General features: G+C 39.6%; 1 protein-coding gene and 1 pseudogene across 1 annotated transcript; both read right to left on the bottom strand.

Moving 5' to 3' along the window:
* Nucleotides 1-6,829: 6,829 nt before the first annotated feature.
* LOC127124345 (uncharacterized) lies at nt 6,830-6,929 on the bottom strand (annotated as a pseudogene).
* Nucleotides 6,930-37,211: 30,282 nt separating this feature from the next.
* LOC127122946 (uncharacterized) lies at nt 37,212-66,899 on the bottom strand. Its single transcript, XM_051053219.1, has 3 exons — nt 66,408-66,899; nt 38,467-40,660; nt 37,212-38,413 (listed from the first exon to the last, which is right to left on the bottom strand). The coding sequence occupies exons 1-3, from the start codon at nt 66,897-66,899 to the stop codon at nt 37,212-37,214; spliced, it is 3,888 nt and encodes a 1,295-aa protein (XP_050909176.1).
* Nucleotides 66,900-72,089: the final 5,190 nt, after the last annotated feature.

The raw sequence follows: 72,089 nt of genomic DNA, 5'->3' as shown, positions 1-72,089 counted from the left end.
CAATAAATATTTCATAAACAAATAACATTTCGTACAACAAGTTGTGAAAAGGGCTCCCTAGGAGTACCTAGGACGTTTTGGGTGCCTAACACCTTCCCATTGCGTAATTAACCCCTTACCCAGATCTCTGATCTTTTCATTAGTTTTCTATGTGTAAAACTTCTTAGGCTTTTGTTCGCTTTTTAGCCATTCCTTTGGATAAATAAAAGTGCGGTGGCGACTCGATTCTTTGTATGCTTTGCTTTTAATTTAATCAATAAATCATAAAGTGACGAATACACCACTACAGAAAAGTGGCGACTCTGCTGGGGATACATCTCCTTGGTGGTTTTGCCTACTTTTCACCCTTGTTGTATGATATTGTTTATCTGTTATATGACATATTTTTGTACAATTTGGGATTACTGTTTTGATTGTAATGATTGAATTGCTTGATATACAATTGCTTGTTTGCTTGGTGGTCTCTGTGAGATGAGTTCTATACCCAAACTCGAGTGCACTTTAGGATAAGAAAATGGCATAGTCTCGTCGACTTGTGTGGAGTATTCCTTAACAAGTTGACTTGCGAGTCCATTCACTTGGTGGAGGTCATGTTGGATTAATAATGTCACACAAGTCATTTGTGGTTAGGCATTATTCTTTCAATCATGCGCCTTAGAAGCCAAGGACCTTAGTTTACCGAGCCCATCTTAGCCTATTTTTAGGACGTAGTGTGGAGGTCGTTCAGATGTAAGATCTGATACGATTGTTACGCGATACTACACTCATAAGAGTCTCTCTTGAGAATATTTTTGGAATACGAGTATTCGTCCCTCCGATAATATTCGAAAGATGGGATGATGACTATGGGAACCTTTTGTAGAACATGTTCGGCAGGTTTAAACCCTAGTACACTCTCTTTGGGTGGTTCTTAACCAAGACTCCATGCTCGTGACTCTCAACAAACCCGTGATTCATGGTTGAGTCGTTCAGACATCCTTAATATCAATGCAACTTGGGTGTCGATAAGGTGTAAACCATAATCCACCAAAATGGATGATTGATATTAAGGATGATTGAGTCGGTTCATGCATCGTTAATATCAATGGAACTTGGGTGTTGATAAGGTGAAAACCATAATCCACCAAAATGGATGATTGATATTAAGGATACTATGAGCTTTCCCATGACCTTTGTTTGGTGTGATTTGCTTGATCCTTGAGTGTGATTGTTGCATTCATACATTCATGCATTCATCCGCATTCATGTCATCAGAAAAATGAGAAAATTTTCAAGGAACTTAAAGGGTTTATTTGCAAAATTTTCAGACATGGAAAGACCAAAAAGGCATACAAAGAAGTACAGCTTTCTCCAGCCCGATCTGAAAGAGCTAAGGAATCTGACATCTTATGTATTAGATCCCTTGGGTTTCAAAGCTCGTTATGGGAAGCTTCTGCCTCTGTTGACTACTCAGGTTGATGAAGGGTTGATGAATACTTTGGCGCAGTTCTATGATCCTCTGTATCATTGCTTCTCTTTTCTGGACTTTCAGCAGTTGCCTACGCTCGAGGAGTATGCTCATCTTGTGGGTATTCCTATTCTGGATCAGGTGCCGTTCAGTGGCTTGGAGAGTATTCCGACTTCTCGAGAGATCGCAGACTTGTTGCACATAGATGAATCCCTGATTGAAGCGCATATGACCACCAAAGATGGAATTCAGGGTCTTCCTTCTGATTTCCTCATCGCTCAAGCTACCGTTTATGGGAAGGCCATGAGTGAGGATGCCTTTGAGGCCATATTCGTGCTGCTCATCTATGGTTTGGTATTGTTCCCCAACATCGACAAATTTGTGTATGTGAACGCCATTAGGATCTTTTCTGTTCTTAATCCCGTTCCTACTCTGTTGGGTGATACTTATTTCTCTTTGCATCTGAGGAATGCAAAGGGTGGAGGAGTTAATGTGTGTTGTTTGCCTCTGTTGTATAAGTGGTTTATTTCTCACTTACCGCAGACGGTTGCTTTCAAGGAGAACAAGGGATGTCTACGGTGGTCTACGAGACTTATGTCTCTCACTAATGACGATATCTCTTGGTATGATCGCGTGTATGATACAGTTCAGATCATTGATTATTGTGGTGAATTCCCTAATGTGCCTCTTCTTGGTACATGTGGTGGGATCAGCTACAACCCTATCTTAGCACGTCGTCAGCTTGGGTTCCCCCTAAAGGATAAACCTCATAACATTCTGTTAGAAGGTGTGTTCTTTCAGGAGGGTAAAGATCCCCAAGGCCTGAAAGCCAGGATGGTCCGCGCTTGGCGCAAGATTCATAAGAAGGGTAGAAGTGAGTTGGGTCCGAAGAACTGCATTGCTTTGGACTCGTATACAGCTTGGGTCAGGCAGAGAGCTTCTGAGTATCTTATGCCATATGATTATCCGAGACCTACACCGTTGGTTGCGGCTGGGCCTTCAACCCTCCCTAACCAAGGCGTAGAGGAGTTGAGAGAAGAAGACCTTTCACGTGCCTGGATCCGTGAAAGAGAAGAGTTGCTTCAACAGCTTAAGGAAAAGGACGCTCTGATCGAATTCCTCGAGCATCAGGTGATAAACGATTCGAATGATACCTGGACTTCTCTACTTCCTCAGTCTTCCAAATTCTGGAAGAGGAAGTATGATCGACTTGCTAAAGAGAAAGCGGATATGGAAGCAGCATATGAGAGAGAGATCAAGAGGCTTTGTGTATCTCGTCTTCCAGCATCTCGAGCTTCTAGGGATCCATAGGATGTTCATTTTCCTTTTCCCTTGTAATAATTGACAATGCTGTACTTCTTTGTCTCAAATATATTTGATAAGATATTTTCCATATGCGATTTAATGTTTTAAAATTTCAAAATTGGCAAATAGAACCCTAAAAGTTCCTTGAAATAAAAACAAAGCATATGCACAAGCATTGCATGCATCATTTTGCATAAGCAGGTGTTGTTCTGGTCTGCTTGTCTGTGGCCTAACTCTGTGCTCTTCATTTATTTTGAAGACAAGCTGACTCATCGGTACTACACCCGAGCCAATTCTGCAAGAGTGATGGATCAACTTGAACAAGAGAATCGTGAGCTGAAAGAAGAGGTCGCCAGACTGAGCGCTCTGATGGAGCAATTTCTAGATGCTCAGAATCAACCGTCTCCACCTCCTGCAACTCCTCCCTAGAGGACTGTGATTTCAGAGATTGTCTCCTCGACTGTGCCAGCTGCCAGTGCCCATTTCGTGCCGAATGCCATGCCAGCCGGGTTTCCGTGGGGTATGCCTCCAGGCTTTATGCCAGATATTCCAGCTCCTACATTTGCTTCCATGCCGGCATCTAGCCCGGTCCTCACGATGCCTCCTCCTGTCGTGCATACCATTCCTAGGGTAGACGACACCATCTATCATTCTGAGCCGTATGAGGGCCCAGATGTTAATGAAAAGATGGACGCGATGAATGACCAATTCCTTAAACTCCGCAAGGAATTGAAGACCCTCTGAGGGAAAGATTTGTTCGGCAAGTCTGCTGCTGAACTATGCTTGGTTCCCGGTGTTAAGATACCCGTCAAATTCAAAGTCCCAGACTTTGAGAAGTATAAAGGAAACACCTGCCCGCTCAGTCACCTGGTTATGTATGCCAGGAAAATGTCTACGCAAACAGATAATGATCAGTTGCTGATTCATTATTTTCAGGATAGTTTGTCTGGTGCAGCTCTTCGTTGGTATATGAGCCTTGATAGTGCAAACATCCGTTCCTTCAACGATCTTGGCGAAGCCTTCGTCAAGCAGTACAAGTATAATATAGATATGGCTCCTGACCGTGATCAACTCAGAGCTATGTCCCAGAAGGGCAAAGACACATTTAAAGAGTACGCCCAGAGGTGGTGAGAGCTGGCAGCTCAGATTACTCCTCCGCTGGAAGAGAAGGAAATGACTAAGATCTTTTTGAAAACTCTTAGTTCATTTTATTATGAGCGGATGGTCTCTAGTGCTCCCTCTGATTTCACCGAGATGGTGAACATGGGGATGCGATTGGAGGAAGGAGTCCGGGAAGGACGGTTATCTAAGGATGAAGGCTCTTCTAAACGATATGGGGTGTTTAAGAAGAAAGATGGGGAGGCACATGCTGTGCAATCCCATGCTAAACCTAGAAGACCCTCTGCCAAGAGGAAGCCTGTGCGTCATACCAGCAACCAGCATCAGGTGGCTCACATAGCACCTGTCTTCAGAGACAACAATCAGCATAATCAACAACAACCTCAGTATCAACATCAACATTGCCCACAGCAACAGGCTTACCAGCCTTGTGGCAACAGTAATCAGGCTAATTTGAATTATGATAGGAAGAAGATCACTTTCGATCCCATTCCTATGTCATACGCTGAGCTATATCTCTCTTTAATAAGCGGAAACTGATTACTGATAACACGAAATTATATCACATTTTAAGACTTAATTCAATTAGATTATATTATCATTTACTTTAGTTTATCTCATTTTATCGGATATTATGCAGTATTTCCTTACTATTTATGTCAGGTATCCATTTTGAAGCAAAAGTGAAAAAGGGAAGAAAAGGAGGTGTAGAAAGGAGTAAAAAGGAAACAAATATCAAAGACCAAGCCCAGCCCAAAGAAAGCGCACGTTGTGCCTGTGACGGGCGTCACAAGGGTTGTGACGAGCGTCACACTAGAAGCACCACTGTGACGAGCGTCACACATGGTGTGACGAGCGTCACACCATTCCACTAGCTTTTTGGCGCAAGTCACGCCCTCAGAAAGACTTGAAGAGGAACGTTGAGAAGTCGGTCTCCTATATCCACGCCGCGCATGTAGCCACGTTGAAGAATGGGAGAAACGGAATGCAGTACGAACACTATTATAAATAGCCATCTCACAAACCTAAAAAATCGGCCGGTTTTTCCACGCTCACATTGCCGAAGCTCTGCCAAATTTTCTTTTCACGCCTTTTGCTTATTTTTTCTTTTCCAGCATTGTTTATTTTATTTATTTCTTTTGCAAGCTTTACGTTCTTTTTTCCCTTGCAAATTTACCTTTCCAGTTTCAGCTTCTAGATATTTTTCGCATAATAGTTTCTACACCGGAAACTATTGTGCAACTTTATACTGGATTTAACCTTACGTTATATTCCAGTTTTATTTCCTTGATTTAATTTACTGTTTAATTGAAGAATCCAAGAACAAATCCTACCGGCTTGTGGTGGAGTGTTCAAGACCATTGTATTACGCATTCAGGTTCTTTAATCATTATTTAATATTTTGTTTTATTATTTATCTATATTATCTGCCTGGAATGAGTCTGTTTGTGCATGATATAAATTCTTATTTATTTAGCATGTCTGGCTAATTTGCCTAGGTATCGGTATGTAAAGTAAGCAGAATAAGGGATCAAGACTGAGTCGGTCTATCTAAACTTAAAATCAAAATCAATCTTTTTACGGTCTCAACTTACAGGTTTAATAACAAGATTTTTTACAAAAGTAAAAGACATAAAGAAGTTAAAATCAATAGAGCGAGAGTTTGAGATTTTAACTGGACAGTGTAAGTTAGGCATTAATTCTAGATCAGGGCGAGAGCAAGTTTTAGAGTTAATTAAATTCTGACCTTTTCCAAAAAGTATTTTTAAAGATTGAATGTGAGGACGAGAGTTAAGCATTTGGATTTAATTATATAACCTAAGTCAACAGAGCGAGAGTTTGAGATAAGGGTGTTTAAAACGGTCAGTATTTTCTTAAAAAGAGTTTCTGCAACTTTATTGTTTTCAAAATATGGTTTTTGACTTAATTATAAGTGACAGCAACATTAATATAAAATCATGGTTTATTCAACAGAGCGAGAGTTTGAGATAGAACCTTTAACCAATATAGTTAACCGAAACGATACATTTTAAAACCAAGAAATCGACAAAGACTTGATTCCCTAGTTTTGACGAACTACATACCGATATCCGTCTTATTAATATTTAATCTAGATATTAGTTTAGCTCTTAGTTTTTCCCCAAACAATCAAACATTTTCACCTTAGATTTACGTAGTAACCTTAGATAACGGTATATCGATTCATAAGTCCCTGTGGGATCGATATCTTTTAAAACTACGCGATAGAACTGTGCACTTGCAGTTTGTATCCCATTCTCGACTCACCCAGTCGAGCGATCAAGTTTTTGGCGCCGTTGCCGGGGACTTTTATTCAATCGATATCGTAACTCTTCCGTTACGCTGTAGAGACTAAGGTTTCTTTTTCTTCTATTTTCTTTCTTTCGTTGATTTGTATGCCACGCACTCGCTCTCAAGGCGAACCGCTCTATTTACGAATCAACGATATCGAACTATATCTCCGAGTCTTACGACGAATTCGGGAATATCGTGCTGAAAACAATCTCCCTCCTATAGACCTTCCTGATCTCAAAGATTTTCCTTCTTTAACCGAGATGGCAGAACCAGCTCGTGCTCTTAGAGATTACGCCGCTCCATCGCAAGATGAACCGCATTCAAGTATTGCTCCGCCCGCAATCGAAGCAAACAACTTTGAACTTAAACCTTCGTTGTTGCAGGCTGTGCAACAGAACCAATTCTCTGGAAATCTTACCGAAGATCCAAACCTTCATTTATCCGTATTTGTCCAATACGCTGATACTGTTAAAGCTAATGGTGTCACTTCAGAGGCAATTCGACTTCGTCTTTTTCCTTTCTCATTAAGAGATAGCGCTAGAAGATGGCTTCAATCTCTTCCTTCCAACTCAGTCACCACATGGAACGAGTTGAAGAAAGTTTTTCTTGCCCGATATTTTCCACCAAGCAAAACAGCTATGTTAAGAGCCCAGATAAACGGATTTAAACAGAAAGACAACGAGTCTCTTTTCGAAGCATGGGAAAGATACAAAGACATGATGAGACTTTGCCCACACCATGGTTTGGAAGACTGGTTAGTAATTCACACATTTTATAATGGTCTCTTATACAATACAAGGTTAACAATAGACGCCGCTGCAGGTGGTGCACTAATGAACAAACCTTACGCTGATGCTTACCAGCTTATCGAGAGCATGGCCCAAAACCACTATCAGTGGGGAACCAAACGAACGAATGTGGAAAAACCTCAACCGAAAACTGGCATGTACGAGATAAGTAACCTTGATCACGTCAATGCAAAAGTGGATGCTTTGGTCCAGAAAATTGAAAGTTTAAACGTATCACCTCCAGCAGCCGTGGTTGCTATAACTCAGAATTGCGAGGTCTGTGGAATCCAAGGCCACACTCCTGCGGAATGTCAACTCTTGACTGGAATCCAAGCAGAGCAAGTAAACTATGCTCAAGGAAGCCCCTATTCGAATACCTATAACCCAAATTGAGAGAACCATCCAAACTTTTCATATAAGAGTAATAATGCTTTATACGCACCTGGACAGTCTCCAAATCAAGCCCCATCTATACCTCCGGGATATCAGAAACAGAATCCTAACAATAATACCCCTAGAAAATCCAACTTGGAAGTCATGATGGAAAACTTTATAGCTTCCCAACAACAAACTAATAAAGATTTCTTAAACCAGAACATACACACTGGCGAACAACTTAAACAACTAGCAAGCAAAGTAGATGCCTTGGCTACCCATAACAAAATGCTGGAAACGCAAATATCTCAAGTAGCTCAACAACAAGCACCTACTGCTGCACCAACTGGTACATTCCCTGGACAACCCCAACCCAATCCGAGAAGCCAAGCTCATGCAATTATATTAAGAAGTGGAACGGAAGTGGAAGGACCGTCTGACCCAAGGATAGAAAACCAAAACCCTAAGAAATCTACTGAGGAAAATGAACCTAAGGAAAAGGAAGAGAGTAATAAGGAAACCCTAGAAAAGAAGGAACCTTATGTACCTCCACCACCTTACAAACCACCTATACCTTACCCTCAAAGGCTTGTTAAAACCAAAGATGTAGGCCAATTTAGAAAATTTGTTGATCTCCTTAAACAATTGAACGTTACAATTCCGTTTACCGAAGCTATTACGCAGATGCCCTCATATGCTAAATTCTTAAAAGAAATTCTTTCTAATAAAAGGAAACTTGAGGATAGCGAAACCGTTACACTCCCTGCCGAATGTAGCGCTATAATCCAAAACATGCCCCCTAAACTCAAGGATCCGGGTAGTTTCTCTATACCCTGTCACATAGGAAAATTTGTCATCGACAAAGCCTTATGCGATTTAGGAGCCGGAATTAGCGTTATGCCTTTATCCATATGTAAGAAACTGGAAATGGGAGAATTAAGACCGACCAAAATGTCTGTGCAATTAGCAGATCGTTCCATCAAATATCCTGTAGGAATCCTTGAAAACGTTCCCGTACGCATAGGTCAGTTTTACATTCCCACTGACTTCACAATTATGGACATTAGAGAAGATGATACGACACCTATTATACTAGGAAGACCATTCTTAGCAACTGCCGGTGCAATCATAGACGTAAAACGAGGACGACTCACCTTCGAAGTAGGTGAAGAGAAAATTGAATTCATTCTTTCCCAATTCTTGAAAGCACCTGCAATAGAAGATACATGTTACTTCATGGATATCATCGATGAATGCATAAAAGAAGCAGAGTCAGGAGAAGACAAATCATCAGACTATCTTTTAGAGGACAAATCTAAACAATGCCTAGCAATAACACCGGATCCTACGCAGTGTCTTAACAAACCAACCCCTGATTTGAAAACACTTCCCAAAAATCTGAGATATGAATTCCTAGACTTAGAACTTGAACGACCTGTGATAGTTAATGCAGATCTAGGAAGACTCGAAACAGAAAAACTCCTACATATCTTAAGAAAATATCCAACTGCACTAGGATACCACATCACCGATCTTAAAGGAATAAGCCCTTCTATTTGTATGCACCGCATCATGTTAGAAGAAGACTGTAAAACCTCTAGGGAACACCAGAGAAGACTAAATCCGATCCTAAGTGAGGTAGTAAAGAAAGAAATAACCAAGTTATTGGAAGCAGGTATTATATATCCTATATCTGATAGCAAATGGGTTAGTCCTGTACACGTTGTACCAAAGAAAGGAGGCATAACCGTTATTGAAAACGAAAAAGGAGAAACTATAACTAAACGAATCGAATCGGGATGGAGAATGTGCATTGATTATAGGAAACTAAACAAAGCAACCCGAAAAGATCATTTCCCTTTACCATTCATTGACCAAATGTTAGAACGATTAGCTAAACATTCACATTTCTGTTATTTAGACGGTTATTCAGGCTTCTTTCAAATACCAATTCACCCTGATGACCAGGAAAAGACAACATTCACATGCCCTTTTAGTACCTTCGCTTATAGACGAATGCCGTTTGGTCTGTGTAATGCCCCTGCAACTTTTCAAAGATGCATGATGGCAATATTCGCCGACTTTCTCGAAAACATCATGGAAGTATTTATGGATGACTTTTCTGTATACGGACAAAGTTTCGAAGAATGCCTTGAAAACCTGGAAAGAGTTCTGGAGCGATGTGTACAAGTAAACTTAGTACTTAACTGGGAAAAGTGCCACTTTATGGTACAAGAAGGCATTGTTTTAGGACACATCATCTCGAACAGAGGAATTGAAGTAGACAAAGCCAAAATAGAGGTAATCGAAAATCTTCAACCCCCAAGAACCGTGAGAGAAGTACGAAGTTTTTTAGGACACGCCGGTTTTTACCGACGATTCATCAAAGACTTCTCTAAGATAACTAAACCCTTAACCGGACTGTTGATGAAAGATGCTGAATTCATATTCGACGATAACTGTTTAAAAGCATTTCAAACTCTTAAACAAGCATTGATCTCCGCACCCATTATGCAGACACCAGACTGGAATGAACCATTCGAAATAATGTGCGATGCCAGTGATTATGCTGTAGGTGCTGTTTTAGGACAAAGAAAGGATAAAAAGCTTCACGTTATATATTACGCTAGCAGAACCCTGGATGAAGCACATATGAATTATGCCACAACCGAGAAAGAACTCCTAGCAGTGGTATTTGCGCTAGATAAATTTCGTTCTTACCTGGTAGGAGCCAAAATAATAGTTTACACTGATCACGCTGCTATCAGGTACCTTTTAACAAAAAAAGATGCTAAACCTAGACTCCTAAGATGGATCTTGTTACTACAAGAATTCGACTTAGAAATCAAGGACAAGAAAGGAACTGAAAACGTAGTAGCAGACCACCTCTCTAGACTTGAGAACCTTGAACCGGAAAGAACATCCATTAATGATGATTTCTCGTATGATAAACTCATAGCTACTTTGGAAGAGAACAACTCCGACATGCAAGTAGAAACCACCTTAGCTATATCTGTCATACCATGGTACGCTGATCTAGTCAATTATTTAGCTGCCGGAATAGTTCCACCTACTTTATCTTACCAGCAGAAGAAACGATTCTTCCACGACATAAAACACTATTACTGGGATGATCCCTTACTTTTCAAAAGAGGCCCCGATGGTATTTTCCGTCGATGTATACCCGAAGAAGAGGTAGAAAATATAATCCAACACTGTCACTCTGCGCCTTATGGTGGTCACACAAGTACATCCAAGACCTGCTCTAAAATCCTACAAGCTGGCTTTTATTGGCCGACTATATGGAAGGACGTACATGCGGCTATTAAGGAGTGTGACAGATGTCAACGCACGGGAAACATATCTAGACGTGACGAGATGCCACAAAAGGGTATTTTGGAAGTAGAGATTTTTGACGTGTGGGGGATAGACTTCATGGGACCTTTCCCATCCTCTTTCGGTAACAAATACATACTCGTGGCAGTTGACTACGTATCAAAATGGATCGAAGCTATAGCTTCTCCAACAAATGACACCCGAGTAGTAACTAGACTCTTTAAAAATATAATATTTCCGAGATTTGGCATCCCAAGAATAGTAGTCAGTGATGGTGGATCACACTTTATATCCAAGGTACTCGAAAAACTACTACTTAAATATGGAGTGAGACATAGGATAGCATCACCTTACCACCCTCAAACCAGTGGACAAGTGGAAGTATCTAACAGAGAAATCAAGCAAATACTAGAAAAAACGGTCGCCACTTCAAGGAAAGATTGGTCATTGAAATTACCAGAAGCTTTATGGGCATACCGAACTGCTTATAAAACCCCCAAAGGGACGACCCCATTTAAGCTCATTTATGGAAAATCCTGTCACCTCCCGGTAGAATTAGAACATAAAGCCTATTGGGCTATTAGAAATTTAAATTTGAATTATAAAGCCGCCGGTGAAAAGAGAATCCTTGACATAAACGAATTAGAGGAACTCAGAAGAGACGCCTATGAAAATGCCAAAATCTATAAAGAAAGAACAAAACAATGGCATGACAAGCGTATATCAAGGAAAGTCTTCAAGCAAGGCGACGCAGTAGTTTTTTTTAACTCTAGACTAAAGTTATTCCCGGGAAAACTACGATCCAGATGGTCAGGACCTTTTCATATCACTAAAATCTTTCCCAGTGGAGCGGTAGAAATAAAAGGACAATCTACAGAACCGTTCACCGTAAACGGGCAACGTCTGAAACATTATCACTACGCGGAAACCAACGAGGATTCGCAAATTCTACACTTAGACGAAACGCCCCCAGGACTCATAGACTATATTTAACAGTTTCTTTGTCGAGCTTGCGACATTTAAACAAAGAGCTTAGTGGGAGACAACCCACAAAATTAATTTGTTATTTTATTATTCTATTATTATTATCATTTCCCTATTTTTCTCTTAATTATTCTTTTAATTTCTATTTAGTATTCATTATTGATTTATAAAAAAAAAAAAGAAAAAATATATATATATATATAATAATAATTCTTTTCTTCTTTCGGCATTTGGCCAAATCCTGACTTAAACTCATGTTTCTTTTCTCTAGCTAACACTAACCAGATGGGACATTCTGATCGTATGGGTATCAAGTTCAGAGGAATGGCTCAGAAACGAAAGTTTGAAGAACTAGCCGCTAGAGAGATGCTACCTAGTTTATATGCTGATGATTGGGCGATGACTGCCCTTGGATTGAGACAGAGTGTCCTGTTTTTGCTGAATCAGATAGGATGGGAGACCTCCCCTATCCTGAGACATTTCACCACCTACCGGAGACTCACACTAGAATTACTTAGTTCATTAATCTATCTACCCAGCCATGGAAAAGGAATTAGCAGAGGTTTTATCCAGTTCAGAATGTTCAATATGGAGTACCAATTTAATATTAGAGACTTCACCAACCTTTTGGGTTTCCTACCTCCTTTGATACATTCACTGTAAGCCAGGAAGAACTTTTTGAATATAGAGAGCTTGAACACTTTTGGGGTAAGCTGACTGGAAATGATGAGCCCGAAGAACATGAGTTTCTCTCTGGAAACATACATAACCCGGCTTTTCGCTATTTCCATAAGATCCTGACCCACACTTTATTTGGGAAGAAGCCAAATAGTACTTCAGTTTCACGTGATGAACTCTTCATCATATTTTGTGCTTCCCAGAACCGTCCAGTAAACGGTGCTACTTTTATGTTAGCTAATTTGGACCACCTTATCCAGGATGAGCGAGCACCCATTAGAATAGGCGGTTTGATCACTATGATAGGTAATGCTATTGGATTACGTCAGCCTATGCTTGACCTTAGCCCTTTTTGTGGCATTACTATTATGAGTATACCCTTCCTCTTCAACACTATGTTTATAGCAAACATAGGGTCTGATGAGTTTGAGCTTATTATTGATAACCAGGTTCTCTGCCTATTCACCATGCCCGATCCTAGAACTAGTGTTCATAACCAAAGGAACTGGCTCTATAACCTGAATGAAACCCCAACTCCGGCTGGATCCACTGAATCCATCCAGGATTATGAGATTTGTGATGACTATGAGCACTATGTTGACCATATCTCTCATGCTGAATCTGACCCTCAGACACCTTCCGGCTACTATGATATTGATCCTCCCCCTCAGCCTGTCCTGACCGAAGAATCAGCCATGCCTGATCTCCGACATCATATGCCAGGAACAGATATTAAATCCGTCATTGAAGCTTTGATGTCAGAACAAGACGCCCTCAGGGAAGATTTCCACAACTTGAGACTTGAAATCCTAGAATACATGAGCAGCACGGCAAGTCAGTTACGTATGTTACGGCATCATGTTAACTCTTTTGCTCCTCCGGCCAGAGATCCGAAGATAGATGGAATTTAGTTATTTCTTTCTAAGTTATTTAGTTTTAGGCTAGATTTTTCATTAATGTTGTTTGAATTCATGTTTATTTCTATTTCATTTCATTATTTTCCTTCCCTGTAATACATTATGATCATTCTTATTGAAGCTGTTTAGTTAATTTTATTATGCAATGGCTATTACGCTCTACTGTTGTTACCTATTATTATTATTATACAAAGTAAGTAAGCGTGCACAATACATTAAAATTGCAGACTAAAAATGATCATAAGCAAAATGAAACATTAAAATACGCTACCAAAGTAATTCTGTGAAGCACTACTGAAGCCTTGCCAAAAAGGACTGTGTGACGAGCGTCACACACTCCATGACGAACGGCACGCAAAACGCCTGTTACGAACGTCACACCCCTGTGACGAGCGTAACACCCCTCAGACAAGTGAACGTTAAGGAGCCGTTGGAGACGAACGTTACACCCTTTAATTTTTTACCTTCCCCATTCATTTTTCATTTAACCACACCTAATTACTTTTCAACCACTTTTTCTTTCCACCTTCCAACCCTTCTCCTATAAATACCTACCAAAGCTTCCTTCATTCACCACAAAACAATTCTCTCATATCAAATACATTTCTTTTTCTTTCCAAATCATCCCTTCAAAAATTCATCACAATGGCGGGAAATCAAAATTTCGGAAATATCATCTTCCGATCCGGAGATGACAACTACCAGCAAGAGCAATTCGAACGTTTCCAACAGCGAGGCATCGCTTCCACCAGGTACCCCGATTTAACTTGTTTACAACAATTAGGATTACTCCAAGGTATCGAATGGATGCTCCGCCAAGCCAACTTAACCTTCCTTTGCACCCATAACCAACCCACATACCCATCCCTAACCTTAGAATTCTTAAGTTCATACGACTACACCACTCCCGCCGGTGAAGACGAATTTTTGACCGGTACCGCAACCTTCCGCATGTTCAACACTGAGTACTCCTTAACCCAAAACCAATTGAGTACCATGTTACAATTTCCCATAGAAGGTCAGGTACACCCCAGAATCCCTCCAAACTCAAACTGGAACACAGTTGGCGTTTTTGGCCTTTTTAAGAAAAATACCGGTATAGATACCTACAACTGGGAAGAACTCCTTCTCTCCCATATACATAACCCCACTATCCGGTACTTCATCCGCATCTTGCAAAACACAATTTTTGGAAGACCAAACAACAGCAAGGTCAACTCAAAGGAGCTATTTTTCCTCCAATGCGTCTTCGAACCGGATACTCAGGTAAACGCCGCCTCTTTTCTCTTTCATCATATCCGCACCTTATGTGCTAGAGGCCGGCAACCCTTTATAATTGGTGGATTAATAACATCCATAGCACTTGGCCTGAACTTAGGGGATAAACTCCAAACTTTAGAATCCCTACCTCCCATGTCTATGGATATCAGCTATTGCCGCTCCAGCCGCCTGATTAAAAACAGAGTAGGCGGAGGGTATTATCTTATGGTGAACAACCAGGCTGTCCCAAGCGTTGTTCTACCAAATATCGCCCTAACTGATGTCACAAACCCCGACCGCCACCTCTATGATCTAAACGCTCCTGAAACCACCGAGCCTTTACAAACAAACCCACAAACAGATGAGTTTGAAGAAATGGAACAAGGTGATCATCCTCCTACACAACGTTCAGCCCCGCTCAACCCTTCCGGTAATGCAACTGGCCCATCCTCCCAACGTCGTCGACGAAGAAGGCCTGCAACCAACGACGACATTATGGATGCTATCGATGGAATGCAGGTACATAATGCAGAGATGATGCAGATGATGCGTCAAATGCAACAGCAACAGGACGCTCGGAATGCCATAACCGACCAGCGGTTTACTGAATTGTTCAACAGGTTCGACAACTTAGACATACGTCAAAGATCACCAGGTCCAAGAACCAGAGGCGGAAGGCAGCCTTAGTTGTTATTTTCTTTTTCCTTTCCATCTTGTATTTCATTTCCTTAAAACATTGAGGACAATGTTTAGTTTAAGTATGGGGGGGAAACAATATTCTTCCTATTTCCATTTTTCAAGTATGTTACCTTCCCTTTCATTGTTATTTCCCTTTCTTACTATCTAAAAAAAAAAAAAAAAAAAAAAAATTTTAAGTTAAGTCCGAGTGTGAAAATTTCTATTATCCATTCCCTCAATTTTCTTGAGCCATAACAAAATATTTTTTTAACACACCCAATAAGTATAAAGGTTGCTTACTCTATAAAACTTGAGTGAAATCAAAACAAAATCATTACCATAACAACGCTCTGAGAACCTCAATATGTTAGATCAGGATAAAGTACCTATTATACCGATTCCTTGAACTTTTAGTTCTATGGCAACCCCAAGTAGTTTATACAGAAGTCAGCACCATCTTAATAGCAAACTACGTGGAGAGCCGATGAATATAAGTGAATGATCCCCAAAAGTAACCTAAGATATATAAATATATCAAGAAATGCACTAAGTAAATTAGGTGATCCTTACCAGATCATTTAATCTAAAGGTTGCAGATCATGCAAAAGCACAATACGAAAGATCCATTGTGAGTTGGTTCAGTAGGAATCTGGTACTGAACTTGGTAGGGCGGACTACGGTTCGATCCCCCGCAATTTGCAATGGACTGAATAATGAAGTTATCCGACTTATGTACCAGAACTTCTAGCTAAAAGCGGATCATAATCACTAACCGGTTACTCCACTATGTGCGCGAAAAGATAAAGGGCTTAATGTGATTTCGCTAGAATGAAAACGGGTAAAATAAGACCAAAGGAACCAGGATAGCTATCATAGGGTACTTGAACTGATTTGCATAAGGTAGGGTTATCTAAGTTGTAACGGTAGTTGTTGATGTCAAGATTAAACTCAAGTCCTCCTAAACAAAAATCCATTTGCAACCTAGTACGAATTGATGTGTGCTTTGAAATTTCATCTGGCTAAAACTTTTAACAAGTTCTATACTGAATTTTGCTTGAGGACAAGCAAAGATTTAAGTATGGGGGAGTTTGATAACACGAAATTATATCACATTTTAAGACTTAATTCAATTAGATTATATTATCATTTACTTTAGTTTATCTCATTTTATCGGATATTATGCAGTATTTCCTTACTATTTATGTCAGGTATCCATTTTGAAGCAAAAGTGAAAAAGGGAAGAAAAGGAGGTGTAGAAAGGAGTAAAAAGGAAACAAATATCAAAGACCAAGCCCAGCCCAAAGAAAGCGCACGTTGTGCCTGTGACGGGCGTCACAAGGGTTGTGACGAGCGTCACACAAGAAGCACCACTGTGACGAGCGTCACACATGGTGTGACGAGCGTCACACCATTCCACTAGCTTTTTGGCGCAAGTCACGCCCTCAGAAAGACTTGAAGAGGAACGTTGAGAAGTCGGTCTCCTATATCCACGCCGCGCATGTAGCCACGTTGAAGAATGGGAGAAACGGAATGCAGTACGAACACTATTATAAATAGCCATCTCACAAACCTAAAAAATCGGCCGGTTTTTCCATGCTCACATTGCCGAAGCTCTGCCAAATTTTCTTTTCACGCCTTTTGCTTATTTTTTCTTTCCAGCATTGTTTATTTTATTTATTTCTTTTGCAAGCTTTACGTTCTTTTTTCCCTTGCAAATTTACCTTTCCAGTTTCAGCTTCTAGATATTTTTCGCATAATAGTTTCTACACCGGAAACTATTGTGCAACTTTATACTGGATTTAACCTTACGTTATATTCCAGTTTTATTTCCTTGATTTAATTTACTGTTTAATTGAAGAATCCAAGAACAAATCCTACCGGCTTGTGGTGGAGTGTTCAAGACCATTGTATTACGCATTCAGGTTCTTTAATCATTATTTAATATTTTGTTTTATTATTTATCTATATTATCTGCCTGGAATGAGTCTGTTTGTGCATGATATAAATTCTTATTTATTTAGCATGTCTGGCTAATTTGCCTAGGTATCGGTATGTAAAGTAAGCAGAATAAGGGATCAAGACTGAGTCGGTCTATCTAAACTTAAAATCAAAATCAATCTTTTTACGGTCTCAACTTACAGGTTTAATAACAAGATTTTTTACAAAAGTAAAAGACATAAAGAAGTTAAAATCAATAGAGCGAGAGTTTGAGATTTTAACTGGACAGTGTAAGTTAGGCATTAATTCTAGATCAGGGCGAGAGCAAGTTTTAGAGTTAATTAAATTCTGACCTTTTCCAAAAAGTATTTTTAAAGATTGAATGTGAGGACGAGAGTTAAGCATTTGGATTTAATTATATAATCTAAGTCAACAGAGCGAGAGTTTGAGATAAGGGTGTTTAAAACGGTCAGTATTTTCTTAAAAAGAGTTTCTGCAACTTTATTGTTTTCAAAATATGGTTTTTGACTTAATTATAAGTGACAACAACATTAATATAAAATCATGGTTTATTCAACAGAGCGAGAGTTTGAGATAGAACCTTTAACCAATATAGTTAACCGAAACGATTCATTTTAAAACCAAGAAACCGACAAAGACTTGATTCCCTAGTTTTGACGAACTACATACCGATATCCGTCTTATTAATATTTAATCTAGATATTAGTTTAGCTCTTAGTTTTTCCCCAAACAATCAAACATTTTCACCTTAGATTTACGTAGTAACCTTAGATAACGGTATATCGATTCATAAGTCCCTGTGGGATCGATATCTTTTAAAACTACGCGATAGAACTGTGCACTTGCAGTTTGTATCCCATTCTCGACTCACCCAGTCGAGCGATCAATTACCCCGAGAGATCCTCCGGCTGTACCTGCTAACCCGCAGTGGTGGTACAAGCCCGACCAACATTGTGTTTATCATTCCGGTGCTCCCGGTCACAATATAGAAAACTGCTATCCGTTGAAGACTAAGGTGCAAGACCTTATGAGATGCGGCATTCTGAGCTTTGAGGACTCAGGCCCCAATGTTACGAAGAACCCATTGCCCGAGCATGGGAAGTCGGTTAACATGGTCCAGGGTTGCCCTGGAAAATATAAGGTCAAATATGTAAGCCATATTCGACAGTCATTGGTTGAGTTGCATCGTCTGCTGTGTGATTACAGTCATATGGAGCACGACCATGACAAATGCCGTATCTGTTCTGTCAATCATCTGGGTTGTCGCCAAGTGCGCAGAGAGCTTCAAGAGTTGTTGGATGAGGGGACTATTGAGATTCTTCAAAATAGAAATGTTGATGAAGATGAACCAGAGGTGAATGTGATTTCTCCTGTGTTCAAGATTCCTGAGCCTGTTGTCATCCGTTATGATGGTAGCAAGCCGAAGGTCACTCCTTCCTTGGTGATCAAACATGCAGGCCCTGTGCCTTATGCTTCAGATAGAGCGATTCCCTTTCGTTACAGTGCTGTTGCTGTTGAAGATGGGAAAGAAGTGCCTTTGCCTTCAACTTCTATGGTAAATATTGCTGATGTGAGCGGGTTGACCCGGAGTGGTCGTGTATTTTCTGCACCCCCGAAGCCTCATGTTGTTTCTGATTCTGCTGAGCTTCCGGTGGGGACTGCAGTGAATGTTCCGAATCCGGCACCTGTTGCCAAACCCTCCTCTGTACAAAAGACTCCTGCTTCTTCTGTTGGGCCGAGTGGAATTGTGAATGAAGACTGTGATGAGATGCTGAGGCTCACCAAGAAGAGTGAGTACAACGTTGTAGACCAGCTTCTACAAACGCCGTCCAAGATCTCCGTGCTATCTTTGCTTCTGAATTCAGAACCCCATAGGGAGGCTCTGCAGAAAGTATTGGACGTGGCTTATGTCGATCACGACGTCACCATTGAACAGTTTGACAGTATAGTTGTAAACATTACTGCTTGCAACACTTTGAGTTTTTGTGACGCTGATCTCCCTAAGGAGGGAAGAGACAACAACATGGCTTTACATATTTCCATGAATTGCAAGAACGACGCCATGTCCAACGTGCTGGTGGACACTGGGTCATCTTTAAATGTATTGCCAAAGACCACTCTTTCGAGATTGTCATATCAGGGGCCTCCCATGAGGCAGAGTGGTGTTGTTGTGAAAGCTTTTGATGGGTCGCGTAAGACCGTGATTGGGGAAGTTGATCTCCCAATCAAGATTGGACCAAGTGATTTCCAGGTTACCTTTCAGGTTATGGATATCCACCCATCTTATAGCTGTCTCCTTGGCAGACCATGGATTCACGAGGCTGGCGCCGTGACATCCACCCTACACCAGAAGCTGAAATTCGTCAAGAATAAGAAATTGGTTGTGGTAGGGGGAGAAAAGACTCTCCTGGTTAGCCACTTGTCTTCTTTCTCATATATTGATGCTGAAGATGAAGTTGGAACGCCTTTCCAAGCTTTGTCTATTGCTGAGCCAATTGAGAAGAAGTCTCCTTCATTTGCTTCCTATCGTGATGCGAAACTGGCCATTAAATGTGGTGCAGTTGCTGGTTTAGGGAAGATGATTGAACTTGAAGATAATAAATCCCGGGCTGGCATTGGCTATTCTTCTGGGGTCTTCAATGAGAAAGGGTTGTTCAAGAGTGAAGGATTCATCCACGCTGATCAAGCTGAGGAAGCTGCTGCTATTCTGGAAGAGGATGCAGAGGATTTGAGCAACTTTGTTATCCCTGGCGGGATCTGCCATAATTGGGTCGCTGTGGATGTTCCTATGGTCATTCATAAGTCAGCGTAATTTGTTCACTTTGTTTAAAAACCCTTCTCCCATGCCAAAAGGAGAAGTGAGGACATTGTTGGCAACATTTATACAATGATATTTCATTCAATAAATTCATGTTAAACATTTGTTTTTCCATTTGTTTTCACTTTTTGCTTTTTGCATGAAATCGGTGATCACAAAAAACCCTAAAAACAAGAATAAAAGCAATCTTCTTTTCATCTGCATAATGGTTTGTTTGTTTAAATTCTAAAGTTTTTATTATCCGAAATCATTATGCAGGTTGATTCTAAAACCCATTGAACATAATGATCCAACGCCATCTCCCAATTTTGAATTCCCTGTATTTGAGGCAGAGGAAGATGATGTTGAAGGGATTCCAGACGAGATTACCCGTCTCCTTGAGCACGAGAAGAAGATCATTCAGCCACATCTCGAAGATCTGGAAACAGTCAACTTGGGGTCTGAAGATTGTGTTCGTATGGTGAAGATTGGGGCACTCCTTGAAGAGTCTGTCAAGAAGGGGTTGGTCAGTCTGCTACGAGAATATTCCGATATCTTCGCTTGGTCGTATGAAGACATGCCAGGTCTAGATACAGATATTGTGCAACATTTCCTGCCTTTGAAGCCTGAGTGCGTGTCGGTGAAGCAGAAGCTCATAAGAACTCATCCAGATATGGCAGTAAAGATCAAATAGGAAGTTCAGAAGCAAATTGATGCGGGGTTTCTGGTGACTTCTACATATCCTCAGTGGGTGGCCAATATTGTGCATGTGCCTAAGAAAGACGAAAAAGTCCGTATGTGTGTTGATTACAGAGATTTGAATAAAGCTAGTCCAAAAGATGATTTCCCTCTACCACACATTGATATGTTGGTAGACAATACAACTAAATTCAAAGTCTTCTCGTTTATGGACGGATTTTCTGGATATAATCAAATCAAGATGGCACCCGAGGATATGGAGAAGACAACATTCATCACACCTTGGGGAACATTCTGTTATCGAGTGATGCCCTTCGGTTTGAAGAACGCCGGAGCCACGTATCAACGTGCTATGACTACCTTGTTTCATGATATGATGCACAAGGAGATATAGGTCTATTTTGATGATATGATTGCTAAGTCCCGAACGGAAGTTGAACATGTTGAGCATTTGTTGAAGCTTTTTCAGCGATTGAGGAAGTTCAAGCTTCGTCTAAATCCGAACAAATGTACATTTGGAGTCCGCTCCGGCAAGTTGTTGGGTTTTGTTGTCAGCGAGAGAGGTATTGAGGTTGATCCTGCAAAGGTCAAAGCAATACAAGAGATGCATGCGCCCAAAACTGAGAAGCAAGTCCGAGGTTTTCTTGGCCGCTTGAACTATATTTCCAGATTTATATCCCACATGACCGCCACATGTGCGCCGATATTCAAGCTCCTCCGGAAAGATCAATCTCATGATTGGACCGAAGATTGCCAGAAAGCTTTTGACAATATCAAAGAATATCTGTCTGAACCTCCAATCTTGTCTCCGCCTGTAGAAGGAAGACCTCTGATCATGTATCTGACTGTTCTTGAAGATTCGATGGGTTGTGTTCTCGGTCAGCAAGATGAATCAGGGAAGAAAGAATCTGCTATCTACTACCTCAGTAAGAAGTTTACTGATTGTGAGTCTCGATACTCTATGCTTGAGAAAACGTGTTGTGCTTTGGCTTGGGCTGCTAAGCGTTTACGCCAGTACATGATAAATCATACGACTTGGTTGATATCCAGAATGGATCCAATCAAGTATATTTTCGAGAAGCCTTCTTTAACCGGGAGGATTGCCCGTTGGCAGATGTTGTTGTCTGAGTATGATATCGAGTATCGAGCTCAGAAAGCTATCAAAGGTAGTATCTTAGCTGATCACTTAGCGCACCAGCCGATTGAAGATCATCAGTCTGTTCAGTACGACTTCCCAGATGAGGAGATTCTGGATTTGAAAATGAAAGATTGTGATGAGCCTACACTTGATGAAGGTCCGGAACCTGGTTCCAGATGGACGATGGTGTTTGATGGCGCTGTAAATCAGTACGGAAATGGAATTGGGGCGGTAATCATTACTCCGCAAGGCACACATATTCCATTTACAGCAAGGCTAACTTTCAAATGCACGAATAATATGGCTGAGTATGAAGCCTGCATTATGGGACTGGAAGAATGTATTGATTTGAGAATCAAGCATCTTGATGTGTATGGTGATTCGGCCTTGGTTGTCAATCAAATCAAGGGTGAATGGGAGACGAATCAGTCTGGTCTCATTCCGTATAGAGATTATGCGAGGAGGATTTCGACGTTCTTTACAGAAGTTGACTTTCATCATATTCCTCGAGAAGATAATCGGATGGCAGATGCCCTTGCTACGCTTGCTTCAATGATTGTAGTCAAGTATTGGAATGAAGTTCCCAATATCACCGTGATGCGCTTGGATAGACCAGCTCACGTGTTTGCAGTGGAAGAAGTGAATGACGACAAGCCTTGGTATTTTGATATCAAGAATTTCCTCCAGAACCAGGTCTACCCGCCTGGGGCATCTGTGAAAGATAGGAAAACTTTGAGAAGGTTGTCAGGCAGTTTCTACCTCAGTGGTGAAGTGCTTTATAAGAGAAATTTTGACATGGTTTTGCTCAGATGCGTGGATAGACACGAAGCAAACCTGTTGATGACTGAGGTCCATGAGGGTTCATTTGGTACTCATTCCAATGGACATGCCATGGCTAGAAAGATGCTGAGAGCAGGCTACTATTGGCTAACAATGGAGTCTGACTGTTGCAAATATGTGAAGAAATGCCACAAGTGTCAGATTTATACGGATAAGATTCATATTCCTCCGACACTTCTGAATGTGATTTCATCACCATGTCCTTTCTCTACGTGGGGAATTGACATGATCGGCATGATTGAACCGAAAGCGTCCAACGGACACAGGTTTATTCTTGTAGCAATTGATTACTTCACCAAATGGGTTGAAGCCGCCTCGTATGCGAATGTGACCAGGCAGGTGGTCGTGAAGTTTATCAAAAATCAGCTTATTTGCCGTTATGGTGTGCCAGATAAGATCATCACTGATGATGGATCTAATCTGAATAATAAGATGATGGAAGAGTTGTGCGCTGAGTTCAAGATTGCACACCATAACTCCTCTCCTTACAGACCAAAGATGAATGGGGCTGTTGAAGCTGCTAAAAAGAATATCAAGAGGATTATCCAAAAGATGGTTGTTACGTACAAAGATTGGCATGAGATGCTGCCATTTGCTTTGCATGGATATCATACATCTGTCCGCACTTCAACAGGGGCAACCCCTTTCTCTCTTGTTTACGACATGGAGGCCGTTCTCCCAGTAGAGGTGGAGATCCCATCAATGAGAGTCTTGATAGAAGCCAAGTTGACTGATGCTGAATGGGTTCAGAGTTGTTACGACCAGTTGAATTTGATTGAAGAGAAGAGATTAACTGCCATGTGCCATGGTCAGTTATATCAGCAGATAATGAAGAAAGCATTCGATAAGAAGGTCAAGCCTCGTGTGTTCCGAGAAGGTGACCTCGTGCTCAAGAAAGTCTTGTCTTTCGCACCCGATTCCAGGGGCAAGTGGACTCCAAACTATGAAGGTCTATATGTTGTTAAGAGAGCCTTTTCAGGCGGTGCTTTGATGCTTACAACAATGGATGGGGAGGATTTCACTCGTCCTGTGAATTCAGATGCAATCAAGAAATACTTTGCCTAAAAAGAAAAACAGAATAGCTCGCTAAGTTGAAAACCCGAAAGGGCGGCTTAGGAAAAAATGAGCGTCTTGGTGGAAAACCCGAAAGGGCTATCCAGGCAAAAATTAGAGACATAAAAGAAAAAATGATATTTGCATCCCGCTAGATTGAGTACCTCACCCTTGGGCAATCTAGGCAAAAATTAGGGATTTGGCAAGTAACTGCATCCCGACAAGACTTTCTGTTCCACAACCGTCTGTTCGTTAGAGATTCTTGATTCGTCGTCAACTGAAGCTTCGAATACATCGAAATTCAAATTGGTAGAGAAAGGATCATTATGTTCAATGTAGCCCTCTTCCAATATATATCACTGATTTCAAACTTGTACAGATCTATGGAGTCTCGCCATTCGTAGGCTACCATTCCATCAAATCAATTTGAGCTTTTATCCAATTATTTGCACTCTTATTTGTTTCAATTCGACAAATGTTTTGGATGTTTTAATTGATAAAATGTCATTGTTTTAAACAAATTTTTCATAAAATTGTTTTAAACAAAGTGAATATCCACAATGATAAAAGGATACTTAAGAATTTCTCAGTGCTCTCCCAAGGGTGGCATGATTTCCAACAGGGTAAGACATTTGTTCATGTTCCTGGCATGGTTGTATCCTCTTTTATCCAGATTGTTGTTAGGGTTGTTCCCTAAGCAGAGCTTCTGTTGAGATTTTGTTCCCAGAGTAGAGTGTTTGTTGGAAACTTCAGTTTTCCTCTCCAGCAATATTCTCTCCCCAGCATGGGTGTTTTCCTTGTGGAAGATTCGGTAGTCGGTGGGTTGACATCCCGGTACTTCGTCTGTTTCCTCAGTACAGTCGCCAGCAGAGTTGTTAGCATGATATACTTCATCTATGCTATCTCTCCCCATCAGAGTGCTTGTTGAGGTTTTCACCTCTTATCCCTTCAGCAGAGCAGTGATTATTTTCTCCTCAGCAGTTGGTGGTTTCTTCTTGTAAGGTTCAGCATTTGGTGGTTGATCCCCAACTCTCCTTCTCTTCCTCTGATAATTCGCCAGTAGAGTTGTGGTATGGTGGATTGTGTCTGTGATTGTTTCCCTGCAAAAGTTTCGTGTTTCCCTGCAATATCCTCAACAGACTTGCTTTTGTGGCAGTTTCTGCCTGTTGTAAACTTTTGTTTCCTAGTTGGGTTGGTTGGTGATCTATCATCCATAGATTCGGTTGATTTCCTGTTGCTTTTGATCCCTAGTAGAGTGGCTTGTGGCAGAATTTACTCGTGTGATCTATTTTTCCCTCAGTGGGTTTATCCCCAATGGATTGGCTGGCAGTATCCCCAGTAGAGTTGCTGGTGCGGCTGGATTTTACTTGTGTGTTCTGTTCTCTTCAGCAGTTCTTGCTTGCGCAGTGAACTCTTGTTTCCCAGTTGATACTGAGGATCCCCCTGCAGAAATCTCGGGATTTTCCCCATTTCCCCAACAATTTTGTTTTTGTGGCAGTTTCTGCCTGTTGTGAACTTCTGTTCCCTAGTTGGGTTGATTGATGATCCATCACTCAGAGATTTTGTGATTGCTTTGATATCCCTGATCTGTTGCTTCCCCGTAGATCTTTGCTTTTTAGCAGTTAGATCTCCAGCAGATTGGCTTTCCTTGGATTTTCCTATGGAAGTGTAGTACCGGGCGTTTGATTCCTGGGCCCGTTTGTGTTAGAAATGTCTGTTTTGTCAGCATTCGTCAAACATAAATTACGCATATTCATGCATACTTTCAACATTCAGATGTTCATGATTGCATTTTTTGCCATATATCTTTTGTTTGTTTGTCTCCTGCTAATGGTGATATAGATCTCTCCAGTAGATCTTCCCAAGCAGATGTCGGGTGTCTAATCTCTCAATATAGAGTCAGCCCCATAAGCAGAAAGTGTCTGTCTTTCCTTCTGCAATTCCCCACTGAGATATATCCTCGTGGATGACGGTTTTTTCCGTTTCCTCCCAACACATATATTGGGGTGGATCTTCCTATTGAGTTATATCCTCATTAGGACGAGTCTTGATTCAGTTTGCCTTTTTGGTTTGATCCTGAATTGGCATTTTTCAACTGTCTCTCGTACTTCCCTGTGGAATAAATGAACAAATTGCCCTGTAACCGGCAATAGTTCATCTTATCCCCAGCGGAATTTGTTTTGGGCCTCTACCCAGTAACCGGTAGTTGTAAGTCCTATGTTCCTTTTCCCTCTTGGCGGAATTTGTGGTTATATACCTTTTGTTCCTCAGCAAGAGTCGATGGTTTTCTACCCAATATTCGGTAGTCATTGTAGCGGTGTATTCGTCGCTATATGATCTATCGATTAAACCATAAGCTATGAGATACGTTGAAATTTTCGAGTCGCCACCGCACTTTTATTTATCCAAAGGATTGGCTAAAAAGCGAACAAAAGCCTAAGAAGTTTTACACGTAGAAAACTAATAAAAAGATCAGAGATTCTGGGTAAGGGGTAAATTACGCAATGGGAAGGTGTTAGGCACCCACTACGTCCTAGGTACTCCTAGGGAGCCCTTTTCACACTTGTTGTACTAAATTGTTATTTGTTATGACATAAAGATTGTGCAAACATGATTGGGATGGTGAGAAAAGAATATACATTTTATTGGATTATTGGGTTCGAACGGATGAACCCGTTGCCTACGTACCTTCCATCAAAGGTAAGGATCAGAACGCCGTAGTTCGGCTAAAAGATTTCCAAAAGTGGGTTAGGTTCAATTTTAACACAAACCCTAGGTCTTACGTTATCCACGGGAGAAAACTCAACCTTATACAGACAACAACGTCCACCATGTGAGAACAGCTTCAACTGGCCAGGGAGGGGTTAACCCTATAATAGGCGAGGAAGACTTACAATTCAATCACTAAAGACAGAAGGTGAGATTAACATCAACCACTAAGATAAATCAAACCTATAGCTCACGTATGAAAAGATTAATGGACAAAGCCAAAACAAGTGAATGAGTGAAGTTACTGATTATGATTATGAAAATGAGGTCAAAGTATGATTAGGATTAATTCAAATAAGTATTATGAAATGGAGTTTGAAAAAGGGTCAAGGACTTGAGTCCAGGTTTTTAGTTAGAAAACATGAAAATGTTTGCACAACACTTATGCCAAGTTTTAAAAGATAAAGTGTGAAAAGTCTAGGACATAATGAATGATGAATGGATGAGGGACGGATAGTAAAACTTCTTAGAAGGTTCACTTCTTGAAATCATATAGCAGATGATTCAAGTGTGTCCTTTGGAATAGCAATTAATAATAACAAACAAACAAAGCAAGCAAAAGCGGATATCGGATGCCAATCAATGGTCTTATACCAATCTCCTAAAACAAAATGGGATGTCAGATGCCACTCAATGGTCTTACACTAATCTCCACAGGCAAAGAAATAAAAGGCGGATACCGGATACCAATAGATGGATTTACACTAGTCTCCTAAAACAGAACAGGATATCAGAAGCCACTCAATGGACTTACACCGATCTCCTCAAAAGAAAAGAACAAAGATGAAATATGGAAATCAACTGCCAATTTATCTGGACTTAGGTTAATTCCACAGTATGGTCCTAGGAAATCCAATGCCACATTACAGGGACTTACAATGGATCATCACATACAAGAACAAAAGCAACAATATGATCACAGGAATGCAAATGCCAACTTACAGGGACTTATAATTGCAACCTCTCATACAAACAGATGAACAAACTATGATCACAGGAAAGCAGACGCCAACTTACAGGGACTTATAACTGCAACCTCACATACAACAAACAGATCAAACTATGATCACAGGACAACAGACGCCAACTTACAGGGACTTATAACTGTATCCTCACATACAAACAAAGCAACAGAAGATATGAGTGACCAATGAGGTCTTACACTCTATCCTTCCATATCACAGGAGCAAATGCCAAAGCAATGGACTTACAATTGTCCTCAATGGGCAAACAACAATGATAGCATCACAAAACAAATGAGATGATCATGCACTAACGGCAATTGATGATGATGACAAATGCATAGCATATAAGCAGGCAAGTGCATATGAAGCAATCAATCAATCAATGAATATCAAACAGCACACTCTATAGCCAAACAATTGGGGCTCACACAAGAGGGTTTGACTTTAAAAGTCCACTGTAATGGGTAAAGATCGCTCTTAACCTGGCCATTGAGGGGCTCAGGTGAAGCAGATGAATAGGAAATGAGGGGTGTGCCTCATTGCTTCTATCTCAGATCAGAGAGAGCATCAAATAGAAAGTGGGGGAGTTCAGAAAGATGGAACTCTTTCCCCTTTATTGACTCGATTAGATCTTGGGTTTTTATCTCAATGCTTCAACCATGTAATGGGAGCAAAGAGAGGACACACTGAATAGTGGGGGATAGATTACTTATCCCTACCTTCCACCAATTGCCTTACTTGAAGGACTTTTCCTGCTTGGGACAAATATAAACAAACACAGGCATTGCCTCTTAAGGAGGACTTCAGACAGTTTGCCCGGTCAAATAACAGACCGGGTCTCCAGACTACATGAAGAAGAAGTATTTATACCTCAAAGCAAATGCTAAAAAGCAAAGCAAGCAAGCAAGTTCAAAGAACCTAAGCAACTAAAGTACCTGCAAAAGTCAGACCAATTATTAAACAGCTCAACAGTCAAAATCAAAAGATAATGAACCAAATAGTCAACCACAGAGGGACCAATTGCGCAAGGCACAAAGACTCAAGCATATGAGTCACCTACAAAACAAAGGTTAGCACATTAAACAATTCAAATCAAGCACATTAGAATGATCCTCAAGGCATTGATGCGTAACCTGAAACAGATGAACTCAACATAAGCTCAGAAGACCACTAGGACTAGCCTAGGGTCAAAGATGAAAGAAAAAATCAAGGCAACAAGAAAAAAGTCAACCCAAACCAAGTCTAAACATTCAAGAAGCATTCTCAATTGGATTCATAATTATATCATGCATCATGGTCATTTCACATGCAAAAGGATGCAAAGCATGGCAAGAGAAGCATACAAAAGTCAACAGCAAAGACCTCATTCAAAAGTCAACTCAAACAATCTCAAAATTATGAAATAAATCACACTCAATCCTAACATCTAACATGGTATACATGCAAAATTCATGACATTTGGATGAGAGGAAGGCAATCAAGTAAAATCATGAAGTCAAACCAAATTCAAGTAAGCATGGAGAAAGTCAACAAGCATGGGTCAACTTCAAAAAATCATATCAATTTGAAAACAGAAGAGAAATGAATGAGATTAACACCAATGCAAAGCTTGAGATGTCTAGTTATCACATATGAAATTTCATGATCATACAATAAGATTTGAGAATTTCACAAAAGATTTGGCAATGCATAGCACAAAAAGTCAACAAATGACCACATATGGAAGAAAATTCTCAATCAAATGGAAAACAGCAAGATTAATTCCAAGAAAATTCATACATCAATTAGACATACAAGGGATCATTCATGCAAAATTTGGGGTCAATTGGATAAGAGGAAACATGTGAACAAAAATTGGGAAAATATATGATCATGGTATAGCACCAAATGTAACACATAACTTCAGAAAATCATAACTCTCAATCCACAAATGATAAATGCACAAACTTTATATGGAAATGAAGATCAATGTGTCTAGTTTTACCACAAAAAATTTCAAAGGCATTGGATACAATATGACAATTTCACAATTGAAATGGCAAAGGGTATCATTTTGGCATACATGTCAAGAAAATAATTACCATAAAAAATCCAGCCAATGGAAAAATCATTAAAATCACAATTAAATGAAGGACACATTCATGATCATGAGGAAAAAATTTCAAGATTTTTGGATGAAATGTGAATGAGAAATTAATTTGTGAAGTTGGATGAAATAATTGATGAATATGCACAAGATAGCATGGTGATTGGTCAAATAAAGTCAACAGGATGGCAAACTTGTAATTATGGATTTCACTAATTGAAACGCACAGCTTTGGCAAACAAAATGAAATGTTCTCATTGGCTGTTGCCAATGGAACAGTAACTCAGCCAGATGAGTTCAAAAGCTGGGTTCTAAAACCCTAGGGTTTTTAACAGCCAGGCATGCTTCAAACTTATGTTCAAGAACAACAATCAACAAATAGCATCAAAGATCCAGCATGGCACGAAACATCATCATCTAGTCAACAGCAAAACACACGTAAACATGGAATTCTAGGCAGGATGGTTTGAACAACAGCATAAATTCATCACCAGTTTACAGCATGGACAATCAGCATAGCAGCAAGTACAAACAACAATATTCAACACAAATCATATGTTTTCATGGCAATGGTCAGGTTCGAACAGCAGGGCAATGGAAATCAATCATAATCAATTGAAATTCAGCATAGCAGCAAAGTATTCATGTGTTCATCAAACATCTCAACAAAACATACAACAGCACACAACAGCATGGATATTATGAGCAAGTTTGAAGTTGTCCATCAGCAGGGCATATGTAGCAATGGTATTCATCATCATGTTTCATCATCATCAAACCCAGCAAAACAAAAATTAACATGGCAATGGTAATGTTCATACTGCAACTCAAATAACAGCATACAACAGCAGTCATCAATTCAAGCAAAGTCATCATTAAACAAGATACAAACCTCATGGCAAGCAAACAAGGCAATGACACAGTATGCTCATACACATCTAAACAGCAACACACCAATACAACATTCAAGCAAAAGTTTGAGCAGGACAGGTAGTTTAACAGTAGCATGTCAACATTCATCATCATGCAGTATCAACCAACAACAACAAAACATTAACCATGGAAAATCTGGGCATATTAGGATAGCAAAACAGCAGTAGGGTTTAACAGCATCATGTAATCAACATGAACAACAGCAAGCAAACAGCATGTAACACAGCAATCATGCAATAATCAAGCATGGTAATGAACAATTATCATTAAGCAATCCTAGTCAACAACAAAACAACACAACTATGGGAGTTTTCTGGTCAGAGTGCTAGGGCTCGAATGTAACAGTGTTCCTCATTTCCTAAAAAAACAGTATGAACAAATGTGCCCGATAGTTGACAATGTGTATATCAAAAGCTTCAGCCAGCCAAACACAAACACAATCCACCATCTACACCCATTAATTTAAGCACATAACAGAGAAATCCACATAAACAAGTTTGAGCTTAGAACTTTAAGACCATATTTCTTTCAACACAGTGGATTATTTTTGATGGTTTTAAGTCTATTGGCATCAGCAAGTTAAGGTGTTCACATGGCATAGCATGGATGAGAGAAAGAGAGGGTCGAAAAACTTACTTAGTTGTGAAGAAAAATGGATGCAGGGCTTCTTTTGAGATTGCAAGCACAAACAGTTGCCAATGATGATTGATGATGATGAATGCTTGCAGGAAACGGTTCGAACAGCTCAAATCCTCTTTAAATCAAAATCTGCCATGGCCATTCCTTGAAGAAACAGAACTAGGATAGGCTTTACAGTAGGAGAATGGAGGTCCAAGAAGCTTCAAAATGTTGTTTAGACTATGGATGAACCAAGGTTACTCGGGTTTCTTCAAAGGTTTTTTTTGCAGAATTTGTGCTTTTACCAAAATGCAAGATAAGAGTGAGAGTGTATTTTCTTTCTGTATGTGGCTGCTGCTAGGGTTGAAATGCAGAAGAATCCCTTAAATATCATCTGTTAATCATCACTTAACCATGTGCTAAGCTAACTTAGTGTAAATGCCTTCATTTGCAAAGTTGCTAATTGTGGACAAAGTGGAAGTGGAGGTGTGTTTTTGCTGCGAATTTGGGCTGGGCACAGGCTGGAAACAGACTGCATTTCTGCTGCTTTGGTTGTACAAGTGAAATGCTGTACTGATTTTTACTTTTGTGAAGCTTCTTTTGCCAAATTGCCAAATTTGCATTTTGATTCAAAATGATGATGGAATGATGGTATGGACATGAATTAGGACTTGAGGCAAGTCACAAATGTGATATGGAACATTTCCCAATTGACCAAATCAAGAAAAAGTCAAAAACTCAAAAAGTCAAAGTTTGGTCAAACTTTGAATTTAAATGAGAAAGGTCCAAAAATGCCATTTTGAATGGTAAGGTTTTAGGTCATGAAATTTATATTTTGGAAAGAGGATGAAAAATGTGGTTTGTAGGAAAAAACCCCACCAAATTTGGCCTTATGGTTTGAGAGATATGGCTTGTTGAAGTTCAAAAATTGGTGAAAATGATTTGATCATATCTTGACAACCACACATGGGATTTGAGAGTTCTTGGACTTTTTGAAAATGGGAGAACAAGATCTTCAACTTTCATGTTGGGCAAAAATTCATTTGAAGCTTGTATCATGATGTAAGTTTAAGATCAAGAAGTTTCCATTTTTGGCAGGTGAAATTACAGGTCCACTTGCTATTTCTGGAAAATTTCTGATTGACTTGATTTTCTTCCATGATGAGGTTTGACATGATAGATGAGGCTTATATAAGCATGAATGAACTTCTTCAGATCAATTCTATCCATCAAATTCTTGATTAAATCAACTGTTGACCAAGTTTGACTTTTCTAGGGTTTTGGATGACTGGACCACTTCTGATGAATTCCAAACCCTAATTCCTTGAGAACTTGATTCAAATGATGTCTCAAGATGTATGAACTTGTGATTGTTGATCATGGTGCCCAAATTCTGCAAGAATGGCCACCATCCATTGCTTTGACTGACCAATGACTGACTTTGACCTAATTGCTGATGATTGCTTCAACTGCAAGCAACAAGGTTAGACTGACAATATTTTTGTACTTTTTTAAATGATAAACATATGAAAGCAAAGATATACAAATGCAAAGTATGCTTGGTGATCAAGAAACAAACCCACAAGGCAACCAACCCACATGCAATGATCCTTGAGGTTATGATGTAAATGATATGGGCCATGAGGGATCTTAGGGCCCAAAATTGGGGTCTTACAGATGCCCCTATTTAAGGTCATTCTAGCCGGAGAAGTGAAGTTTAGAAATCTTCATCTCGACGCGGTAGAATGGGCTTAAATAACAGTAATGAGACAAATTTTGGTCCCTAAGAGACCTCATGATGTAGATGTATGCATGCAAAAGACACAAATTCTGTGGGGAATATGATTCACACAGAAGAAAAGACAATCCATCGGAGTAGTACACTTACCAGGAACAGAGACTCTAACAAGACTCTATGGGGATAATAAAAGAAAAAGAAATGTGTGAACAAGACGCGACTCTAAACTGGGGAAAAGCAAAACTGACACAGCGTGAACAAGACACGACTCTGATTAGGGAAATAACAGAAAACAGATTGGAGAACTCACTGGGGAGTGAAGAACTCACACTGGGGAACAGATTTCCAAAGGAAAATAAATCCATTGGAGAAACACAAGCTGACTCCTGAAGAGAAGCAAAAGAAAACTTCACTGGGGAAGTAACAACGAAATGAGATGTTACCAGGCATACGGGTAACAAACTCAGGAAAATCTGACTCCACAGGGGGACCGAAGTCATAATAGGGAGCAGAAAGGAGGGAACACCAAGGATACCGGTTACTGGGTATATAATAGGTGACCGACCAAAGCGTGAATTGGATTTCACTTCCAAAACACTCATCATCCTGAAGAGAGCTGGAAAAGCAAACTTGTTTATAGGATGGACATTCAATTCCACAAGGAAAATGAATCTTACTCTGAGGGGAAAACAATCAAAAGATTGACTCAAGAGCGCACGAGATATAATATCCATTACCGTCAGAACGTGGATAGAATACTCAGATGAGATATATTATTCATTACCGGCAGACCGTGAATAATATACTCGAAAGGAAAATTATCCTGAACCGGTTACTGGGTTGTTTATAGGATAAAATCCGAAGACGTGAATTGGTTTTCACTTCCAAAACACTCATCATCCTGAAGAAAGCTTGAAAAAGCAAATCGACTTACAGGATGGGCATTCGAATCCACAACGGGAAAACGAATCTTACTCAAATGGGGACACAAACCCAAAGAGTGCATGAGATATAATATCCATTACCGGCAGACCGTGGATAAGACACTCGCATGAGATATATTATCTATTACCGTCAGAACGTAGATAATATACTCGAAAGGTAAGAAACACCAGAGATACCGGTTACTGGGTATATAATAGGTGACTAACCACAAAGAGAGACAATCGATACCAAGCATACGGGTAAACGAAAGACAACTCAAAGGAATAAATTGCAAGCATCCGGCAATTATCCGACAACAAAGAAATATTCGACTCCGCAAAGGGAAATAACGAATCTTACTCGACCGGGGAAACACAAAAGGCTTCGACTGAAGAGTGCATGAGATATATTATTCATTACCGGCAGACCGTGAATAATATACTCGCATGGAAGATTATCCACAACCGGTTACTGGGTTAACAAAGGATAAATCGACCGAACAGAAAGGCATCGGGATACCAATTAGGTATATAATGATAACCAATCAAAGAAGCAACAGACATTACCAACAAAAGGGTAAATGAAAGGCGAACTGCTGAGGATAAATTGCAAGCATCCGGCAATTATCGACAGAGACTAGCTGGGGATGCATTGGTAAACAACCAATGATCCGGGGAACAAATCACTAGCATACGGTGAAAAGACCCACTGGGGATAAAATTGCTAGCATACGGCAATTATCCACAAAATACTTGCTGAGGATATAAGTGCTGATCTGAGCAACTTATACAAGCAAAGGAAAATCATCATCAAATATTGAATGAAGATAACCACAAAATTAGGGTTTACATCTACCGAATACGGGGTAGAAGACCAACAACTCCGCGTGGGGATAGAACAAATCACAAATCCGCACGGGAAACCAAAATAGGGTTTATAACAAACCACCAACTGCTGAAGAGCAGGAAAACAGGAATTACAACTACCGGGTACGGGGTAGAAAACCAAAACTCTGGCTGGAGAATAAAAGGTGTATAACCACAAATTCTGTTAAGAAAGCCAGAAAAAGTAGGACTTATAGCTACCGGGTATGAGGGTAGAGGCCCAAAAAACATTCCGCTGGGGAACAACCCACTGGGAAGCACAAGATATTTGACAAATAGCCAATTCGGGAACGATCCGAAAAGACAGACTGAATCAAGACACGTCCTAATGAGGATGTAACTCAAATAGGAAAATCCATCCCAATATATGTGTTGGGAGGAAACGGAAGAAACCGTCATCCACGAGGATATATCTCAGTGGGGAACTGCAGAAGGAAAGACAACATTTTCTGCTTATGGGGTTGACGCTATATGGAGAGATTTATAAACACCCGACATCTGCTTGGGGAGATCTGTAAAGAGATCTATATCACCATAGCAGGAGACACGACAAACAAAAGATATATGGCAAGAAATGCAACATGAATATCTGAATGTTTATGAATATGCATGAATATGCGTGATTTATGTTTGATGAATGCTGACAAAACAGACAATTCTAACACAAACAGGTTCAGGAACCAGACGTCCGGTATTATACTTCCAGGGGAAAAAACCAACTGGAGAGCCAATCTGCAGAGATCTACGTGCTGTAAAGCAAAGACCTGCAGGTACTGCTGAAGAAGCAGAGAATCAGAAAATATCAGGAAACAACCCACTCAGGGTACAGAAAGTCACAACGGGCAAGACAGCCACCAAGACAAATCTGTAGGGGAACAAGAGAAGTCCCAAAGTATCTGCAGGGGATCCCAGTGTCAACTGAGAAACAAAAAGGTGCATAAGCACGAACTGCTGTAGAAGCAAATCCACATAACTCCACTGGGGGAGAATCCACTGAGGGAGAATGATATCATCCAGATAGAATCTTAACTGCATAAGCAACTCTACTGGGGAAAACTGTCGGCTACTCTCTTGGGAACAAACCACTGAGGGAGGACAGATCAAACAAATAGATTCTGCAACGAATCAATCCACTTGGGGAGAATACACACAGCAAACTGATCACAACAAGTAGATTCTGCAATACAAGCCACTCTACTGGGGATCTCAAACCGTCAGGAAATTAATCCGTTCACTGGAGTTTAGAGCCATCATCCGACCATATCGGGGATTGAAGGAATATTCAACAGGCGAAACCGCCATAACAAACATTCTGCAGACTAAGCTGAGGGAAAGATGGTTAAAACACTGGGATATCGGCCCAAATCAACCACTGAATAGGAAAATAAATCCTGCTCTGCTGAAGAGAAAAACTCTGATGGAGAGATAGCAACAATTCCGCAGACGACTTTGCCGGGGAAAAGGTAAAGTACTGGGTATCAAACCACTGACCTACCGAGTCTTCAAAAAGAAAGCGATCATGCTGAGGAAACAGACAATTCCGCTGGCAACACTGCATGGGGAAAAAGAGGTAACAACTCCACTTGCAACCCTGGTGGGGATATTAATAACAGCTCTACTCGCGACTCCGAGGGGAGTATCAATCAATCAGTTACACTCATGACTGTGCTGAGGAGACAAATAAAGTCTGGGGCAGACGACCCACTGGAGAAAGTGACGGGGCACCAAGATGACAAACCATCAACCACCGAAACTTCTCAAGAAAAACATCCATGCTAGGGAAAAACTGCTGCTGGAGGAAACAAAGTCTTCAACAACAAATCACTTGCGACTGTACTGGGGAACAACCCCAACAACAACTCTGTTTGAGGAACAACCCCAACAAAGATCTGTAGAAAGAAAATACAAACCAAACCAGGAATATGAACGAATGTCTTACCTGTTGGGAATCATGTCACCCTCGGGAGAGCACTGAGATATTCTTGAGTATCCTTTCAATCTTGTGAATGTTCACTTTGTTTAAAACAACAATTTTGAAAAATTTGATTTGTTTAAAACAATGACATTTTATCAATTTAAAACATGCAAAACATTTGTTGAATTGAAACAAATAAGAGTGCAAATAATTGGATAAAAGCTCAAATTGATTTGATGGAATGGTAGTCCGCAAATGGCAAGACTCCATAGATCTGTACAAATTGAAATCAGTGATATATATTGGAAGAGGGCTACATTGAACATAATGATCCTTTCTCTACCAATTTGAATCTCGATGTATCCGAAGCTTCAGTTGACGACGAATCGAGAATCTTCTGACGAAATGACGACTGATGAACAGAAAGTCTTGTCAGGATGCAGTTACTTGCCAAATCCCTAATTTTTGCCTAGATTGCCCCAGAGTGAGGTACTCAATCTAGCGGGATGCAAATATATATCTTTTTTCCAAGTCTCTAATTTTTGCCTGGATTACCCTTGCGGGTTCTCCACCGAGACGCTCATTTTTGCCTAAGCCGCCCTTTCGGGTTTTCAACTTAGCGAGCTATTCTGTTTTTTCATTCTCTTTTTTTCATTTGTTTTTTCATTTGCATATACTCTTTTTTTTTTTTTTTTAGGCAAAGTATCTCTTAACTGCATCTGAATTCACAGGACGAGTGAAATCCTCCCCATCCATTGTTGTAAGCATCAAAGCACCGCCTGAAAAGGCTCTCTTAACAACATATGGACCCTCGTAGTTTGGAGTCCACTTGCCCCTGGAATCGGGCGCGAAAGACAAAACTTTCTTGAGCACAAGGTCACCTTCTCGGAACGCACGAGGCTTGACCTTCTTGTCGAATGCTTTCTTCATTCTTTGCTGATATAACTGACCATGGCACATGGCAGTTAATCTCTTCTCTTCAATCAAATTCAGTTGGTCATAACGACTCTGAATCCATTCAGCATCAGTCAACTTGGCTTCCATCAAGACTCGCATTGATGGGATCTCCACCTCTACTGGGAGAACGGCTTCCATGCCATAAACAAGAGAGAAAGGGGTTGCCCCTGTTGAAGTGCGTACAGACGTACGATATCCATGCAAAGCAAATGGCAGCATCTCATGCCAATCTTTGTACGTGACAGTCATCTTCTGGATAATTCTCTTGATATTCTTGTTAGCAGCTTCAACAGCCCCATTCATCTTGGGTCTGTAGGGAGAAGAATTATGGTGTGCAATCTTAAATTCAGCGCACAACTCATCCATCATCTTATTATTCAGATTGGATCCATTATCAGTAATGATCCTTTCTGGCACACCATAACGGCAAATTAGCTGGTTCTTGATAAACTTCACAACCACCTGTCTGGTTACATTCGCGTATGAAGCGGCTTCAACCCATTTGGTGAAGTAATCAATTGCTACGAGAATAAAACGATGTCCGTTGGACGCTTTCGGCTCAATCATGCCGATCATGTCGATTCCCCACATAGAGAAAGGCCATGGTGATGAAATCACATTCAGGAGTGTCGGAGGAATATGAATCTTATCCGCATAAATTTGACACTTGTGACATTTCTTCACATACTTGCAACAGTCAGACTCCATTGTCAGCCAATAGTAGCCTGCTCTCAACATTTTCTTAGCCATGGCATGTCCATTGGAATGAGTACCAAATGAACCCTCATGGACCTCAGTCATCAAAAGGTTTGCCTCGTGTCTATCCACGCATCTGAGCAAAACCATATCAAAATTTCTCTTGTACAGCACTTCACCGCTGAGGTAGAAACTACCTGACAACCTTCTCAAAGTTTTCCTATCCTTGTGTTTGATGCCCCAGGCGGGTAGACCTGGTTCTGGAGGAAATTCTTGATATCAAAATACCAAGGCTTGTCATCTTTTACTTCTTCGATTGCAAATATGTGAGCGGGTCTGTCCAAGCGCATCACAGTAATGTTGGGAACATCATTCCACCATCTGACAACTATCATAGAAGCAAGCGTAGCAAGGGCATCTGCCATCCGATTATCCTCTCGAGGAATATGATAAAATTCAACTTCTGTGAAGAAAGTTGAAATTCTCCTTGCATAATCTCTGTATGGGATGAGACCTGGCTGATTTGTCTCCCATTCACCCTTGATCTGATTGACAACCAAAGCTGAATCACCATAGACATCAAGATATTTGATTCTCAAGTCAATGCATTCTTCAAGTCCCATTATACAGGCTTCATACTCCGCCATGTTATTCGTGCATTTGAAAGTTAGCCTTGCTGTAAATGGAATGTGCGAACCCTGGGGATTAACAATTACTGCCCCAATTCCATTTCCATATTGATTAACAGCGCCATCAAACACCATCGTCCATCTGGAACCAGGTTCTGGACCTTCATCAAGTGTAGGCTCATCGCAATCTTTCATCTTCAAATACAGAATTTCCTCGTCAGGGAAGTCGTACTGAACAGACTGATGATCTTCAATCGGCTGGTGCGCTAAGTGGTCAGCCAAGATACTACCTTTGATAGCTTTCTGAGCTCGATACTCGATATCATACTCAGACAACAACATCTGCCAACGGGCAATCCTCCCAGTTAAAGCAGGCTTCTCGAAGATATACTTAATTGGATCCATTCTGGATATCAACCAAGTTGTATGATTTATCATGTACTGGCGCAAACGCTTAGCTGCCCAAGCTAAAGCACAGCACGTCTTCTCAAGCATAGAGTACCGAGACTCACAATCAGTAAACTTCTTACTGAGGTAGTAGATAGCAAACTCCTTCTTCCCTGATTCATCTTGTTGACCGAGTACACAACCCATCGAGTCTTCAAGAACTGTTAAGTACATAATCAGAGGTCTTCCTTCCACAGGCGGAGACAAAATCGGAGGTTCAGACAGATAATCCTTGATACTGTCGAAAGCTTTCTGGCAATCCTCGGTCCAATCATGAGACTGATCCTTCCGGAGGAGCTTGAATATCGGCGCACATGTGGCAGTCATGTGGGATATAAATCTGGAAATGTAGTTCAAGCGGCCAAGAAAACCTCGGACTTGCTTCTCAGTTTTGGGTGCGGGCATCTCTTGTATTGCTTTGACCTTGGCAGGATCAACCTCAATACCTCTTTCGCTTACCACAAAACCCAACAACTTTCCGGAACGGACTCCAAAAGTACATTTGTTCGGATTCAGACGAAGCTGGAACTTCCTCAAACGCTGAAAAAGCTTCAACAAATGCTCAATATGCTCACCTTCCGTTCGGGACTTAGCAATCATATCATCAACATAGACTTCTATCTCCTTGTGCATCATGTCATGAAACAAGGTAGTCATAGCTCGTTGATACGTGGCTCCGGCGTTCTTCAAACCGAAGGGCATCACTCGATAACAGAATGTTCCCCAAGGTGTGATGAATGTTGTCTTCTCCATATCCTCTGGTGCCATCTTGATTTGATTATATCCGGAAAATCCGTCCATAAAGGAAAAGACTTTGAATTTAGCTGTATTGTCTACCAACATGTCAATGTGTGGTAGAGGAAAATCATCTTTTGGGCTAGCTTTATTCAAATCTCTGTAATCAACGCACATACGGACTTTTCCGTCCTTCTTAGGAACAGGCACAATATTGGCCACCCATAGAGGATATGTCGAAGTCACCAGAAACCCCGCATCAATTTGCTTCTGAACTTCCTCTTTGATCTTCACTGCCATATCTGGATGAGTTCTTCTGAGCTTCTGCTTCACAGGCACGCACTCAGGCTTCAAAGGCAGGAAATGTTGCACAATATCTGTATCTAAACCCGGCATGTCTTCATAGGACCAAGCAAAGATATCTGAATATTCTCGTAGCAAGCTGATCAAATCTTCCTTAACAGACTCTTCAAGAAGTGCCCCAATCTTCACCAGGCGCTCACAATCTTCAGATCCCAAGTTGACTGTTTCCAAGTCTTCGAGATGCGGCTGAATGATCTTCTCTTCGTGCTCAAGGAGACGGGTGATCTCATCAGGAATCTCTTCAACGTCATCTTCCTCTGCCTCAAATACAGGGAATTCAAAATTGGGAGATGGCGTTGGATCATTATGTTCAATGGGTTTTAGGATCAACCTGCATAATGATTTTGGTTAAGAAAACAAAACTTCACAATTTTAAACAAGCAAATCATTATGCGGATGAAAAATGTTGCTTTTACAGCTTTTATTTTGTTTTTATGGTTTTTTGTGATCACTGATTTCATAAAGAAAAGCAAAAAGTGAAAACAAAGGAAAAACAAATGTTTTGACAATGCAAAAATTGAATGAAAACATCATTGTATATATGCTTTGCCAACAATGTCATCACTTCTCCTTTTGGCATGGGAGAAGGGTTTTAAACAAAATGAACAATTACTCTGATCTATGGATAACTGTAGGAACATCCACAGCGACCCAATTGTGGCAGACACCACCAGGAATAACAAAATTGTTCAAGTCTTCTGCATCTTCTTCTTCAATGATAGCAGCAGCTTCCTCTCTTCTGCAGGTTGATCAGCATGAATGAATCCTCCACTTGTGAACAGACCTTGCTCATTGCATGCCCCAGAACCAAAGCCAATGCCAGCCCGGGATCGGTTATCTTCAAGTTCAAGCACTTTCCCTAATCCAGCAACTGCACCACATTCAATGGCCAGCTTAGCATCTCGGTAGGAAGTGAATGAAGGAGACTTCTTCTCGATTGGTTTATCAATAGATAAAGCTTGGAACTGAGTTCCAACTTCATCCTCTGCATCAATGTACGAGAAGAAGACAGATTACTGACCAGGAGAGCCTTTTCTCCCCCTACTACAACCAATTTCTTGTTTTTTGACAAACTTCAGCTTTTGGTGTAGGGTGGATGTCACGGCGCCAGCCTCGTGAATCCATGGTCTGCCCAAGAGACAGCTGTATGATGGGTGAATATCCATTACTTGAAAAGTGATCTGGAAATCACTTGGTCCAATTTTGATTGGGAGATCAACTTCCCCAATCACGGTCTTACGCGACCCATCAAAAGCTTTAACAACAACCCCACTCTGCCTCATAGGAGGACCTTGATATGACAACGAGAGAGTGTGGATTTTGGCAATACATTCAGAGATGATCCAGTGTCCACCAGTACATTGGACATTGCATCAGATTTGCAATTCATAGATATGTGTAAAGCCATGTTGTGGTCTCTTCCCTCCTCAGGGAGATCAGCGTCACAAAAGCTCAGAGTGTTGCAAGCGGTAATGTTTGCAACAATGCTATCAAATTGTTCCAGGGTGACGTCATGATCAACGTACGCCAGGTCCAAGACTTTCTGCAGAGACTCCCTATGGGGTTCTGAATTCAGCAATAGAGAAAGAATGGAAATCTTGGAGGGCGTGTGTAGAAGCTGGTCTACAATATTATACTCGCTCTTTCTGATGAGCCTCAGCATCTCATCAGATTCTTCATCAACAATGCCACTCGGGCCATCTGAAGAAACAGGAGTCTTTTGTACAGACGAGGAGGGTTTGGCAACATCAAGTGCCGGATTCTGAACATTCACAGCAGTCCCCACAGGACGCTCAACAGATTCAGAAGCAACAGCCTTAGCAGGCGCAGAAAAGACACGACCACTGCGGGTCAATCCACTAACATCAGCGATAGTGGTCACGGAAGTGGAAGGCAAAGGTACTTCAACCCCATCCTGGACAGCAACAGGATTGTATCTGAAAGGTACAGCTTTATCAGATGAATAAGGCACAGGGCCTGCCGGTTTGATAATCAAAGAAGGTGAAGCCTTAGGCTTGTTGCTATTGTAGCGAATAACAACAGGCTCAGGCAATTTGAACACCGGGGAAATGACATTCACTTCGGGCTCAACAACATCCACATTGCGATTCTGGAGAATCTCAATGGTACCTTCGTTCAACAACATTTGTAATTCCTTGCGAACTTGGTCACAACCCAAACGATTGACAGAACAGACGCGACACTGGTCATGGTTATGCTTCAAATAGCTGTGCTGACACAGCATCTTATGTAATCCAACCAATGACTGCCGGATATGACTGACATACTTCACCTTGTACTTCCCAAGGTCTTCCTGAATCATGTTCACAGATTTCCCATGCGAAGGCAATGGGTTCCTGGTGACATTAGGGTTGGAGTCTTCAAAACTCAGAATTCCGCTTCTCATGAGGTCTTGAACCTTATTCTTCAGCGGGAAACAGTTCTCAACGTTGTGGCCCGGAGCACCGGAATGATAGACACAATGCTGGTCTGGTTTGTACCACCATTGCGGGTTGGCAGGAATAGCAGGAGGATCCCTGGGAGAAACCAATTTCCTCTCCAACAAGGAGGGATAAAGCTCTGTATATGTCATCGGAATCGGGTCGAAGCTGACCTTCTTCCTATCATAGTTCACATTAGCCTGATTGGTTGTACTTCCACGAGGCTGGTAGGCCTGTTGCTGTGGACGCTGCTGTTGCTGTTGATATTGCGGCTGTGGATATTGCTGCTGATGCTGATACTGCTGAGCATTATCCTTGAATACAGGTGCCACGCTAGCCACCTGATGCTGATGTCTGGCACGATGTGCAGGCTTCCTCTGAACAGAGGGTCTTCGATGCTTCGGCTGAGATTGCACGGCATGCGCTTCACCTTCTTTCCTCTTAAATGCTCCATATCGCTTAGAGGAAGAACCATCATCTTTTGCTAATCGTCCTTCGCGGACACCTTCTTCCAGACGCATCCCCATGTTCACCATCTCGGTGAAATCAGAGGGAGCGCTGGCCACCATTCTCTCATAATAGAATGACCCAAGAGTCTTCAGAAAGATCTTGGTCATCTCTTTCTCTTCTAATGGTGGAGTGATTTGAGCTGCCAGCTCACGCCATCTCTGGGCGTACTCCTTAAACGACTCTTTGTCCTTTTGTGACATAGACCTGAGTTGATCTCTGTCAGGCGCCATGTCAATGTTGTATTTGTATTGCTTGACGAAAGCTTCGCCAAGATCGTTGAAAGAGCGGATGTTGACGCTGTCCAAGCTCATGTACCAACGTAGAGCAGCACCAGACAAACTGTCTTGGAAGTAGTGGATCAAGAGTTGATCGTTGTCGGTCTGCGTGGACATCTTCCTGGCATACATGACCAAGTGTGCCAAAGGACAAGTATTCCCTTTATACTTTTCAAAGTCTGGGACTTTGAATTTGACTGGTATTTTCACACCGGGAACCAGACAAAGTTCGGCTGCTGACTTGCCGAAAAGATCTTTGCCTCTAAGAGTTCTCAATTCCTTTCTCAGCTCAAGGAATTGATCGTTCATTGCATCCATTTTCTCATGTACATCTGAGCCCTCAGAAGCCTCAGAGTGATAAATGGTGTCGTCTACCCTAGGCATGGTATGCACGACAGGAGGAACAGGGATAGGGACCGGGCTAGATGCCGGCATTTGAGCAAAGGTAGGAGCTGGCAGATCAGGCATAAAGCCAGGAGGCATCCCCCAAGGAAAACCGGGAGGCATGGCATTTGGCTGCTGGGCACTGACAGGCACCGTTGATGTAGCTATCTCTGAGATAACCGTCCGCTGAACCGGAGTTGCTGGTTGAGGAGCAGGCTGATTCTGAGCAGCAAGAAGTTGCTCCATCAATGCGCCAAGTCTGGCGACTTCATCTCTCAAACTCTGATTCTCTTGTTCCAACTGCTCCATAATCCTTGCAGAGTTGACCCTCGTATAATACCGGTGAGTCAGCTTGTCTTCAAAATAAATGAAGAGCAGATGTTAGAACCGGAAGACCAGAAAAATGGGTACCTGCTTATGCACGAATGATGCATGAAATGCTTGTGCAAATGCTTTGATTTTCAAGGAACCCTTAGGGTGTTTATTTGCAATATTTTGAATATTAAACATTTTGATTGCTCATGGAAAATATTTTCATTCAAAATATTAAGACAAAGAAGTACAGCATTCTTTTAAATATTACAAAGAGAAAAGGTAAATGACATCCTATGGATCCCTATTAGCTCGGGATGCTGGAAGACGAGAAGTGTACAACTTCTTGATCTCTCTCTCATAGGCGGCCTCCATATCAGCTTTCTCCTTTGCAAGTTGATCATACTTCCTTTTCCAGAATTTGGAGGACTGAGGAAGCAGAGAAGTCCAAGTGTCATTCGGATCGTCGATCACTCGGTGCTCGAGAAATTCAATCATAGCATCTTTCTCCTTGAGCTGCTGCAGCAATTCCTCTCTCTCGCGGATCCAGGCACGCGAAAGGTCTTCTTCTCTCAACTCCTCTACACGTTGGGTAGGGAGGGTTGAAGGCCCAGCCACATCCAACAGTGTAGGTCTTGGATGATCATACGGCATCAGGTAGGTAGCAGCCCTCTGTCTGACCCAAGAGGTGTATGGCTCCAAAGCAATGCAGTTCTTTGGACCCAATTCATTCCTACTCTTTATGCGAATATTGCGCCAAGCGCGGACAAATCTGGCTTTCAGGCCTTGGGGATCTTTACCCTCCTGAAAGAATACACCTTCTAACAGAATGTTATGGGGTTTATCCTTTAGGGGGAACCCAAGCTGACGACGTGCAAGCGTAGGATTGTAGGTAATCCCACCACATGTACCAAGAAGAGGCACATTAGGGAATTCACCACAGGAATTGATGATCTGAACGGTATCATACACGCGATCATACCAGGTGATATCATCATTGGTGAGAGACATGAGTCTCTGAGACCACCGTAGACATCCCTTGTTCTCCTTGAAAGCAACTGTCTGCGGCAAGTGCGAAATAAACCACTTGTACAGCAGGGGTAAACAGCAGACAATGACTCCTCCATTCTTCATATTCCTCAAATGCATGGAGACATATGCATCACCCAACAAGGTCGGAACCGGATTAAGAACTGAAAAGATCCTAATGGCATTCATGTCGACGAACTTGTCAAAGTTGGGAAACAGCACCAATCCATAGATGAGTAATACAAATAGAGCCTCAAAGGCATCCTCACTCATGGCCTTCCCATAGAAAATGGCTTGAGCAATAAGGAACTCGGAGGGAAAACCCTGAATTCCACCTTTGGTAGTCAGATTAGCTCTAATCAGATCTTCATCTATGTGCAACAGACTGGAAATCTCTCGAGCAGACAGAATACTCTCTAGGCCACTGAACGGCACTTGATCCAGAATAGGAATCCCAATAAGGTGAGAGTATTCTTCCAAAGTCGGCAACAACTGGAAGTCTGGAAATAAGAAGCAATGATAGAGCGGATCATAGAACTGAGCAAGAGTGCTCATCAATCCCTCATCCACCTGAGTAGTCAGCAGCGGCAGAAGCTTTCCATAGCGAGCCTTGAAACCCAAGGGATCTAGTACATATGATGTCAGATTCCTTAACTCTTTTACATCGGGCTGCTTAAAGCTGTACTTCTTTGTATGCCTTTTCGGTCTTTCCATGTCTGAAAATTTTGCAAATAACCCTTTAAGTTCCTTGAAAATTTTCTCTTTTTGATGACATGAATGCGGATGAAATGCGTGAATGCATGAATGCAACAAACACACTCAAGGATCAAGCAAAGCACACCAAACAAAGGTCGTGGGAAAGCTCGTTGTATCCCTAATATCAATCATCCATTTTGGTGGATTTAGGTTTTCACCTTATCGACACCCAAGTTCCATTGATATTAACGGTACATGAACCGGTTCTAACATTCTTAATATCAACCAGCCGCTTTGATGGATTTAGGTTTTACACCTGATCCGGGATCCATTGATATTAACAATGCTTGAACGACTCAACCACGAATCAAGGGTTTGTTGAGAGTCACGAGCATGGGGTCTCGGTTAAGAACCACCCAAAGGGAGTGTACTAGGGTTTAAACCTGCCAAACATGTTCTATCAGAGGTTCCCATAATCATCGTTCCATCTTTCGAATATTATCGGAGGAACGAATACTCGTATTCCAAGAATATTCTCAAGAGAAACTCTTATGAGTGTAGTATCGCGTAACAATCGTATCAGAACTGACATCTGAACGACCTCCGCACTACGGTCCTAAAAATAGGCCAAGATGGGTTTGGTAAACTAAGGTCCTTGGCTTCTGCGGAACATGATTGAAAGAATAATGCCTAACCACAAATAACTTGTGTGACATTATTAGTTCAACATGACCTCCACCAAGTGAATGGACTCGCAAGTCAACTGGCTAAGGACTACTCCACACCAGTCGACAAGACTATGCCATTCTCCTATCCTAGAGTGCACTCGAGTTCGGGTATAGAACTCATCTCACAGATCACCAAAGCAAACAGCAAATGTATATCAAGCAATTCACACATTACAATCAATACATTCATCCCAAATTGTACAAAAATATGTCAGATAAAGAATAACAATATAGCACAACAAGGGTGAAAAGTAGGCACTACAACCAGGGATTCGATCTGTTTTCCCCAGCAGAGTCGCCACTTTTCTGTAGCGGTGTATTCGTCGCTATATGATCTATCGATTAAACCATAAGCTATGAGATACGTTGAAATTTTCGAGTCGCCACCGCACTTTTATTTATCCAAAGGATTGGCTAAAAAGCGAACAAAAGCCTAAGAAGTTTTACACGTAGAAAACTAATAAAAAGATCAGAGATTCTGGGTAAGGGGTAAATTACGCAATGGGAAGGTGTTAGGCACCCACTACGTCCTAGGTACTCCTAGGGAGCCCTTTTCACACTTGTTGTACTAAATTGTTATTTGTTATGACATAAAGATTGTGCAAACATGATTGGGATGGTGAGAAAAGAATATACATTTTATTGGATTATTGGGTTCGAACGGATGAACCCGTTGCCTACGTACCTTCCATCAAAGGTAAGGATCAGAACGCCGTAGTTCGGCTAAAAGATTTCCAAAAGTGGGTTAGGTTCAATTTTAAACACAAACCCTAGGTCTTACGTTATCCACGGGAGAAAACTCAACCTTATACAGACAACAACGTCCACCATGTGAGAACAGCTTCAACTGGCCAGGGAGGGGTTAACCCTATAATAGGCGAGGAAGACTTACAATTCAATCACTAAAGACAGAAGGTGAGATTAACATCAACCACTAAGATAAATCAAACCTATAGCTCACGTATGAAAAGATTAATGGACAAAGCCAAAACAAGTGAATGAGTGAAGTTACTGATTATGATTATGAAAATGAGGTCAAAGTATGATTAGGATTAATTCAAATAAGTATTATGAAATGGAGTTTGAAAAAGGTCAAGGACTTGAGTCCAGGTTTTTAGTTAGAAAACATGAAAATGTTTGCACAACACTTATGCCAAGTTTTAAAAGATAAAGTGTGAAAAGTCTAGGACATAATGAATGATGAATGGATGAGGACGGATAGTAAAACTTCTTAGAAGGTTCACTTCTTGAAATCATATAGCAGATGATTCAAGTGTGTCCTTTGGAATAGCAATTAATAATAACAAACAAACAAAGCAAGCAAAAGCGGATATCGGATGCCAATCAATGGTCTTATACCAATCTCCTAAAACAAAATGGGATGTCAGATGCCACTCAATGGTCTTACACTAATCTCCACAGGCAAAGAAATAAAAGGCGGATACCGGATACCAATAGATGGATTTACACCAGTCTCCTAAAACAGAACAGGATATCAGAAGCCACTCAATGGACTTACACCGATCTCCTCAAAAGAAAAGAACAAAGATGAAATATGGAAATCAACTGCCAATTTATCTGGACTTAGGTTAATTCCACAGTATGGTCCTAGGAAATCCAATGCCACATTACAGGGACTTACAATGGATCATCACATACAAGAACAAAAGCAACAATATGATCACAGGAATGCAAATGCCAACTTACAGGGACTTATAATTGCAACCTCTCATACAAACAGATGAACAAACTATGATCACAGGAAAGCAGACGCCAACTTACAGGGACTTATAACTGCAACCTCACATACAACAAACAGATCAAACTATGATCACAGGACAACAGACGCCAACTTACAGGGACTTATAACTGTATCCTCACATACAAACAAAGCAACAGAAGATATGAGTGACCAATGAGGTCTTACACTCTATCCTTCCATATCACAGGAGCAAATGCCAAAGCAATGGACTTACAATTGTCCTCAATGGGCAAACAACAATGATAACATCACAAAACAAATGAGATGATCATGCACTAATGGCAATTGATGATGATGACAAATGCATAGCATATAAGCAGGCAAGTGCATATGAAGCAATCAATCAATCAATGAATATCAAACAGCACACTCTATAGCCAAACAATTGGGGCTCACACAAGAGGGTTTGACTTTAAAAGTCCACTGTAATGGGTAAAGATCGCTCTTAACCTGGCCATTGAGGGGCTCAGGTGAAGCAGATGAATAGGAAATGAGGGGTGTGCCTCATTGCTTCTATCTCAGATCAGAGAGAGCATCAAATAGAAAGTGGGGGAGTTCAGAAAGATGGAACTCTTTCCCTTTATTGACTCGATTAGATCTTGGGTTTTTATCTCAATGCTTCAACCATGTAATGGGAGCAAAGAGAGGACACACTGAATAGTGGGGGATAGATTACTTATCCCTACCTTCCACCAATTGCCTTACTTGAAGGACTTTTCCTGCTTGGGACAAATATAAACAAACACAGGCATTGCCTCTTAAGGAGGACTTCAGACAGTTTGCCCGGTCAAATAACAGACCGGGTCTCCAGACTACATGAAGAAGAAGTATTTATACCTCAAAGCAAATGCTAAAAAGCAAAGCAAGCAAGCAAGTTCAAAGAACCTAAGCAACTAAAGTACCTGCAAAAGTCAGACCAATTATTAAACAGCTCAACAGTCAAAATCAAAAGATAATGAACCAAATAGTCAACCACAGAGGGACCAATTGCGCAAGGCACAAAGACTCAAGCATATGAGTCACCTACAAAACAAAGGTTAGCACATTAAACAATTCAAATCAAGCACATTAGAATGATCCTCAAGGCATTGATGCGTAACCTGAAACAGATGAACTCAACATAAGCTCAGAAGACCACTAGGACTAGCCTAGGGTCAAAGATGAAAGAAAAAATCAAGGCAACAAGAAAAAAGTCAACCCAAACCAAGTCTAAACATTCAAGAAGCATTCTCAATTGGATTCATAATTATATCATGCATCATGGTCATTTCACATGCAAAAGGATGCAAAGCATGGCAAGAGAAGCATACAAAAGTCAACAGCAAAGACCTCATTCAAAAGTCAACTCAAACAATCTCAAAAATTATGAAATAAATCACACTCAATCCTAACATCTAACATGGTATACATGCAAAATTTCATGACATTTGGATGAGAGGAAGGCAATCAAGTAAAATCATGAAGTCAAACCAAATTCAAGTAAGCATGGAGAAAGTCAACAAGCATGGGTCAACTTCAAAAAATCATATCAATTTGAAAACAGAAGAGAAATGAATGAGATTAACACCAATGCAAAGCTTGAGATGTCTAGTTATCACATATGAAATTTCATGATCATACAATAAGATTTGAGAATTTCACAAAAGATTTGGCAATGCATAGCACAAAAAGTCAACAAATGACCACATATGGAAGAAAATTCTCAATCAAATGGAAAACAGCAAGATTAATTCCAAGAAAATTCATACATCAATTAGACATACAAGGGATCATTCATGCAAAATTTGGGGTCAATTGGATAAGAGGAAACATGTGAACAAAAATTGGGAAAATATATGATCATGGTATAGCACCAAATGTAACACATAACTTCAGAAAATCATAACTCTCAATCCACAAATGATAAATGCACAAACTTTATATGGAAATGAAGATCAATGTGTCTAGTTTTACCACAAAAAATTTCAAAGGCATTGGATACAATATGACAATTTCACAATTGAAATGGCAAAGGGTATCATTTTGGCATACATGTCAAGAAAATAATTACCATAAAAAATCCAGCCAATGGAAAAATCATTAAAAATCACAATTAAATGAAGGACACATTCATGATCATGAGGAAAAAATTTCAAGATTTTTGGATGAAATGTGAATGAGAAATTAATTTGTGAAGTTGGATGAAATAATTGGATGAATATGCACAAGATAGCATGGTGATTGGTCAAATAAAGTCAACAGGATGGCAAACTTGTAATTATGGATTTCACTAATTGAAACGCACAGCTTTGGCAAACAAAATGAAATGTTCTCATTGGCTGTTGCCAATGGAACAGTAACTCAGCCAGATGAGTTCAAAAGCTGGGTTCTAAAACCCTAGGGTTTTAACAGCCAGGCATGCTTCAAACTTATGTTCAAGAACAACAATCAACAAATAGCATCAAAGATCCAGCATGGCACGAAACATCATCATCTAGTCAACAGCAAAACACACGTAAACATGGAATTCTAGGCAGGATGGTTTGAACAACAGCATAAATTCATCACCAGTTTACAGCATGGACAATCAGCATAGCAGCAAGTACAAACAACAATATTCAACACAAATCATATGTTTTCATGGCAATGGTCAGGTTCGAACAGCAGGGCAATGGAAATCAATCATAATCAATTGAAATTCAGCATAGCAGCAAAGTATTCATGTGTTCATCAAACATCTCAACAAAACATACAACAGCACACAACAGCATGGATATTATGAGCAAGTTTGAAGTTGTCCATCAGCAGGGCATATGTAGCAATGGTATTCATCATCATGTTTCATCATCATCAAACCCAGCAAAACAAAATTAACATGGCAATGGTAATGTTCATACTGCAACTCAAATAACAGCATACAACAGCAGTCATCAATTCAAGCAAAGTCATCATTAAACAAGATACAAACCTCATGGCAAGCAAACAAGGCAATGACACAGTATGCTCATACACATCTAAACAGCAACACACCAATACAACATTCAAGCAAAAGTTTGAGCAGGACAGGTAGTTTAACAGTAGCATGTCAACATTCATCATCATGCAGTATCAACCAACAACAACAAAACATTAACCATGGAAAATCTGGGCATATTAGGATAGCAAAACAGCAGTAGGGTTTAACAGCATCATGTAATCAACATGAACAACAGCAAGCAAACAGCATGTAACACAGCAATCATGCAATAATCAAGCATGGTAATGAACAATTATCATTAAGCAATCCTAGTCAACAACAAAACAACACAACTATGGGAGTTTTCTGGTCAGAGTGCTAGGGCTCGAATGTAACAGTGTTCCTCATTTCCTAAAAAAAACAGTATGAACAAATGTGCCCGATAGTTGACAATGTGTATATCAAAAGCTTCAGCCAGCCAAACACAAACACAATCCACCATCTACACCCATTAATTTAAGCACATAACAGAGAAATCCACATAAACAAGTTTGAGCTTAGAACTTTAAGACCATATTTCTTTCAACACAGTGGATTATTTTTGATGGTTTAAAGTCTATTGGCATCAGCAAGTTAAGGAGTTCACATGGCATAGCATGGATGAGAGAAAAGAGAGGGTCGAAAAACTTACTTAGTTGTGAAGAAAAATGGATGCAGGGCTTCTTTTGAGATTGCAAGCACAAACAGTTGCCAATGATGATTGATGATGATGAATGCTTGCAGGAAAACGGTTCGAACAGCTCAAATCCTCTTTAAATCAAAATCTGCCATGGCCATTCCTTGAAGAAACAGAACTAGGATAGGCTTTACAGTAGGAGAATGGAGGTCCAAGAAGCTTCAAAATGTTGTTTAGACTATGGATGAACCAAGGTTACTCGGGTTTCTTCAAAGGTTTTTTTTGCAGAATTTGTGCTTTTACCAAAATGCAAGATAAGAGTGAGAGTGTATTTTCTTTCTGTATGTGGCTGCTGCTAGGGTTGGAAATGCAGAAGAATCCCTTAAATATCATCTGTTAATCATCACTTAACCATGTGCTAAGCTAACTTAGTGTAAATGCCTTCATTTGCAAAGTTGCTAATTGTGGACAAAGTGGAAGTGGAGGTGTGTTTTTGCTGCGAATTTGGGCTGGGCACAGGCTGGAAACAGACTGCATTTCTGCTGCTTTGGTTGTACAAGTGAAATGCTGTACTGATTTTTACTTTTGTGAAGCTTCTTTTGCCAAATTGCCAAATTTGCATTTTGATTCAAAATGATGATGGAATGATGGTATGGACATGAATTAGGACTTGAGGCAAGTCACAAATGTGATATGGAACATTTCCCAATTGACCAAATCAAGAAAAAGTCAAAAACTCAAAAAGTCAAAGTTTGGTCAAACTTTGAATTTAAATGAGAAAGGTCCAAAAATGCCATTTTGAATGGTAAGGTTTTAGGTCATGAAATTTATATTTTTGGAAAGAGGATGAAAAATGTGGTTTGTAGGAAAAAACCCCACCAAATTTGGCCTTATGGTTTGAGAGATATGGCTTGTTGAAGTTCAAAAATTGGTGAAAATGATTTGATCATATCTTGACAACCACACATGGGATTTGAGAGTTCTTGGACTTTTTGAAAATGGGAGAACAAGATCTTCAACTTTCATGTTGGGCAAAAATTCATTTGAAGCTTGTATCATGATGTAAGTTTAAGATCAAGAAGTTTCCATTTTTGGCAGGTGAAATTACAGGTCCACTTGCTATTTCTGGAAAATTTCTGATTGACTTGATTTTCTTCCATGATGAGGTTTGACATGATAGATGAGGCTTATATAAGCATGAATGAACTTCTTCAGATCAATTCTATCCATCAAATTCTTGATTAAATCAACTGTTGACCAAGTTTGACTTTTCTAGGGTTTTGGATGACTGGACCACTTCTGATGAAATCCAAACCCTAATTCCTTGAGAACTTGATTCCAAATGATGTCTCAAGATGTATGAACTTGTGATTGTTGATCATGGTGCCCAAATTCTGCAAGAATGGCCACCATCCATTGCTTTGACTGACCAATGACTGACTTTGACCTAATTGCTGATGATTGCTTCAACTGCAAGCAACAAGGTTAGACTGACAATATTTTTGTACTTTTTTAAATGATAAACATATGAAAGCAAAGATATACAAATGCAAAGTATGCTTGGTGATCAAGAAACAAACCCACAAGGCAACCAACCCACATGCAATGATCCTTGAGGTTATGATGTAAATGATATGGGCCATGAGGGATCTTAGGGCCCAAAATTGGGGTCTTACAGTCATAAATCCTATTTCTTCTTGCTCCTCAGCAGTTGATGGTTTGTTATAAACCCTATTTTGTTTCCCCGTGCGGAGTTGTGATTCTTTCATTCCCCACGCAGAGAGTTGTTGGTTTTCTACCATGTGTTCGGTAGTTATAAACCCTAGTTCTTTTATCCTCATCAGAGTTGTGGCCCTCTACCCGGTAGCCGGTAGTTGTAAGTCCTATCTCTTTTATCCCCTAGCAGAGGTAACCGTTGTGGTTCATTCTGGTTGATGGTGGATTTTGTGGTCTTCTACCTAGTATTCGGTAGTTGTAAATCCTATGTTGTTGTTATCTCCCTGGCGGAGTCTGGGCTTTCTTGTGGATAATTGCCGTATGATAGCAATTTTATCCTCAGCCAGAGTTTTTGGTCTTCTACCCCGTATTCGGTAGTTGTAAACCCTAATTTCTCCCCTTTTCAGAGTTAACCTTGTTGTTCATCCTAACCGATGATGGTTACTCTTTGTGGTTATCTTCATCCAGTATTCGATGTTGATATTCCCTCTTTCTTCTGGGTAATTTCCGTATGCTAGCAATTTTTATCCCCAGCAGATATTCCCTTGTGGATAATTGCCGGATGCTAGCAATTTTATCCTCAGCGGGTCCTTTCACCGTATGCCAGTGATTTGTTCCCCGGATCATTGATGTTTATCAATGTATCCCCAGTGAGTTTCTCTTTCATTTACCCTTTTGATTGGTAATGGTTTTTGCTCCCTTTGATCGGTCATCTTTATATACCTAGTTTTGGTATCCCGATGCCTTTCTTTTCGGTTGATTTATCCTTTATTAACCCAATAGCCGGTTGTGGATAATCTTCCATGCGAGTATGTTATCCACGTTCTGACGGTAATGGATAATATATCTCATGCACTCCTCAGTCGAAGCCTTTTGTGTTTCCCTAGTCGAGTAAGATTCGTATGTCCCTTTTGTGGAATCGAATATTTGTGGTTCTCTTGGATAATTGTCGGATGCTTGCAATTTATCCCCTGTGAGTTATCTTTCGTTTACCCTGTTGGTGTTGGTATCGATTGTCTCTCTTTTCGGTCGGTCACCTATTATATACCCAGTAACCGGTATCCCTGGTGTTCCTTCCATGCGAGTATACTATCTACGTTCTGACGGTAATAGATAATATATCTCATGCGAGTATACTATCCACGTTTTGACGGTAATGGATATTATATCTCATGTGCTCTTTGGGTTTTTTCCCCAGCTGAGTAAGATTCATTTTCCCGTTGCGGAGTCGAATATCTATCCTGTAAGTCGATTTGCTTTTTTAAACCATCCTTTCGGATGATGAGTGTTTTGGCATATATACCAATTCACGCTTTGGTCGGTCACCTATTATATACCCAGTAGCCGGTATCCCTGGTGTTCCTTCCTTTCTGCTCCCTATTATGACCTTGGTCCCTTGTGGAGTCAGATTTTCCTGAGTTGATGTACCTTTTTCAGGTCTTTCTCAGATGTTTGGTTGACTGATATCTCTCACCCTTATACCGGTCTTAGATATTCATTATTCCTGAGCTTGTTGTTCTTTCACCCAGTAACCGGTGCTTAGATCACATGTCTCTTTGAGTTTGTTACCCAGTAGCCGGTAACACCTTATCTTGCAGATTTTCTCCAGGAGAGTCTCTTTGTTAGACATTCCCCAGTGGAGTTTCCGTTGTGATTTTTCCATTTTGCTGTATTGGTATTTTCCCCAATATATGCAGTTTTCCCCGGCAGGGAGATTCTGTGTGAATTTTTCCCCAGTCCGAGTCCGGATTTTCATCCGAAGTATCCTTCGTGGATAGTTTTGAGTCAGCTTGAGTCTTTCCAATGGGTTTATTCCCTTTGGGAATTTCTTTCTTCTTCCCCAGTATGAGTCCTTTACTCCCCAGTAAGGTCTCCAGTCCAGTCGCGTCTTGCTCACGCTGTGTCTAATTCTAGTTTCCCCTAATTCAGAATCGTGTCCTGATCATGCATTCTTTTCTTTTTCTTATCCCCATGAGAGTCCTGTTAGAGTCTCTGGTTCCTGGTGAGTGTATTACTTCGATGGATCGTCTTTTCTTTGTGGACCGGTATTCTCCACAGAGGTTGTTTCTTTTGCATGCATACATTTGCATCATGAGGTCTCTTAGGGACCAAAATTTGTCTCATTACTGTTATTTAAGCCCATTCTACCGCGTCGAGATGAAGACTTTAATCTTCACTTCTCCGGCTAGAATGACCTTAAATAGGGGTAAGACCCCAATTTTGTCCCTAAGATCCCTCATGGCATCATATCATAACATTGCATTGCCTCAAAGATCATTGGACACCTTGCTTCCTTCCCTATGGGTGGGTCATCCTTTTGAGAGTGGTTCTTGATCACCAAGCATTGTTTGCACTTGTATATCATTGCTTTTCCTTTTATCCCTAACCAAAAGTACAAAAATATGTCATCTAACCTTTGTCTTGCAGATGAAGCATTAACAGGTCAAGGCAATCAAAGGCATTCATTGAGAAATAGGTGATGGTTATTCTTGAGATTTGGACCCCACAATCATTCACAAGAGTTCATATGAGATATGATGTCATTTTGAAGCAAAATCCCAAGTGGTAGAGGCTTGAATTTCATCAGAACATTTCCCAGTCAACTGAAGACCTAGAAAGTCAACTGCAAAGCCAACTGTGGATTTGGAGGTGGGAAGTGATTAGAAATACTTCATTCATGTTCAGACAAGTCTCATTTAACATTTCAAACACTCACATTGAAGAATTTGAAGTCAGGTCAAGAATTTCCAAAAATAGCAAGTGACCTATAATTTGAACTTTCCAAAAATGGAAAGATTTTGAACCAACTTCAACTCAATATTACATCATCAAGAAAGCTTCAAATGAAATTTTGTTGAACATGAAAGTTGTAGATCTTTCTCTCCCATTTCCAAAATGTCCAAGATCATGAATTTCTAATGTGTGGTTAAGGAGATATGATCAAATCATGGCAAAGTGTGCATGGGACTTCAAATGAGCATAACTTTTCAACCAAAGCTCCAAAATGAGTGGTTCTTTTTGCAATATTCTCCTCTTGACCTCTAATTTCCAAATCATGCATCACATTACATGAATTGTCATCACATGATCATTTGTTAATCCATGGGCTTTTTGGAGGGAAATTACAAAATTCAAAAATGAACCATTGTTTGAACTTTTTGCCATTACCATTGGTTTTAAAAATTGATTTTAAGTGAAAATGGATCAAATTCGTGTACTGTTCACACATGCATTCCATGCATAAGGTGAAAAACCATTTTTTCACATACACCTCATAAGTGATTAATCTCATTTGCATTAGGCTTAAACATGATTACAACATGATTAGCATGGCATATATAAGGTTAAGCATAACTGTTTTGGTAATTAACATTGAATTTTAGATCTAGATCCAAAAAATCTCCAAACTTTTTTCTCATTTTTTTTTGCAATTTCTTCACACAAGAACACTTTCTCTTGGTTGATTCATGATCATGAAGCATTGTTGAGCAAGATTGGACGTGGAATTGAAGCAAACCGTGCCATATTGAAGCATACTCGAAGCTTGAAGCATCCATGGTGATTTCAAAATCTGCTGAATTCAAGTGTGTTTGAACTTCATTCTCTCCATTAATCATCTCACTAAGCATCATAGAGGAACATTGGAGCTATCACAAGCCTTGAAACAAGCCAAATCCGAATCTGCACTTCAAGAGGTACATAAGTTGCTTTAAGTTCATTTGAACTTTGCTTTTGCTTGGTTGCTTAACCACTTAGGTTTGATCTCTAATCTTCATGTAGTATGGAAGACCTAATGTTATTGGTAGGCACCTGTCTGAAGCCCTCCTTAAGAGGAAATGCTTGTGATTGTTTAATTTTTGTGCCAAGCAGGAAAAGCCCTCTTAAGAGGTAAGATGGCAGATAAAAGAGATGTGTAATCCATCTCCTGCTACTCAGTGTGTCATTCACCTTGCTCACACCATGTGTTGATGCATGGTGAATAATAACCCAAGATCTCATAGAGTCCATTTGTGGAGAAGAGTTCCAACTTTCTGAACTCCCACACCTTCCATTAATCAAAGCTCTCCCTGACCAGGGATAAGAGCTATGAGGCACACCCCTCATCTCCATTTTATCTGCTTCACCCTAACTCTCAATATTAGGGTTAAGAGCTCAAAATACCCCATTCCAGTTGGCTGTAAAGCCTAACCTTGCTTGAGCCAAATTGATTGTATATAGTGTGTGCTAATTGACTTGTGTGTTTGCTTACTTGATTCATCTGTGCATATTTGCTTGAGTGTGCCTTTGTGCATGTATCATTATCACTTGTATATCATTTCATAAACATTGTTTTGCAACACTTTGTTTTGCCCATGGAGGAGGCAAGCATAAGTCCATTGATTGGCAGTTGTTCCTATGATAAGGTAGGAGACTAGTATAAGTCCATTGATTGGCCTCTGGTATCCTTGTTTCTTTGTTTTGTGAGACTTGTGTAAGTCCATTGATTGGCATCTGGTATCCATGTTTCTCTTTGTTTTAGGAGATTGGTGTAAGTCCATTGATTGGCATCTGGTATCCATGTTTCTCTTTATTTTAGGAGATTGGTATAAGTCCATTGATTGGCATCCGGTATCCATTTACTTTGTTCATCTGTTATTTGCATTGTTGCCTATTCCAAAGGAATCACTTGAATCATCTACATATGATCTCAAGAGGTGAACATCTAAGAAGTTTTACTTCCTCACCCTCCCACATTTTGTTTCTTTAAACCTCCATGTGCATGTTAATCCAAAACCTGAAAACTGTTGTGCAAACATTTTCATTTCTTTTCAAATTAGAAACCTAGGCCTTAAGCCTCTGATTTTTCAAACTTCATTTTCATAATACTTCTTTTGAATTGAATTCTAATCATATCTTGACCACTTTTTGTGAATAATCCTAATTGGTTAATTTCACTCATTCAATTGTTTTGTGGCTTTGTCCATTCTTGATAAGTTTTCATACATTAGCCATAAGTTTGATTTATCCTAGTTGGTTGATGTTAATCTCACCTTTTGTCCTTAGTGATTGAATTGTAAGACTTCCTTGCTTATTATAGGGTTAACCCCTCACTAGCAAGTTGAAGCTTTTCTCACATGGTGGACTTGTGGTTTGTATAAGGTTGAGTTTTCTCCCGTGGATAACGAAAGACCTTAGGGCTTTTGTTTTAAAATCAATCCACTCATATTTTGGAAATCTTTTTGCCAAACTACGGCGTTTTGATCCTTACCTTCCATGGAAAGGTACGTAGGCAACGGGTTCATCCGTTCAAACACAAAAATAATAACTTGTATATTCTTTTCTCATCCCTTCAATCCATGTTTGCACAATAAATATTTCATAAACAAATAACATTTCGTACAACAAGTTGTGAAAAGGGCTCCCTATGAGTACCTAGGACGTTTTGGGTGCCTAACACCTTCCCATTGCGTAATTAACCCCTTACCCAGATCTCTGATCTTTTCATTAGTTTTCTATGTGTAAAACTTCTTAGGATTTTGTTCGCTTTTTAGCCATTCCTTTGGATAAATAAAAGTGCGGTGGCGACTCGATTCTTTGTATGCTTTGCTTTTGATTTAATCAATAAATCATAAAGTGACGAATACACCGCTACATGTGCAAATTCCATATCATAAATTCATTGAAATATATGTCATTTTTGAATCAAAATAGGACTTAACCAATTATGAGGAAGCTTTCCAATGTACACTAAAATGCGGGAAACCAAGCATTATTTCAACTCATTCTTATCATGCTAAATCATGCATTAATCTATTTTTGTGTGAAAATTTTGAAAATGATAGAGGCATTGTTTGTTATGAGAAAAACCACTTGACCAAAAAGTTTGAATCGACTAACCTTATGAGGAGTGATCCTTAGTTAACCCCCTTTGAGCTTACTTTAGGATTCATTTGATGGATAAGTGTAAAATCAATTGAAAATTTTGTGAATAAATGAATCCTAATTTCTTTCGTGTCAATTGAACCCTCAAACCGAGTTGTTTGCAAATTTTGCCTTTTTCTTATGTCTAAGTAGGGAGCATTATTGAATAAATTTGGTTTTGGAATCTAAAGTTGGGGAGAGTAAAGTAAAAAGATTTGATTAGAAACTTGGAAAAGTGAGTTTTTATGAAAGGGTGAAAATATGAAAAGAAATCGCCCTTGAAACCATAGAGCAAAGAAAAAGAAAAGATAGAAAAAGAAAACAAAGAAAATACTCATGGTTGTGTGGATGTAAAAAGAAAAAGAAAAGAAAAAGACGGGGATCAAAGAAATGGAAATTGTGTAGAGTTGAATATATGGAAATGCTCCCTTAGGATAGGCAACTTTGTTGAATTCTCTTAATCATATCCTTTCTTGTAACCCAAGCCACATTACAACCCTTGAAAGACCTCTTGATTCTCATTTTTCACATGATTTGGTATAATATAATAACACAAATATATACAAGATAGGTTTAACCCTCTTGGGGATGTCCCCAGTGAACTCACCATTTCTGTCACGGTGAGAATCAGAGACCAAGCTATTAGGTTAACTTGACTCACAAAACAAAATGTCATCACCCAACTTTAATTTATCCAAGGGAAGGGGAAAAGATCAAATAACCCATAAATATGCAATGCAAAACAGTGCAATAAAGAGATTGAAGGTTCATGGATTTATTATGAAAATGGAAGGTACCAGTGTTAGGGACCAATTAGTACTACTTTTTATACAATTTTTTTGGTCCCTTTTACCAAGTTTTGATGTAATTACACACTTTTATTCTCACTATTTTGTATAAATGCAATTAGGTTTAATTTATGTTGTTTTGAGTAGTTATTTCACATATTTGTTAGTTTTGTAGAATTTTTGGACAAGAGAGCTTTGGAATGCATTATCATAAATTGGAAGAAGTGTTGAATGCAATTTGGAGGCCTATTTTTTAAGATCAATACTTGGAAGATTAATTGGATGAAGCTTGCAAAGCAAGGAAGCTGAGGTAGCTTCAGTTCGCGCCGCGAACCTTGCGAATCCAGCAAGGTGTTCTGGCCTAATGTGTTGTTTTCAAGGCCAGCTGTGTCTGCCATTTCTGTATCTGTTTTAGGGGGGCTTTTCAGCTTTAGATGAAAATGAGCATTTTAGGAAAGGTCAACCCTTTTTAGAAAACAGAATGGAAATTGTTCATTCATTCATTGATAGTTTGATATTTTTTAAGAGAGAAAAACAGAGTTTATTTCTTCATTGCCTTGTGCTTTCCAAAAATGATGATGAGGAGCTAAACCCCATTTTGTCATGATTGGAGGTAGTAACTATTTTTATTTGTTTATGTATTCCATTTAACTCTTATATATGATGAAAGATTGCTGATGTATTGAATGATATTTTTGCCCTAAGTTGAATATGAGATTTGAGTAGTTGTTGAAAGAGATTATTTAAGTCTTGACATAAAATATACTTTCAAGTAGTGAATAAGTTGTAGAAATAGATTTATTCACTACTCTTCTTTTGTATCAACCATTAAAGATTGCTATATTGATAGTTAGGTGGAGAAATCGTCTAAAGATTAATATAGTGATTATCACAATATCATTTAGACATAAATGATATTGAGAGGATACTTGAACATCATAAATAATCTTGAATCTATATAGTTGTCATAAGGAGTCATAAGCAATTTAAATAGTGAACTCCAATCTTGCCAAACCTTTTACATTTGATTAAAACCATTTTACTACTTTAGTGACATTTTACTCAAAAAGATAACTTTTCAAACAAAACAATTTGGTTACTTTCTAAACTTATAACAATTTGGATTATTAAACGGCGGTAATAACAACCAATCTCTGTGGATACGATATTAAAATATTTTCCGAAAGTATACTTTTCAACAACCAGCACCCTAATCATCTATAGTATCTTATAGGAACCTCTTAAGATATTTGTTTTTGGTTATTGTTGTTTGCTTAAAGATTGGGGAGATGAGAAGAGAAGTGTGTTTTATTGATTTTTGATTTGAAAAGACATAAAGTCTTGTGCCTACATACCAATGAAGGATCAAAATCCCATAGTTTAGGTAGAAAAGTTTGAAAACATGTTTGTTGGTTGATTTTAGGAGAAGAGACAAGTTGTTATCTTAAGAAGGAATGTTTAACTATACTACCACAAACATAGTGAAGATAGATCTTTGCCTCATTGTAAGAGAAGGACTTCAACTTGTGAAATTCTAGTATCAGATATGAGATGTCGAAGGTAATGTCACGACACTAATATCTGAATAATTCAAACAGGATAAAGATAAAGAATAGTAATGCAAGAGACACAAGCAATTGTTAACCCAGTTCGGTGCAACTCACCTACGTCTGGGGGCTACCAAGCGAGGAAGGAAATCCACTAAATAGAATTAGTTTAAATACTCTCAGTAAACTACACAAGTTACAGTCTTTTTCACCTAATCTCTACCCGTATGACTTTTACCTAAGAACTCTTAGATATGAGATCCCATCTCACTCCCCCTCAATCACACCAGTGATAATAAACAAGAATTACTATGAAAAGAAGACACTCTTCAAAGACACACACTTGATCTTACCTAGCAACTTCAATCAAGTAGACACACACTCATGCTTAAAAGCATTGAGTGACAAATTACAACTCAAAAATCAGACCAATTCAATCATCTATGGATGAATTGAATGGCTTACAAGTCAGACGACCACACAAGACTTAAAACCTTATTCTCTCTCAGTATTTCGCTCTGTATTTCTTGTGTATCAAATCAGGTTTTCCATATCCTTTTTATAGAAGCTTTCAGCTGGGCTTGGACATCATAAAACCTTAAAACTATTTTCCATTCAAATCTTCTTATGACAGTTGGTTAGATCTCTCTCGAAAATAAGTTAAATCACGTTGTAATCATTGATTGATTGCGTTTGCAATTAACTCATTAATCAAACATAGATTGCCATTAAAAGCGCAATCACATAACACATAACATTCAGACTGAATGTTCTGTGTACAGATTTCATGACATCGGGTCTGACATCCTGGAACAATCTTGCAAAATTCCATTTTAAATATCCAGCAGGTACATTGTATCAGATGTCATGTCATTGTGTATGACATCCTGAAACAATCCTGCATAATTATATTTTTAAACCACCAGCAGGTACAAGATATCTTATGTTAAGACATCATATGTAACATCTTGTGAACACTCTTTGTTTTACCAAAATTGCTGCCAACACTTAGAACCAACAAACTCCCCCTTTGGCAAATGTTGGCTAAAACATATATCTGTCCATTTTGTTCACAAGAAAAATACATCAGCAGTTAAACAACATATTAGCAATTTAAGCGGCAGTAGAAGCAAACAGAATTACTAGCTATAATAGCAACTAGTAAAACACACATACAAACACAAGGGTACTTCTTCTCCCCCTAAGTCTGTTCAATACTGACATCTCCTTTAATAATAACAACACCTGTAATAATCAGAGTCACCCTCTGACATCTGCTTCAACATCACCTGTGCACCATAGAGCATGCACAGAACATCAGACATCTCCTCCAACATCACAGAACAGAACATCATTATGTTCACATCAAACATCTCCATCAACATCATTTATTCTAGCCTAGCTAGCTACATCAGCACTGCAGATCACCACATCCACACATTTTAACTGCAGCTCTCCACATAATCACTTCTCCCCCTTTTTAGTCAAAATAGATCAAAGGTGACCAATTAGACAAAATAAATGTCAATCAGCCTAGCAGAGAATGTAACAAGAGATGTTATAACATATAAAATGTTAAAACATAAATGTTAGGAGATACAAACCATAATTATACACAGTTGCAATAGCTGAGATAATCAGAAATCCATGGAACTCATAAAGAGCCCAAATATTACATCAAGGCATCAGTAAGGACTGCCAAAAATTACAAACATTTCAACAGAAAAACAATAAATTTTCCAGCATCCAAAACAGCCAAAACATCATCCAGAACATCATCCAGAACACACAGTCTTCATAACAGGGGGACCATTACAACTCAGTCTGAGGAAGTAGCATCTTCTTCACCTTCATATTCAGAACTGCCACTAGATTGATCTTGAGAATTGGACCTCTCACTTGAGGTATGGGAATCTGACTCCTTGGCTTCACCAACCTTATCCATCTCCTCCTGCTCCAAGCTACTAATGAGAACCTCTAAAGCCTCTTTCCTAGCCTTGGCAACCCTAATCCCAGTTTCCAACTCCTTACAAGTTTCCTTCAATTGAGCAATCAAGCCACCTTGAGAGGTTGGCTCCTTTCTTGCAGATGTCATGACAACATCATTGACATGGCTTCCTTCAAATAACTTGTAGTGAATGGACAATGGAGGCTTCCTTCTGTTGGGAATATCACTTGTGTTTAGAATACCAGGTTGCTGGCCTAAAATAATTCCATAAATGATAGATGGAAAGGCAATAGGCAACTTTACTGCATTAGTGGAGGCATGTCTAACAATTTGTTCAAACATGAACCTTCCAAAATCAAAGTTGAGCCTGGTTCCAATAGCATAGATGATTCTTTCAAGACCATTAGAGATAGTTGAGATATGGTTTGTTGGCACCCAGTTGGCTAAACCAATCTTATGCAAGATGGCATACTTAACAGTTAGTTTCCCAGCTGATAAATGCTTTTTGCTTGGCCATTCCTTGACTTGGGCAGTAGTGATTGTCCTACAGACTTCATTTCTGTAGCCTCTAACTCCACACCTCCTTTAGTTCGTCTCCCTAGGAACTTATTTATTATGGTTGGGGAGAACCTTACCCATCTACCTCTCACAAAGACCTTGCAGAATTCCTTGCTACTCTTGTCAGAAATATCCTATGGGATATTCACAACAAACTCTATCACTAACCATTCAAAGCATTGGCGCAAAGCAACAACAGTTTTCATCAGCCAACAGTCTTGATCAATTCCATAACTTTCTTCACTTCTACAACCTCCTTCCCTAGCTCCCTCTCAACAACAACTCTCCTCTGTATAACAAACTTCCACTTGGCAGCACCATCTTCCAGATGGAAGGAAATGTTGTCCAAATGTACAGCTGCAACCTTAGCTGGAGACTTTTTAACAGTCTGTCTTTTAGCAGGAGAGATGTCTGGGACATTATCTTCGACATCATCTTCAGAATCAGAGCTTTCTCTTACCTTCCTCTTCTTTACCTCTACTTTACTCCATGATTTGGAGGGTCCTACACCAGCCACCTTCTTACCTGTTCTGGCTGTCAACATCTCAGCCACAGTCTTCCCTTTCCTTGTTTTCATTTTCTTTGCAATACTTGGTTTTAAATCATGAACCAAGGTGTCATCTTCTTCTTCTTCTGAACTCTCTTCCTCCAGATTAATAACATTCTCAACAGTTTAATAAGAAACATTTACTGGTTTCTTACTAGGCAAGGTTTTACCTAGAGAGCATAGTCCCTCAGCATCCATGTCTTTCTCTGATCTAGATGAATCATCATCTTTCTCAGTTTGGGGTTCCACCTCAGGTGAGGGATCCCTTCTAGATAGAGGGGTCGAAACACCCTTGACTGCATTCCCTTCGTTTAGAATCCTAGTTACCAGGTTCCTAATGGCACGATCTGTATAGTGCATGTCATCCTTATGAGGAGGGTTATCAGGAATGTTACCTTGATTATTTCCATCCATGGAAGAAGGACCAGGGGCGTCGCCTGAGATTACAGAAAGAGGAATAACCTCCAAAATATCTTCATCCAGAAACTCCATGGAGGGAGTCCTTGCTTTGTGAGTGGGTTTTGATCCTGAGGATGAGGGATATTGTGACATTTTGTTGAACTTTTGAGAAAAATATTTTCCCTAGCAGAGGTTGTCTGAGAAGTTGGATGAAGATGGAAATGGTTGTGTTGAGGTAGTGTGTGGAAATGGTATAGATACTAGTTCCGATACTAGGTAATGATTTACCATAAATGAGACACTTCCTTTTAAGTGGGCAGACAATATTTTTATTACCTTTTCCACTCCACTTTAATTGCTATAACTTCTCATGAATATAAATCCCCAATTTCCCTCTTAAACATTCACATTGATTAGCATCCCAAGCCCTTGCAAATTTGTCAGCTAATTACATTTCATGCTTTAGTGCTATGATTTTTTCTTCCACAAATTCTCTAATGAAGTGATGACAAATATCAATGTGCTTAGTCCTGCTGTGCTGAATAAGATTTTTGGAAATAGTTATAGCACTCAGGTTGTCATAGTATAATGTCATGACATCGTGTATGACATTGTATTCAGTCAACATTTGTTTCAACCAACCCTGTTGAGAACAACTACTTCCAGCTGCTATGTACTCAGCTTGATATATAGCACAAAAACCATTTTCATCTTTGGATACTTTCAAATGTGTTGGAGCAGGTGTCCTTTTATGACTTGCATTCTTTATTCCAACCTTCTTAACATTGTTCTTGGCATATTTGCTTTGAGATAGAAAAATAGACTCTTCTACCTGCTTCTTGACTTGTAGCCCAAGTCCAACAAGGCTCATCTTAACTTCAGACTGCATTTGTCTAACAACATGTTCAACCATCTGATTTGTCCTCCCACCAAACCCAATATTATCCACATCTATTTGAGCCACCATGAGCTTTTCTCTTTCATTTTTCACAGATAGGATCTTGTCAATACCTCCCCTCTTGTAACCATTGTTAGTGAGGAACATTATGAGTCTCTCATACCGAGCCCTAAGAGCTTGCTTCAAACCATAGAGGGCTTTCTTCAATCTGTACACTTGCCTTTTAGGTTGTTCAAAACATACTTCATCTTTCAAGTAGCCATTTGAGATCACTTCCCTTGATCTAGCTATGACCCTTTTACTTGGATCTCTTTGAATGAGATCTTTGGGATGATCCTTCTGAACTCTGATGGAGGGTCCCATGTTGAATTTGTCAGGTTTAGCTTGAGGAGGTTCATTCTCCTTGTCTGAGAAATCAACCGGGGGATCATTCAGAGATGACTTAACATCGTCTGTGACATCAGTTTGTTGGTCATCAACAATACCATTAATAGATTCCTTCATTACTTTGGTTCTGGAATTAAAGACTCTATATGCTCTGCTGTAGCCCAGAAATAATCTTTCATTACTTTTGGGATCCATCTTCCTTCTTTGTTCACTTCTAATTTTGATAACTTAACTTTCCTTTTCTCCTTGAAGTTTTAGACAAAGATCTTTGCAGACTTCAAACACATCAAATTTGTTTCTTATAAAGTTGATCTAGGTGTATCTGGAGAAGTCATCCACCACTACATATGCATACTTCTTCCCACCAAGGCTTTCCACTTGCATGGGTCCCATCAAATCCATATGGAGGAGTTTTAAACCTTTGGAAGTGATGTCATGTCTGAGTTTCTGGTGTGACATCCTTGTCTGACATTTTCCACAGACTTTTCTTTCATCAATCTTCAATTTGGGAGTTCCTCTAACAGCTTTTACATATATAATCATCTTCATCCCTTTAAGATGCATATGGTTCAACCTTTGATGCCATGTCTTCACTCCTTCTTCTTTGACTAAGGTACACTTTGAAGAATAACCACTTTGAGAGCTCACATGTAACAGTTTTCTTTGGACCTGACTCCTTTCATAATCACTTCACTTTCTTTGTTAGTAATCAGACATTCAGTTTTAGTGAAGTTAACATTTAGACCTTGGTCACACAGTTGACTGATGCTTATTAGATTTGCAGTCAAGCCCTTGACAAGTAGGACATTGTCAAGATCAGGAACTCCAGGGAAATCAAGCTTACCAATCCCTTTGACTTCACCCTTTGATCCATCACCAAAGGTTACATAGCTCGTGGCATGAGGATGAAGGTTAGTTAGCAAGTTTTTGTTTCCAGTCATGTGTCTGGAGGACCCACTGTCAAAATACCAATCTTCTTTGGCTGAAACTCTGAAGGAAGTGTGAGCTATTAGACTTGTAACATTAGTCTTGGGAAGCCATTGCTTTTTGTTGACAGGCCTGTGATGTTTGGGTCTAGGTTGATAGTGAGTCTGATGATGAACAGGGCTAGGATAACCATACAGCTTATAGCAGAAAAGCTTTAGGTGGCCAAATTTTCCACAGTAATGGCATCTCCATCTTTGGTGTTTCCCTTTCTGCTGTCTTCCCTTCCGATGATGTGACATCTCAGGTTTGCTTTTAATTTGGCTGCACTTAGGTTTGGATTTAGGTTTCCCACCAGTGTAATTGCACTCAGGCTTAGATTCATTAAACCCAATGCCAGATTTGTCTCCTATTATTTGTCCAGTATGGAGAATCTTGTCTAAGGAGTCAGATCCATTGTTTAACATTCTTACATACTTGGTCATCTCTTCCAGTTTAGAATTCAAGAACACAACTTTAGTTTTTAACTTGGAGATGGTTTCCACATGTTCTACCTTCTCATTCTCCAGCTGTGCTATCACTTTCTTCTGGATTTCAACTTGTTGACTTTCATCTAGTTTGGCATTCAGAACCACTGCTTCTGTTTTTAATTTGGAGATGGTTTCCAAGTGTTCTACCTTCTTATTCTCAAGTTGAGTTATTACCTTCTTCTGGCTTTCAACCTGTTTACACACCTCTGCAATTTTGTGACACAAATTTCTGTAGGTAGTGGCCAACTCTTCAAAGGTTACTTCATCATCACTTGAGTCTTCATCAGAACCCCATCTTCCAGTCAAGGCAGTCACCAGATTTGCAGACTCTTCTGTTTCACTCTCATCAGACCAAGTGGCAGCAAGACTCCTCTTCTGTTTCTTGAGGTAGGTTCTACATTCATTTCTAATGTGTCCATACCCATCACATTCATGGCACTGTACTCCTTTTCCTTCTTTGGGCTTATCATCTGACCTTGTTCTTCTTCCAGCATTGTTGGATTTACTGATGTCAGATGAGATGTTCTTGACATTAGCCTTAGATCTTACATCCATCTTTTTCAACAGTCTGTTGAACTGTCTTCCCAACATTGCTACATCATTTGCCAGATCTTCATCAACATGCTGACCATTTTCCCCCTCTTCCTCCTCAGTGTTTGACATGAAAGCTATGATTTTGGTTTTCTTTTCAGATCCATCACACATTCCCATCTCAAATGTTTGGAGGGAACCAATTAGCTCATCAACTCTCATATTGGAGATGTCTTGAGACTCTTCTTAGGGAGTGACCTGAGTATTTTTCTTACTAATTTTTCATCTGACATCTTCTCTCCCAGGGCTCCTGAGGCATTAGCAATTTCAAGGATACTCATATGAAATTCATGAATATTTTCATCTTCTTTCATCCTTAAAATTTCAAACTTGGTGGTGAGAATCTGTAGTCTAGACATCTTCACTCTAGAGGTGCCTTCATGAGTAGTTTTGAGAATGTCCCAAGCATCTTTAGCCACCTCACAATTGTTTACCAATCTGAAGATATTCTTGTCTACTCCATTGAATATGGAATTCAATGCTTTAGAATTTCCAAGGGCTAGATCATCCTCCTCCTTGGACCATTGTTCTTCAGGCTTCTTATCAGTTGTGGCTTCTCCTTCCTTAGTAATTACTGGATGTTTCCAGCCTGTTAACACAACCTTCCAAGCCTTACTATCAAGAGATTTTAGGAAAGTTACCATTCGAGGTTTCCAATAGTCATAGTTAGATCCATCCAAATTTGGTGGCCTATGAATAGATCCTCCATCTCTCTCCATAGTACCAGAAAGTATTGTCCATAGATCTCACCCAGAACTAGAGCAGGATGCCTGCTTTGATACCAATTGAAATTCTGGTATCAGATATGAGATGTCGAAGGTAATGTCATGACACTAATATTTGAGTAATACAAACATGATAAAGATAAAGAATAGTAATACAAGAGACACAAGCAATTGTTAACCCAGTTCGGTGCAACTCACCTACGTTTGGGGGCTACCAAGCCAGGAAGGAAATCCACTAAATAGAATCAGTTCAAAGACTCTTAGTAAACTACACAAGTTACAGTCTTTTTCACCTAATCTTTACCCGTATGACTTCTACCTAAGAACTCTTAGATATGAGATCCCATCTCACTCCCCCTCAATCACACCAGTGATAATAAACAAGAATTACTATGAAAAGAAGACACTCTTCAAAGACACACACTTGATCTTACCTAGCAACTTCAATCAAGTAGACACACACTCATGCTTAAAAGCATTGAGTGACAAATTACAACTCAAAAATCAGACCAATTCAATCATCTATGGATGAATTGAATGGCTTACAAGTCACACGACCACACAAGACTTAAACCCTTATTCTTTCTCAATATTTCGCTCTGTATTTCTTGTGTATCAAATCAGGTTTTCCATATCCTTTTTATAGAAGCTTTCAGCTGGGCTTGGACATCATAAAACCCTAAAACTATTTTCTATTCAAATCTTCTTATGACAGTTGGTTAGATCTCTTTGGAAAATAAGTTAAATCACGTTGTAATCATTGATTGATTGCGCTTGCAATTAACTCATCAATCAAACATAGATTGCCATTAAAAGCGCAATCACATAACACATAACATTCAGACTGAATGTTCTGTATACAGATGTCATGACATCGGGTCTGACATCCTGGAACAATCCTACAAATTTTCATTTTAAATATCCAGTAGGTACATTATATCAGATGTCATGTCATCGTGTATGACATCCTGAAATAATCCTGCATAATTATATTTTTAAACCACCAGCAGGTACAAGATATCTTATGTTAAGACATCATATGTAACATCTTGTGAACACTTTTTGTTTTACCAAAATTGCTGCCAACACTTAGAACCAACAACTTGGATATACAATCAACGAGTATGCCACATACCTCCATTAAATGCAAAGGTATCATTTTAATTGTGTTATGGGGATAAAAGAGATATCTCTTCCAATGAAATGGCTCATGTCTAAACTCTTTGAAAAGAGTTTTAAATGGGAAAAGCAAAAGTGGAAAAGATTTGAAGGAAGGTTTGTATCTTTTAGTCTTATGAAATGGTTGAGATATTTTAAAGTGTATTGAAGTATTTGATTTAAGAAAAGATGTTTGAAAAAGTCAATTAACAAGTGTCAAAGGTTTTTAATCAAAATGGTTTTCAAAGAAGAATCCTAAGGTTTAAAACTAGGTCTAAGATAAAGGGGAGTAAGGCAAGACAACAATTATATACACACATATGTACATGGATGACAAGAAAGTCAACAAGAAGTCCATTTCTCTTGGATTAGGCAATAATAGAATAAGATGAATATAGGTACACAAGCACTACATGACATTCAACAATAAGGTCAAGTATAGGAGCATGATACACAACATCAATATGACATGACCAAACAAGGAGCAACATCAAGTCATAGGACATGGCTCAAGTACAAACAAGATCAATCATGAACCATCAAGAACCAGCATGGTACATGCTATCAATTCACATCATTATCAACCAAGACATGCTTATAACAAGATAACATCAACACATAAACATCAAAAAGAAAAAAGATACATGGATTCATCATTAGTCATTAAGCATCAAGCATTCCAAGATTAGTCAACAAAGTGTACAAACATTGGAAAACAAACATGAACACAACATGGACATTATAATTAATAATACAATCAAACAAAGTGCATAAATTAATTAATCAAAGATGTTTAAAAATAAAATCAAAGTAGTTTTCAAAAATAAATAAATAGAAACCCTAATAAATAAGTAAAAGAGTACAAATATTTTTATATTTTTTTAACATGAGAATAATTTACAATAATGAAATAAAGATGTTTTTTTAAGGTTTAAATTATAAATGAGAAAAATAAATAATTAAACAAGATAATAAATATTTTTTTATTTATTTTTTAAACATAAAAAAATAATAATTAAGCAAGAGTAAACAAATAAAAGAAATAAATAAAAAACATATAAAAAACAAGGAAATAAGGAAGAAATAACAAAATATTGAAAAAAGAGGTCCAAGGGTGTTGAACTGGAGACCTTAAGGTAGCCAAGCAAACACACAACCACTACGCCAAGGCAAGTCTGTCAGGTATGTAATCAACACATTGCATAATATATATATAAATTTAAAAATAAAAAAAATGGCGTTGAGCATCATTTTCTTCCTCGTGCTGTTACAGTAAGTTTTTTTTTCTTCAAAAAATGCAACTTTTTCATTTTTTAACCAAACGCGACATGTGAATATAGAAAATTGATCAAAATTTCACGATGAATATGAATATGACA

This window comes from Lathyrus oleraceus, chromosome 2 (assembly GCF_024323335.1).
Source record: "Lathyrus oleraceus cultivar Zhongwan6 chromosome 2, CAAS_Psat_ZW6_1.0, whole genome shotgun sequence".
NCBI lineage: Eukaryota > Viridiplantae > Streptophyta > Magnoliopsida > Fabales > Fabaceae > Lathyrus > Lathyrus oleraceus.
Note: the sequence above shows the minus strand (reverse complement) of the source record. Positions and strands in the feature narration are given on the sequence as shown.

Excerpts from the sequence above, each read along its gene's own strand:
- LOC127122946 (XM_051053219.1), bottom strand. The coding sequence starts at position 66,899 with ATGAAGGAATCTATTAATGGTATTGTTGATGACCAACAAACTGATGTC. Across the intron at positions 40,661-66,407 it reads GTGGGAGGACAAATCAGATG|ATTGAACATAATGATCCAAC; the intron begins GTTGAACATGTT and ends ATCCTAAAACCC. Across the intron at positions 38,414-38,466 it reads CGAAGAAGTAAAAGATGACA|GGGGCATCAAACACAAGGAT; the intron begins AGCCTTGGTATT and ends GTCTACCCGCCT.